At 45.2% G+C, this 72,089-nt stretch overlaps 1 protein-coding gene across 1 annotated transcript; it reads left to right on the forward strand.

Moving 5' to 3' along the window:
• Positions 1-18,521: 18,521 nt before the first annotated feature.
• Positions 18,522-36,138, forward strand: ATP5MG (ATP synthase membrane subunit g). The gene is made up of 3 exons (XM_069224743.1): positions 18,522-18,678; positions 33,791-33,951; positions 35,924-36,138. Exons 1-3 carry the CDS (start codon positions 18,615-18,617, stop codon positions 36,020-36,022), a joined length of 324 nt encoding a protein of 107 aa, XP_069080844.1. The 5' UTR covers positions 18,522-18,614; the 3' UTR covers positions 36,023-36,138.
• The last annotated feature ends 35,951 nt before the right edge of the window (positions 36,139-72,089 follow it).

A 72,089-nucleotide genomic window follows, 5' to 3' on the forward strand; every position in this document is an offset into this window, starting at 1 on the left:
AGATGAATGCAATCTATCTGAATCACTAGCATGTGGTATCAAAGAACATATTAAACATGACTCATTAGTACTTTGCATACCTATTTCCATCATGTGTTGATACAAGCATTTTCAGTTAATCTATAATGTATAACATGAGATCTATTTGTATACACATTTCTTTTAGAATGTGTCATCTTTAATCATGATGCTCTACATGGACTACAATACCATTTCAAACCAGCAGTAAATAAGAAAAAAATTAAAAAGGCAAACACAAAAATAATCCAAAAAAGTATTTTGGCGGAACTAATATGATACTTCACTCGCTCTTTGAAAAAGTACACTGTTATTTCTGCATTGGCTCATTTTCCTGTGAAAGTTCCTGTGCCAATGGCAACGCTTGACACAAGGTAAGAGCCAGATGAATGTCCGACAAATGTATCCATGGTTTCCTGCCCTCCACTTTCACTGCCGTGGGGGTGCTCTGAGTGACTGGATAAGGCCCCTCAAATTTGCTGTCTTTCCATCGTCTCACAAAATTTCTAATGCATACCAACTGTCCCACAGAAATTGGAATAATCTGCTGGGCTGCAGTGGTGCACTTCTGCTGCTGGGTTACCTGTTTAGAGAAGAACTTAGCAGATTTCAATAATTGAGACAAATACTCATTTCCTCCCCCAACACTTCAGCAGTTTTATGCGCATCTGCTCTTCTCCATGCTACTGTCAACGGGGTTGGCATAGGGCGTCCTGTCACTATCTGATGCGGTGTGAGGTGGTGGTCACTTCCTGGCTTATTTCTCAGAGCGTACAAGGCCAATGGAAGACAGTGGAACCAATTTTTATGCAAAGTAGTACACAGTTTACTTATTTTATTTTTCAATAAACCGTTGAAGTGTTCCACTATTCCATTACTTTGGGGATGATACACAGATGACAGTTTATGCTTTATCCCCAGAGAGATACAAATATGTTGAAAAAGGACATTTACAAAATGGCTGCCATTAGCTGATCAAATTGTTTCTGCTATTCCCCATCTTGGTATTACTTCTCTTATCAAAATATTAGCTGCTGCTTTGGCATCATTATGTACACATGGTCCTGCCTTGATCCACCTTGAAAAAGGGCAGACCACAACTATTAGATACCTGTAATTGTTACATCTATCAGTCATGTCAACAAAATCTAAATGTAGATTTTTAAATGGACCTGTCGAATGGGGAATTATTGTAATGACTTTTAATGTAGGTCTTGGGCTGTACTGTTGGCATTCTACACATTCAGCAATATACATTGTAATCATTGTGGGATGAACCAATCTGCCTACAACGTGGCTAGAAGATATTCTTTGGCAGTATGTGCAGGAAGATGAAATTGTTCCAGCGCTGTATGCAACAAAACTTGTGGCATTACAGGTTTCCCAGTGCTTTCCTTTCTATAGACAAAATCTGTGGGTGATTGTATACATCCTCGCTGTTCCCATAACTCCCTTTCATGTGTTGGTGCCTGTTCCTGCAACTCACGTAAATGTAATTGTGCTGTCTCAATGTATGACAATATCATTCTGTTGTCTACTTCTCATTTCCAATGTACTCTCTTCTGTATCAATATAATTTAGAGATGTCTTTGCTGCTTCTTTAGCTGCCCAATCTGCCAGAGCATTACCCCTGGAGACGAGGTCTTACTTATTTGTATGGGCTGCACATTTTATTACTGCCATGTTAGATGGTAATGTTGAAGCATGTATCAATTTTGCCAATAAATCTCTGTGCATCACTGGAGACCCTTCAGATTTCAAATATCCTCTCCTTTACCACCTGTGGATGCTTGAATGCACAGTAGTGGTAACATATGCTGAATCTGAATAGATTGTAACAGCTAGTCCCTTCGCATGTTGTAATGCTTCTATAATAGCCACTAATTCTGCAGCCTGCGCTGAAAAATGAGAGGGTAATGGTACTTGAGTCACTATCTGCAATGTGTCAGATGACCCTTGCTGTTCAGCTTTTACAACTGCTGCTCCTGAATGCCCAATCCCTGTTTCCTGGTCTATGAAAGAGGGTCCATCCACGAAGAGCAACATGCTCCCTCGGATGGGATCTTCTCCCACCTTACTCCATTCCTCTGGTACATAGTTGGCACAGTGATGTACTTGTTCGTCCTCAGTAACTGGGTGTGCAAAGAATGTCGCTGGATTAACTGTATGACATCTAAACACCTGTAATGAGGGTAATGATAGTATTATTTCATACCCAGACACTCTCTGAGTCGTAATAGTGCTTTTACATTTTTGCAAAAAAGCAAATACCGCATGCTCTACATACAGTGTTAAAGGTGATCCCATCACAATAGTAGTGCTTTTCTGGACCACAAACGCTGCTGTAGCCAGGGATTGCTCACATGGATAATGGCCCTTCATGATAGGATCTAGCAGCCCACTGTAGTAGGCAGTTGGCTTATGTCCCATAGATGTTTTCTGAGTTAATACTGCAGTCTTAGTCATTCCATTACAATGACAAAAGAGGTAGAATTGTTTCTTGTAATCAGGCGTATCTAACACTGGGGCATTCATAATCGCTCTCTTTAGCTCTTGGAATGCCATATCTCCGTCCTCTGTCCAATGTATTTTATTTGCAGTCGCATGGGATTCTTTTAACATGTTGAGAAGGGGTGCTGTCAATGTAGAATACTCAAACACCCACTGTCTCACATAATTAAAGAGTCCCAGAAACTGCTGCATCTGTTTGGTAGTCGTGGACTTGGGCATGTTTTTTATACTTTCCACTCTGTCAGGTGTCACTTTTCATCCATCTTTAGATATTAGTTGTCCCAAATAATGAACCTCTTTTTTTGCAAATACTGTAACTTATTTTTATCCACGTTGTAACCTTTGTTTGCAAGCGTGCAGAGAAGACCAACAGTATCCTCTTGGCATATCTCCTCAGTGGCAATACAAACCAAAATGTCGTCCACATATTGCAAAAGCGTACTTTTACATTGAATGTTCGCTAAATCCTTTTTAACTGTTTGATTAAAAATACTTGGGGATTCGCAAAATCCTTGAGGAAGCCTACTGTGGCAGTACTGAGTATTTTTAAATGTAAATCCAGTCAAATATTGGCTATCGATATGCAATGGAATACTGAAAAACGCATTTTTCAAATCGATTACAGAGAAGAAAGTAACCTCTTTGGGGATATTTGTCAATATAACCGAAGGATCGGGTACCACAGGAAATTCTGGAATGACAATATCATTCAGAGAGCGTAAATCTTGAATCATTCTCCAAGTTCCCCCCTTAGCCTTCCTTATCGGGAAAATCAGTGTATTACAGGGTATCTGTCTTCCATATATCACCCCTTGCTCAAGTAGCGCCTGAATAGTAGGTAAAATACCTTCCTCTGATCCTTTGGATAGAGGGTACTGGCGTATCCTGGGCAATATAGCTACAGATTTCAGTGTAATCCTAACAGGCTCAGCTCCTTTAATCAATCCCACATCATGTGGTCCTTTTGTCCATAACACTTCCGGTACCTTAGCCAAATCTTTTTCTTTCACTGTTATGTCTGATTCATTGTTTGAAACTGTCCTATACTGCACCTGCATTCTAAGAGAAATGTCCATTTTAAACACAACTGTTCCTATTACGGGGTGTTCACTGAACAATTCCTCATCTGAGATATCTCTCAGTTTGACCCCAGGATCTGTGAACACTATTGATGCCCACATTCCCTGTCCTTTGTAAAATGCAATGAGCACAGCATATGTTGGCCTTAATTCAAGAGCTGATATATTCAGCACCATTTCTCGTTCTACCATTGGCTCTATGGGTTCGCATGACTGAAACACTATTTTTTTTTTAACTGCACTGTTTTGCCCTGCAGCACTGGTGTAAGCGCTATCAGAGCATGTATGCCCCACAGAAAAGCCTGTGTGTCTACTGGCACTGCTATGACCTGCTGTCTAGATTCTTCACGAACAAGAAGAGACAATATCCTACCTGGCGTAACACCAGGCGTATAGCACACCATTGCTCCATCTTCCAAAAATGAAATGGTCATGTTTAATTTACTCATTAGATCTCTCCCCAAAAGATTGACAGGTGACCCAGGAGAATATAAACAATGGCCCATCAATTTGTGTATCACCCTCAGTCATGTTTACTGGATGAGTATAAGGAACCCGTCTGACAGCCCCAGAGAACCCCTGTGTGTCCATCGAATTACACAAGAGTGGTAACATACCTTCATTTATGCAAGATTTGGTGGTAGCCATTTGGGGGCGACCTTATATGGCTACCATCAAAGTGGGTTCCTCCTCTGATCTGTGGGTTACCAATATTATTGGACACATAGTTGTTACCTGTGGGCTTTGTCATTGTATATAATTGGGTGTCTGCACCCCACCAGATACTTGGGGTGGCACGTAAAAGGGATTACCTCCTTGCACCACTACTCCTCCTACCTGCCCCTGCAGTTGTCCACTTATGGGGTTACTGGCACTCTGCAGCACCTGTTGTTACAGTGGTCCATGAGGTGCCATCCACTGAGCTTGAGGGGGCTGGAGACCCTCTTGTCTTGTATATTGGTGTGGTCCCCATTGTATCTGCGGTGGCCTCGCAACTTGTCTTTGTGGAGTGGCCCATCCCTGCATACGCTCATCAATCCTTTTAGTTCTGCACTCTCTTACAAAATGACCTGACCTGCCGCAATAAAAGCACAGTGGCCCCCCTCTGAATCCTCCTTGTCTTCTTCCCTGCATTGCTCCTTGTCCTCCTGTTTGACCTCCTTGTCGTCTCCCCATTTCACTTACTCGTTGACCTCCTGGTACTTGCCCTTGCACTGGAGTTGTGACAGCCGCTGATGGTACGGTCACACGCGCTCCTTCAGTGCTAAGTTTCTTAACTTTTTGTTGCACTAATTTGGCAGTAGCTCTCTCTGCCTGCTCTGTTTTCTCTTTGTCTTTCTCCTGCTTCCGTTTGAAGTAATGTATTATGTGCGCCTGTATTTCTGGCCACGGTTTAGCATCAATTCCCACCACTCCGTCTAAGTTTACTTGTATATCCGTGGGGAGGCCTTTCTTCAGCACATTATTATAGAATAACAGTGCATTTCCTCCCGTATTTTCCCAATTACATCCTACCTCCTGTATCCATCGCTCTTTCATTCTTGTAATAAACTCTGCAATGTCCTCAGACGGCTTAATACTTTCTGCCATAAGGGCTCCAATATCTGATCTTGTAGGTATTTGTCCGCTGCAGCGCATCCCAAACATGCTGAGGCACATTATTAAAGGCTGATCCATCAAATTGTGTATTTGTCAACGTAACCTGAGGAAGTCCTGCTCTCGTGAATATAGTATTCACCTCATCTCTTGCCAGAGAACTCAACAAACTCTTAACATTGCCTAGAGCAAGATTCACTCCAGCTGTGTGTTTTTCAAAACTCCCCATCCATTTTCCTGCACCTTCAGACAATGAAGTAAGTGCTCTTTTTAAATTTTCTTTGTCCATCTGTGGCCACGGCACATATGTTGGTGCCTGCCCTCCTTTAAAAATGAGAGGCAATTGTGTGATAGGCGGGGAACTTGTTAACCTACTCCTTAGCCTCGGGTCTGGCCTATTGCTACGTATCACTTCAGTCGGTTTGTCTTCTGCATACGTTTCCCAAACTGCAAGACACTTTTTCATGTATGGATAATCCCAACCCGGGGCACCCTGTCCTTGCCGTATGCAATCTTCTGCTATCGCTAAATCATAGGATTGAAACGACCCATGTCGGGCCATGATTTTCTCCCCTCTTGCTCAGTCCCTTCTGTCAATTCATCTGAGAAGGGGTAACAAAAATACCTCCCTTCTTCCTGTTCTATTGTGTCAATAGGTGTCATCCTTAATTTAGCTGATTTTAAGATTGACTTCCTCTTTGTCTGTTCTGAGTCTTGCGGTATTAATTGAAACCTTCGTATAGGACGGGGTCGGAAGTTATACAGGCCCCTGCCTTTTCCCACTGCACTCTCATTTGTATCAGAGTCGTCACCCCAATCCTCAACTGTAGCCTCAGCTTCTGTTTCCTTCCTCCTTTCTTCTAAATATCTACATTATCGTAACCTTTCTTCATCTTCTTCTTTTTCCCTTTCCTCCAACATCCACTCTCCTGCTGCCTCTCTCAATGTACTCGCAGACTTATCCCCGACTTTAACAATAATCTGCCCAGTGGTCCATTGCCCTCGAAGAGAATCAACATTCTCCAACCTTTCTGCCCGTTCTTCAGTAAGCTGTACCCTAGGTATTGCTGCTTCCTTCCTTCTCTGTTCACACTCTGCCAGCGGAGCTGTCAGGAGTATGTGAGGCGTTTTCTCTGCCTCCTTCACTTCTGTCTCACCTTGCTCAAATTCAACCCACACTGGATCCTGTTATCCAGCCGCTGGTTGAATAGAATAGAGACCCTACGGTGGGGGTGTAGGAAAATGGCTTCCTATTGCAGTTACCCCCCACTTTTTGCCTGATATTAATGCTGACTTGAAGTGTGCTGGGACCCTGCTAACCAGGCCCCAGTACCAGTGTTCTTTCACTAAAAATTTAAAATTGTTTCCACAATTGGCACACCCCTGGCACACAGATAAGTCCCTTGTAAAAGGTACCAGTGGCACCAAGGGCCCTGTGACCAGGGAAGGTCCCTAAGGGCTGCAGCATGTGTTGTGCCACCCTAAGGGACCCCTCACCTAACACATGCACACTGCCATTACAGACTCTGTGTGTTGGTGGGGAGAAAAAGGCCAAGTCGACATGGCATCCCCTCAGGGTGGCATGGCCACAAAATACTGCCTGTGGCAGAGGTAAGTCACCCCTCTAGCAGGCCTTACCGCCCTAAGGCAGGGTGCACTATACCACAGGTGAGGGCATAGCTGCATGAGCAATATGCCCCTACAGTGTCTAAGTCTATTCTTAGACATTGTATGTACAGGGTGGCCATTTTAAGTATATGGTCTGGGAGTTTGTCAAAACAAACTCCACAGCTCCATAATGGCTACACTGAATACTGGGAAGTTTGGTATCAAACTTCTCAGAATAATAAACCGACATTGATGCCAGTGTTGGATTTATTTAAAAAGAAATGCACACAGAGGGCATGTTAGAGATGCCCCCTGTATTTTACCCAATCCTTCAGTGCAGGACTGACTGGTCTGTGCCAGCCTGCTGCTGAGAGACGAGTTTCTGACACCATGGGGTGGGGGCTTTTGTACCCTCTAAGGCCAGAAACAAAGTCTGCTCTGGTTGGAGGTGCTTCACACCTCCACCCTCCAGGAACTGTAACACCTAGCAGTGAGCCTCAAAGGCTCAGGCTCCATGTTACAATGCCCCAGGGCACCCCAGCTAGTGGAGAAGCCTGCCCCCTGGACACAGCCCCCAGTTTTAACAGCAAGTCCATGAGAGGTAATTAGAAAAACAAGGAGGAGTCACCCACCAGTCAGGACAGCCCCTAAGGTGTCCTGAGCTGAGGTGACCCCTGCCTTTAGAAATCCTCCATCTTGATTTTGGAGGATTCCCCCAATAGGAATACGGATGTGCTCCCCTCCCCTAAGGGCGGAGGCACAAGGAGGGTGTAGCCACCCTCAAGGACAGTAGCCATTGGCTACTGCCCCCCAGACCTAAACACATCCCTAAGTTGAGTATTTAGGGGCAACCCTGAACCCAGGAAATCAGATTCCTGCAACCTTAACAAAGAAGAAGGACTGCTGACCTACAAGCCCTGCAGAGAAGACGGAAGACGACAACTGCTTTGACCCCATCCCTACCGGCCTGTCTCCTGATTTGAAAACCTGCAACCAGCAACGCATCCAATAGGGACCAGCGACCTCTGAAGCCTCAGAGGACTGCCCTGAACCAAAGGACCAAGAAACTCCCGTGAGCAGCGGCTCTGCTCAACTTCAACAACTTTGCAACTTTCTTGCAGCTTTAAAGAACTTCACTCTTCCCGCTGGAAGCGTGAGGCTTCACCCTCTGCATCCGACGCCCCCGGCTCGAGATCCAGAGAACAAACACCACAGGGAGGACTCCCCAGCGTCTGCGACCCCGTGAGTCGCCCGAGATGACCCCCCTGGACCCCCACAGCGACGCCAGCAGAGAGAATCCAGAGGCTCCCCCTGACAGCGACTGCCTGTAACAAGGGACCCAGCGTCTGGACCAAGCACTGCACCCGCAGCCCCCAGGACCAGAAGGAACCGAACCTCAGTGTAAGAGTGACCCCCAGACAACCCTCTGCCTATCCCAGGTGGTGGCTGGCCTAAGAAGCCCCCCGTGCCCTGCCTGCACCGCCAGAGTGACCCCCGGGTCCCTCCATTGAAACCAATACAAAACCCGACGCCTGCTTTGCACACTGCACCCGGCCGCCCCTGTGCCGCTGAGGGTGTGTTTTGTGTGCCTACTTGTGTCCCCCCCCAGTGTTCTACAAAGCCCCCCTGGTCTGACCCCGAGGATGCGGGTACTTACCTGCTGGCAGACTGGAACTGGAGTACCCCTGTTCTCCATAGGCACCTATGTGTTTTGGGCAACTTTTTGACCTCTGCACCTGACCGGCCCTGAGCTGCTGGTGTGGTAACTTTGGGGTTGCCTCGAACCCCCAACGGTGGGCTGCCTATGGCCAGGAACTGAGACTTGTAAGTGTCTTACTTACCTCATAAACTTACCTCCCCCATGAACTGTTGATTTTTGCACTGTCTACTTTTAAAATAGCTTATTGCCATTTTAACAAAAACTGTATATGTTATTGCTCTAATTCAAAGTTCCTAACTTACCTGTGTGGAGTACCTTGCATTTGATGTATTAACTTCAAATATTGAACTAGTGGTTCTAAAAATAAATTAAGAAAATATATTTTTCTATATAAAAACTATTGGCTTTGTGTGTGCATTCCTCATTTATTGCCTGTGTGTGTACAACAAATGCTTAACGCTGTCCTCTGATAAGCCTACTGCTCGACTACACTACCACAAAATAGAGCATTAGAATCATCTAATTTTGCCACTATCTTACCTCTAAGGGGATATTTAGATTTAATGTGAGTCAATGCATGTTCAATTATGTCCTCATCAAATGTTCCTTCCTTAGGCCATGGCTGAGCCTAGTCTTTGGTGTCTCTGTACTATTGCTTACAATGTTTCTGTATTTTCTTTTTGTCAGACAGAAATGTTTTTATCATATGTTCCAAGGGAGCATCCATGATTTCTCCCCCGGGACATACACTTCCTCTACACCTATATACTTTTTTCTCTACCTACTTCTCGTGTCCCTTATACTACTATGAGTGTTTTTTACCTATAGCAGTAGCCTATAGCACGTCTTCTATTTCAATGTCAGGTACGTGCATTTATAAGGGATCAAATGGGTTACTACCTAACATAATACAGGTCACATCTTATTACAAATTAGCATTCTCTATGGCCGCACTTAAAAACCTAATTTCCCTTTCTACATTTAAAACCTCTGAATCATACAAATCTGTGAAAAATGCATCTAGGAGAGCCTCTAGCACAATAACTTCCTGCGTTATTATGTAAAACCGAGGAGTGTCACACGGACACGGGGTTAGCCGTGAGCCTATTCAAATGTTAAAACTAAATTGAGGGTGTCTTCTTCTTGCCACAGGGAATTATCAGTCTCACTCATGAGAGTTTTTATTTATCTCCACCAATTTTATTATTCTCTGTTTTAATTTCCCCTGGGTATATCAAATTTACGACAGAGATCTTGCACTCTCTCTTCCTCACTTATTTCAGATTGTATAACCACTGGCGAGAATCGTTGTTTTTCCTCTCTACAATTTGCCCACTATAATTATGGAAAATCACAGTCTTTTCATCATTGGCATTACACATTATTAATATCACACATTTCCATTATCATCATTACACTTTTTAACACAAAGTATGACTGTGCTCCGTTAAAGTCACTTCACACCGACCACTTGGTCATCCCTCTACACCTTGTCCGACTTTTACACATTACCTGTCTCACCCATTTTCTACTCTTGCTCTCTGGACCTAGCCGGGTTACCTAACGGACATTAACTGTCCCTTCCAGGAACTGTTTCCTAGGTTATCCACTAGTACACCTAATGTGTCTTCCAGGGCTATTCCCTAGGTTATCCACAAATACACCTAGTGTGTCTTCTAGGAGCTATCCTCCTAGGATCCCGCTAATACACTTAAGGTGTCTTCTAGGAGTTATCCCCTAGGTTGTCCACAAATACACCTAGTGTGTCTTCTACAGCTGTTCCCTAGGTTATCTACAAATACACCTAAGGTGTCTTCTAGGAGCTACTCTCCTTGGATCTCGCTAATACACTTAAGGTGTCTTCTAGGAGCTATCCCCATAGGTTATCCACAAATACACCTAGGGGGTCATTCTGACCCTGGCGATCATTGACCGCCAAGGCCAACGACCACGGAAGCACTGCCAACAGGCTGGCGGTGCTTCCTGGCCAATTCTGACCGCGGCGGTAAAGCCGCGGTCAGAAAAGGGAAACCGGCGGTTTCCCGCCGGTTTTCCCCTGGCCAAAGGAATCCTCCATGGCGGCGCTGCAAGCAGCGCCGCCATGGGGATTCCGACCCCCTTCCCGCCAGCCTGTTCCTGGCGGTTTACACCGCCAGGAAGAGGCTGGCGGGAACGGGTGTCGTGGGGCCCCTGGGGGCCCCTGCACTGCCCATGCCACTGGCATGGGCAGTGCAGGGGCCCCCTAACAGGGCCCCATTAAGATTTTCAGTGTCTGCTTGGCAGACATTGAAAATCGCGACAGGTGCAACTGCACCCGTCGCACCCCAGCAAATCTGCCGGCTCCATTCGGAGCCGGCTTCATCTTTGCTGGGGCTTTCCCGCTGGGCCGGCGGGCGATCTTTTGAAGATCGCCTGCCGGCCCAGCGGGAAAGTTAGAATGCTCCCCGCGGTCATTTGACCGCGGCCGGTGTTTGTGCGGTTTCCGCCCGGCGGGCAGCGCCCGCCGCCCGCCGGGGTCGGAATGACCCCCTAGTGTGTCTTCCACCGCTGTTCCCTAGGTTACCCACAAATACACCTTAGGTGTTTTCTAGGAGCTACTCTCCTAGGATCTTGCTAATACACTTAAGGTGTCTTCTAGGAGCTACTCTCCTAGGATCCCGCTAATACACTTAAGGTGTCTTCTAGGAGCTACTCTCCTAAGTTTTACACCTAATGTGTCTTCCAGGGGCTGTCCCCTGAGTTATCCACTACTGCTCATTCTCGCCTTTCTATTACAAAAGGGAATCCCCACTAGCTAGTCTTCCGGCCTGGACGAGATACCACATTTAATTTCTTCATCAACATTATATTTCAACAAACCATACAAATCCTGCATGCATTTACTTCCCCATACTACAATTACCACAGAATTATGCACTTTCATCTATCACAGTTCGAAGCCAGTCCCCTCTTCACCCTTTAGGACAGCAGCCTCTGGAACCTCCCCCGTCCACTCGAAGAGACAGGGGTGTAATCCTCACCTGGTATGCACGCAGTATTCTGTTCAAGCATCACAGGCGATGTCTCCTTTAGCCGCTGGTCCAGGGATTTGAGGAAGTAGTTGGCTCCTGCTGGCTCGCTAAAGTGTAGTTGAATTTCTTATCAATAATAAAGAAGTGACACAATTCTAATAATAATTGAGTATTTATAAGCAAAATAAAATACGTCCGGGAGTACAGCACAGTTCTGCAACTGAAGCCACACTCAACTCAGCTCTTACACACAGTGATTTTTATACACTTGGTGGGCACTTAAAATCCACCTCCTCCACAACACTTACAATTAACAAAAACAATAATTCTTAAAACGTTATCTGACTGCTTGTTACAAAAATACAACCCTGGCAGATTTTTTATATACATAGTATCTAACATAGACAATGTCCTTCGATCCTGCCCTGTGACCTCTACCAATATGTTCCCCCTACATGTCTACCAAGCTCTAAAAGTTTGTGTCCTGTCACCCCCTTTCTGCCAGCCTTGAAACACAAACATCTAACGCTGTGTCTCCCTTTCAAGTATGTCATGATTTACCCTTCTTCTTTCCTACTATCGGAAAGTAGCGTAGACTCTCCCTTGTGTGTGTGCGCCCTTCTAAGTTATCTGTGGTATGCTAGGCTGAATCGTAACTGCTTTGCCCTGCAACTGGCCTCTCTTCTCACTCTCCTTTCTGTCCCTGCGTTCCTTCTTGACCATTATGTTCAAACCGAGGCATGTACTTTTCTCATATAATATAGACTTCTGCACGTTTGTTTTCTAATTCGTGTGTTGACCAGAGTAGGCCCTCTGTAGTTTTCTTAAGGCCTATTACAGTAGAAGCAAAGAAAGAGGACGTGTTATGGTTCCTTGCTGTTTTATATGGATTAGTGTGCCGGGATTGGTGCAGAGGAGCTGATGTCATAAAGGGCATTTTGGGATTTGTCGTTTTTATGAAAGTTACTTTTTTATTGGCTGCTGTATGTTGAAAATAATAAACAGCAAAGAAGGAGAAGCATAATCCAAAGCCTCCGGTCCTGACATAGAATCTGTTTCAAAGAAGCCACTTGTATCTGGTGGTTGCTGCAGGTGAAGGTAAAAGCGTGTGGAGACAATGCATCTACATGGAATCTAGAGTTTAAGAAAACTCTTTTTAGTAAGGTATAAGAACTCTGACATAGTTTGTAGAATTCTGATTTTTTTTTCACCAAAAACAACCTTATGTTTAATTTCCTTACACTTAAAATGCCCGTAATGGAAGTTATAATGCATTTCTATCGATGTTTTTGATCTCTACAAGAGTTTCCTTGTGTTGTCACTTACAGAATGGGATGTGCAGGAACGAGGGATGAGTGCAAAACAGGAAATGTACAGGTTTTTTTTAGAGCACTGCAAGGGTACTATAGTATACATCCATCCGCACCAAGGTTTTAGGGTGATTTATGCATACAGGTTAAGGGATGATTTATACATGACATTTTAGAAAAAGAAAGTGGGAGACTTTGGAGAACAAGCATTTGTAATGCAGTCGGTCTCGCATTTGCTAGAGTTGCAGCTATTAACATTGTAAATTACAAATGTTTTTACTCATGTGGTTTGGTTTGTAATGGAGTGGATGTATGTGGTGTGGCATGGCCTTATATGGTTATGTTGTGTTATGCTGTGCTAAGTTCTGCTGTGCAGTGGTGTGCTGTGCTATACTGTCATGAGTTATGTTTTGCTGTGCTATGTTATGCTGTACTATGTTGTGCTATGTTGTGCTGTTATGCTGTGCTGAGTTATGTTGTGAAGTGTTGTGCAATGTTGTGCTGAGTTATGTTATGTTGTGCCGAGTTACGCTGTGTTGTGCTGTGCTGAGTTATGCTGTGCCAAGTTATGCTGTGCTATGTGGTGCTGTGGTGTGCTGAGGTGTGCTGTTATGTTTTGCTGTGTTATGTTGTGCTGTGTTGAGTTGTGCTGTGTTATGTTGTGCTGTGTTGAGTTGTGCTGTCTTATGTTGTGCTGTGTTGAGTTGTGCTGTGTTGTGCTGAGTTATGCTTTGTTGTGCTGGGCTATGTTGTACTGTGCTATGCTGTGCTGTATTGTGCTGTGCTATATTGTGCTGCTTTATGTTGTGCTGTTCTGAGTTATGATGTGCTTTGTTGTGCTGTTATGTTGTGAAGGGTTGTGCTGAGTTATGTTGTGCTGTGCTATGTTGTGCAGTGCTGTACTGTGCTATGTTGTGCTGAGTTGTGTTATTATGTGCTGTGTTATGTTGTGCTGAGCTGTGCTGAGTTATGTTGTGAAGTCTTGTGCTATGTTGTGCTGAGTTATGTTGTGCTGTGTTGAGTCGTGTTGTGTTGTGCTATGGCGTGCTGACTTATGTTGTGTTGTGCTGAGTTATCCTGAGCTATGTTGTGTTGTGGTGTGCTGAGTTACCATCATACAACATGTGCTGTGCTATGTTGTTCTGAGTTATGTTGTGTTGTGCTGAGGTGTGCTGTGTTGTGTTGAGTTATGTTGTGTTTTGCTGTGCTGTGTTATGTTGTGTTATGCTGTGTTGTGTTATTCTGTGTTGTGCTATGTTGTGTTGTGCTGAGTTATGTTGTGCAGTGCTGGGAAAGCATCCTTGTCAGAACTGGGGAAGTTCTGAACTCACCTGTTAGTTTTATTACCGTTGTAAATGACAATGTTTTTTTAGTCATGTGTTTTGGTTTGGAATGAAGTGGATATATGTGGTGCGGCACTGAATTCAGTGGTTGTGTTGTGTTATGCTATGTTATGCTTTGCTGAGTTTGTTGTGCAATGGTGTGCTATGTTGTGCTGAGTTATGTTGTGCTGTGCTGAGTTAAGCTGTGAAGTGTTGTGCTGAGTTGTGCTATGCTGTGCTGAGTTGTGTTGTGCTGAGCTATGCTGTGCTATGTTGTGTTGTGGTGTGGTGGGTTGTGCTGTGCTATGTTGTGCTGTGTTATGTTGAGTTGTGCTGAGTTATGTGTACTGTGTTGTGCTGAGTTGGGTTGTTCTGTGTTGTGCTATGCTGTGTGGTGCTGAGCTATGTTGTGCAGTGCTGGGAAATCATTCTTGTCAGAACTGGAGAAGTTCTGAACTCCCCAGTTAGTTTTATTCTGGAAGAGAGGCAGGTGGCTACTCTTTCTCCTGTGCTGCTTCGGATGTCATTACAGCCATGTTTATCTCAAAGCAGCCTTTGGGGGGTGGGGGGAGCAACAAGCTCACACCAAGTTTTGCTTTTCCCAAGCATGGGGTCAGACGGGGAGGAAGTTGTGGAGAAGCTCTGGACAAAGAGGGCGACCTGGTCCTGGAAACGCCCCCCTTCTGTTGTTGGTTTTATATTTTTAGAGGGAGCTGGGGGCTGGTTGGAGATAAACCTGGTGGTGGACTTGCCCGAGGAAGCGTGGCTGCTCTGGAACACACACCCACAGTGTAAGAGGAGCAGGAAAAAACTTTTTTAAAAGACCCCTGCAGAAGAGATACACAGGACAAAATGTAATTATACAGTAGTCAGTCCCTGATCCCAAAAAGAAAATGGCAGGGGAAGGTTTCACCTCATTACTACTAGTCTCACAACAGAAACATAACTAGTCAACCTTTGTGAAGGACCTTCCACTGCGCAGCAACATCAGTTATCGTATCTTTAGTAACGTTTGATCTGTTTAACCTAGAAACATTTTTTCTTCTTAAAATCTGCAGATAGATGACGCATTGTGGGAGAACTGCAGCAAGTCCGTAATAATGTAGAAAAAGCTGCTGCACAAAAACATATAATTCCAGTGGCCCTGAGAATAGCATATACTATCAATACAATAACTTTAAAATGATTTAAGAATATGATACTTGTATCTCTTTTTGTCAGTAATACATTATGCATCCAGGTCCTAAAGACAATATACCACCTCAAACATTGCCTTCATCTCATCCAGTTGTGGATGTCCAACATGTACCTGAAGTTCAACCCTACCAAGACAGATTTCCCACTGTCTGTCAAAAACAACAAGCAACGAGTATGGCAAACCTGGCATAGTGACTTGAACGTGGACATGTTTGCACCCCACCGTTCACCCATGCTAAGTCATTCTAATTCACTCTGGACACAGACCTCACCCTGAAGGAACTCACACATAAGAAAACCAAGATCATTGGAAACCATTCTTTCGAGAAACTGACTTCAGAACTGCCATCCCAGATCTTGTACTCTCACATCCAGATGGTTGTAAAGCCCTACTCAACAGCCTTCCAGACGCCACACTGCCCCAACAGACTCCCTCTCCCGCCGGCCATCCTATATGCTTCACCATGCCTCATCTAACTCACCAAAAATATGATCATATCACCTCCTTCCCTGACAGAACTCCATTGGTCCCCCTTGCCCGTATGTCCCATTTTCAAAGTCAGCTGATTTATCTACAAAGAAATCATCTCCTATCTGGTCGACATGCTCACCCCCTCCAATAATTCTCTGCACACCTGTGGTGAAGACACCATGAGACTAGACAAGAAGTGGATGAAAAAAAATGCTGCAGGCCTGCTACATTTATCCACCCAGTATCTAGAATGAAATCCATGGAGCCACCAGAGTCACCATGCTTCAATTAAGAGAGTTAAAGACGCACTTCTTTAAAGAACACTTCATCATGACATTAACTGCCAGAAGCCAGCTTTCTCTCCAATACAATCTTTTGACTGCATTTTTGCCTTTCATCTTTTTGGCCAGGTTGTTGCTATACAAACACCACATATATATACTAGGCCTGGGCAAATTTAAAATTACGTTGACAAATTCACATAATTTGGGGAATTTTGCATTGTGTTTGCTACACAAAATTATACATCCTTGAACATGCAATTTGTGGTAAAATTTTACTGCAAACTATTGGGAACAACAGAACGCGTGCGGTTGTTGTTCACAGTGCATTTGTGTCTATGCGTTCTTGCACCAGGAACTGACACATTTTTCACACTACAACATAATGCAAAACGATGGATTTGCATTTCACATAATAAACGCTATTTTGTGCAATTTTGCCGTCATTTTGTTAATTAGTGGGAAAAATACACAAATTACGCACACACATGTATACACATGGACATAAACATGATTTAGGCAGACTATTTTAATGTGAAAGATAGAAAATGCAGTATTAATTACAAGCAGTAGTAAAGTCAATCAGTCTCACTTTTGATGAGTAAAGTGCGAGTATGTGTATAGTTATTTAAAGCACTCTGATGCACTTTGTATCCATACTGCTATGTGTTGAAAATAGAGGCAGGTGAAGATTCACCCTTCACTCACAAATTCGGGAAACTCATTGTCACAGAATTCTGCTGAAGCTGCCACATTTTTTTTTTACTTTGGAGTGTTGCACTTTGCACAGGTTAAAAAGGCATGTAAAGTTTCACTTTGCTCAAGTCTGTAACCCCTTTTTAAAATGGCATGTAGCTAAATTTCACAATTTCACAGAACGTGCTGTATAATTTGCATTCTTTGAATTCATAATTTGTTTTTCCAAGCTGCACGGTTTAGACAATACTGCACAATTCTTTCATACTCCATTTCTGCCTAATTCCATTGGCCCTATCTACAATTAATCCAGTGGAATCAAAATTAACATGTTTTTAACATTTTATCACAATATACTTATTTATACTGATTTATATAGATAAAAAGAATGTAAAATTAAAAATATATATATAGATATATTTACATGTGACTTTTCTTACATAGTCTGATGAAGCACACTGTATGATACTATGCATTTAAAGAAAACTCATTTAATACCTAATTAGTGTTCACTGGGTAGTAATCAGCCAATAATTCTAAAAACACATAGCAGGTTACATCTTTCTGACAAAACAAATATGAAACCAAAATAGTCGGTGTATTATTTTGGAAATCAACAAATCACTCTCAAAACATTTGGAGCAATTTCATCATGTTAAATTATGATTGTGGAGTTCTGGGTGTTTATTTTCATATCACCCTTAAATCATCAACAACAATTAGGCCTTATGAAAAAATCAGATGCTTATTCTTCAATCTTTCTGAAGTCACCAGGAATAGTCACACCTTATGAAGTCATCAGATACTCATTTTGAAATCCTCCTGCAGTCATCAAGAATAGTCACACCTTGTGAAGTCATCAGATACTCATTTTGAAATACTCCTGAAGTCATCAGTAATAGTCACACCTTGTGAAGTCATCAGCTACTCATTTTCAAGTCATCCTGGAATCATCAGGCTCAAGTTTCTAAACTTTGCTGATGACTTCAAGAGGTTGATGATGTCTGATGACGTGAAAATGACTTCTACAATAGTTGTATGATCATCCAATGACTCTGGGATGGCTTCTAAAGTAATCCTGTTTGACATTGGATGTAATGTCTGATGTGTATCACCTGTTGACTTTATTACTTAGTTTTATTTGCAAGAAGGTGTCAATAAAGTGGCACTCATTTGGTCGATGAATGTCACTCATAAGTATGAAGATACAATGGACATTTCACACATGAAAACTGAAAACTTGGCAGCTATACTCTCGTGTAGGCATTCTTGGTTGCCCTTGCGCCAGCAGCCGCCTAGGTGTCCTGGAAATACTACATGATATTTTACTTCCCTATTACAATATTTATGGAAGTTAGTTCCCCACCCCCCTTCCCCAAACTCTACTAATATTGGAGTAAAAACTAATAAATAAGCCCCGTAGACTATTCAAGATAGTTTTACTTTCCTCAAAAGCTTTAAGACTAATGTTTAAACAGTAAATTAGTAATCCAAGCAACCGTAAAACCTCTTGCTCTGAAAGCAAACCTGAAGGCAGGCGGTTTTTCTGGCCTCCCTCAAAATTGTTCTAATTGGTTTGATTCTGTGCTTGGTTTTGAACCTGGTATAGCTGTGCCTCGGTGACACAAAACTTCAAAGCCCTATTTCTATCTTCTCCCTGGGGCATCTCGTTGGTTGTGCAGACGCTCTGTCTTCTAATCGCCCTTTCTCTGGTCGCGTGACGTTTTTTTCTCGCGTCTCCGTCTCTCTCTGGTTCCGCTGACGCTCTATCCAATCTCCGCCCCTTTCTTTGACCTATAGACGTTCTTTCCTCTCGTCTCGCCTGTTCCTTCACGGTCACCTCTCCCGCAACCATGGCTCAGGCAGCTCAGAGACTCCTCAAGACCGTGACCACCCGTGGTCCGCAGCTCGTGGGCGGTAAGAGCTGGAGAAGGAGGGTTCTGTGGTGTTTTGGCGGGGGAGAGAAGGGAGCGCTGAACTGGTGTCATAGCTCCCTATCACACGCTGTAGACATTTGTGTGACCCCGATCACTGAGCTACCTCAGAGGACAATCCTATATAGATCAATTAAGCGACTACTGATTAGTTGTGTAATATATTTCATATCGAACGCTTTAAAGCAACAACACTGAATAAATGTCAGTTGTACTTTTAGGGTGCGGCGTATGCTTACGTGCACTGATGTGTGATCTGCTGGGGTGTTTTTTTTTTTTTTTTCCAGCTGCGGATTGCTATGGCATGCGTCCTTGGACATGTAGAGGGTGGGTGCTGGAGGGCAAGTTGGTTGCTCCCTTGACCTCGTTTGAAGGATCGGCTGATTCATTTTGGACGGGGTACGAGTGTCATTCATTGGTTTTGGCCATAAGTTTCGAAGAGATGATGTGGGGTGGATCGTTTGCAAGTCATGACATTTTGTGTTTTACGCGAGATTTTGGGACCTTGTGCTGAGCGAGATTATGCATAATGCGATCTGTTATTTACCGCTATATTTTACCGTAAAACGTGACCTTATATCAATTTTTGACACGAGGACGCAATATGTGGTTAAAAAAAAAATGACACCAAAGTCACAAGCGGTGTGAGTATCAGCTGCTTGCGGTTTGGCCATCCGTTTTATTCCTGTGCGCTCACGCAAAAAAAATTGCACTAACAGCATGTAATTTAGAGAATTTCACAAGCGTAATACAAAGCTTTTTTTATATCCATGAAAAGGACAAGTTCATTGTCTCAGTCTCTTTGACTGCTTGGAGAAGGGCATTATTTGGGTCAATGAAGTGGAGCGGCACAAGGGAGATTTTTGGTTGTCTGTGGCCTAGGGTGGTACAAGGGCGATAATTAAGGTGGCCAACAATCCCATTTTCTTGCACGTTTGGTCGGCATCTAGGTGATCTGTGCCGTTGCCCCATGTCATCTATTTGCAGCACGCCAAAGGTCCTGCTATATGCTGCTCCCAACTACCTGCCCAGTGACAAACACAGAGCAGACTGACAGGGTTCCATCTTTCACTGTTCGAATATTGTATGATCTGTAAAAAGGGGGCCTGTTTGTGGTTGGACAGAAGAAGCGTTAGCACAGGTGTTGTCCACCTCAGTGTAGGTTCATATACGGGGTCCTCTTCCGGGTTGGTAATTGGGAATGTGGAGATCTACAGTTAGCCCTGAATGTATAAATGAAAGGTGTGTTGAAAATATCCAAGTGATGTTTATTTCTTCATTTAATTAATCTCCAGTTAATTTGGTCCACCACATGAGGCAATTAGTTGGATCCTTGGACCAGTCTGCTATAAGGAAGATCGCTAGTTGTGGCCAAGAACTGGACCTTACAGTGAAAGTTTGTTTGATCTTTGGATTGATGCATCAGAGACTAGCGATTGTGACACTGGATTGGGACAAAAAGAGGATATAAATGGAGTTTATGGGTGTAGATAGGGGGTTCTTGGTTGGGTTCTGGACTTAGCTACCAGAAGTGAAGGGTATTTTTAAGTCTATGGACTGGGAAGATAATTTGTCCAGGACTAATGGGGGACAAGTGACCACTAACTGATGTGGTGCAGAGGAGGCTATCCTTTGAGTTTGACTGTGGCAGTAGGGATACATTATTGGCTTTACCCAGAACTAAGAGGGTACTGGGGAGGTCATTGTTTGAGTCCATGAACTGCAATGGAAGAAATGTGTGGGGTTAATGGACATGAATCGGTAGTGATTCCCTAGCTTGGTCCATGGGCTGGGAGCAGGGGGTAGAGGATGCTGTTGCTTTGGGACATACACTCAGACAGTATTGTGAGGGATTAGTTTTGCTCTTAGACTGTGATGCTGAGGAATGGCATCTCATTTGTATTACCACTGGATTTAGTAAGGGGCTTCATTGGTTTAGGTTGGTGACTTATGTAATTTGCATTGTTATTGTGCAGGCCAGAGTTCTTATACTTTTATAGAGTATTACACAGTTAGAAGAAAGAGTAGGCGGGGAATTAGAGTGGGTACAAGAAGGTTACAAGTTGATTAAAAAAAATATATTTTAATTCTTGATTTATCATCTTCTCCACCAAACCCTCCCATTCATATTTTTGGGGGAACTTTCTTTAATAATTACATAGGAAAACCTATTTGTAAAATGCATTCATGTGTTGAGTAAGTGATTGACGTCCATTTTAACATAGCAGTCCATATGTATTTATTGCTAACGTTGCAATAGGTATTATTACACAATATAACCAAATTTTCTAGGTCGAGCTCGCAAGCGCTTTGACCTGTTGTTAGTATTGTGGGCTTTTAATCACTCCCATTTCACTCCCATCACTTTTGTGGACCTGTCTTTCAGAACTCACTTGATGCCATTGGTAAATGCTTTACATGTGTCCCACCTTGACTGTTTTTGTCAGGCCTTGCAGACTGCCCCTGTTACATGGATAATTGCACAGTTTCCGATATAATTCAGGGTGGGAGAACTATTTTTATTTTTATTTTGTCGCGCTCTTCTCGCTGCATGGTGCTCACAGCTCGAATAGTCATGGCAGCGTGAACTCATATTATAAATCCTACCTGTTTATTTAGAATATTTTGTACGGATACAATGCACTTAACTTTCCATCCACCCTCGTGAAAATAAGATTAGCATTTTCTCCTTTCCCGCCAGCCAGCACCCTCATTTTATGGAAGGAGCTATAATAATACAGCGATTGCCACTGAGTGAGGGGGGGAGGGTGCATGTCATGTTCACGTTATTGGTGTGAGGGAATAGTCGATTGTGACTCCCTTTAGAGAGGGATGTGTGGTCTCCCCAGGGCTTGAGTTGGTCCCAGGGTGGGATCAGAGAGGGGCTCTGACTGGAATCTGACAAGCCCATACCAAGCTATGAGGACATTGATGCTTGTAAAGGGCGGGTAGAGCTGGGGTGAGGTAAGTGACACACCAAGCGGCACGTTTTTCAAAGGCTGAGTGGACAGGGTCAGTTCTTCATCATCTTGGTGTTCCTAAGAAGCTGGCAGGTGCGAGTTAAGTCATATAGCAGGACCCTAGTTTAACGGGACAGGAGTCTTTTCGTCTTGCCAACAGGGAAGTCACACTTTCATTAAGGTTAAAACCGAAGACCTAACAAACCATAAAAGAAAGGACAGTAAAAGGAAAGAGGGCAGTACGGAAAACAATACAAACCCACAGGATTCACAAAAACCTGCATATCTGATGAAGAAGAGAACAACTTCCTTCACCGTTTTTTACCCCAAGCTGGGGAAAAGCTTAATATAGCTGAAAGTGCTAAGTGTGATCTTAGCCCTCCCAGTGCTGAGAAGACACAGTTCTCTTTACACTGCTAATAGGTATCAAAAACAAGCCTTCTAGAGTGTGGCTTCCTTTGGCGTCCGCTGGGTTTGTGATGTCATTCTTGAGACGCCCCTTTTAGATGGGCCATAGGTCACTGTTAGGCCTCTTAATTTGTGTAGCTCAAGCAATACACAAACATGCAGTGTCACTTATGTCTGGATTAATGGAAGGGTAAGAACTCTTCCATGCACCAAGACGCGCACACAGCTCTGATAATACACTTTACATCCCTTCTCAACTAGTGCTCCCTCTGCTGTTCCTGCTTTAGAACCACCAAAGATTTTTGCCAGTTAGGCTCCGCTCTGACCACACCATCTCCTCTGTTTTCAAACTGAGCTCTGCCAATGTACTTCCATTATCGTGAGTGGATTCTTACCAGTACGCCTTTTACCTGGTTCAAGCACACACTACTCTGACAGTTCACAACAGTCCTGCCTCGAGCATATAAACATTTCTCTGACACCTCACCACAGTCCTTCCTTGAGCACCCTAACGTTACACTTACTGTTCACCACATCCCTTCCTCAAGCTCCTCTGCTTATTTCTGTTCTGGGGCCTACAAAGACCTCTGCCCATGTGTCTGTGCCTTGACTCTCTTCCAGTAGTGGGGCTTACACCCAGCTGCACCACCGCACCTCTACTTTGACCTTCAGCATGCCCTATTATTCCAGTGCTTAGGCCCACACACAGGCCTGCCCATTAACCCCAATCATGATCTGCAGCGTGGCAGAATTAATTTTCACTTCATTTATCCAATAGGTATATATTCCCACAAACCATTATTACAGATTCACTGTTCCCCTACTAAACAATTTTCCTGAAAAGGGGCGGAACACTGGGGGTGACGAGCACTTCAGGGTAGTGTACAGAGCAGTCCCTTCAGTGCGCATGTATGTTTGGCCGGCCGTCTTGGGCGGCCAAACACACATGTGCACTGTGCTCGCTCCAGCCCAGCACTGTGTTACCTGGCTAGAGAGATTCTGCACAGGCTCCAGTCTGCCTGGGAGTGCCATGACTGAGCGCTCCCAGCCAATCCTAACGCTGCTTTGAGCAGAGTCCGGATTGGCCGCAGGGAAGATTTGGGAGCCTGTGCCAGCAATCTGAAGCGACGACGAGGGAAAGAGGAATGCCAACGGAGGAGGAAAGTTTTTTTATTTTTTTATTATTTTTTATATAGTAAATGTTACCCCCTCCCTTGTGTGCAGCACCCGACCCACCCTTTTAGAGGTTAGTGAGCCGTGACTGGGACTAACACGACTAACTCCCAATAACTGAGACTGGAATAAATCACCTATCTGGATTCAAAATTTGATTGACGCTTTCTTTAAACAGTAGCTGAGGAAGGCTGACCCAAAAGAACCGATGGCTGACGGGGCTGGCCTAAAGACCCTTTTGATGTGTGTTTTTGGTGTTGATGGCAAGAGCTCTGGCAACAGTTAACACTTGATAGTGACACTCAAAAAGTGTGTTTGTACAAAATGTAATGTGCAGCTTCCTAGTCCACGCCAGGGTCTATTCTGTAGTCAAATTCCTGGGAATGGTAAACTCACTTTCTAAAATCTGCAAATGATACACTATCCATTTGTGTTTATTTATGACGTGTAACTTAACGGCTACTTGGCACTAGAGCAGAGGAGGAATCTGTTAATGTGCTGTGAAGAGGTAGGTGATAATGACTTTAATATTTCTGGTTGTGTATATTTTGTCTCTTTAGTAGCACTGCAAAATGTAATGGCTGTTAGTAGTGGGAATGGGTGATAGCTTTACATGGAGGCAGGCAAGATTAAGCTGCCCCCCTACATAATGCAAGGGAGAAATACTTTCCTACCAGGACACATTTCATTGTAGAAGACATGTAAGTGCCCCTTCCCAGAGTAAAGTACTCGAGAAGCTTTCAAACATCATATGGCCCAGTCTCTTCATACATGTCTTCATATTTCAGTAAGGCACCTTTCATCAGCTAATCACATGCTACACCTGAGCCCGCTGTTCCCAACTAGGCGGACGTTTCCATTATGCCATCGTAATCTCGCATAATGTCAGTACAGCTGCGTTATGCTTCTTAAAAAGAATTTGCCAAAATTATGCTACTGCGCCATGTTGCGTAATAACGCACACAAAAAGTTAGCCCAAACACACAGGAACAAAGTGAATGACCAGACCACGAGTAGCTTCTATTTGCGACACAGGACTTTTTTTTTTTTTTATTTATTTTTTTTTTTTGCGCACAATGCATCCTTGCTTCTAGAATTAATATAAGGATACATTTCACACTAAAGTGTAGAGCCGAAATCAAATTTTGCATTTCAAGTAAATCTGTATGATTTCATTTAATTGTTGTGAAATTTTGCGTAACTATGCAAAAGCAAATTTAATTTTGCACATTCTAATTCTAATCCCAACCTGCACTTACTCATGATCCAGGTCTCGGTTTTGGAATAATGGAGATTACCGCCCACCAAACCACTGAAGAGCCAAGTCCTATGAACTGCTCATCAATGTCTGCGAAAGCCTAACCCCTTTCTCTCTTCAGCATCCAGCTTTGTTTCGCACCTTCCTTTCTGAGCATTAAATGCGCTTTTAATAGCACAAGATGAAATACGAAAACTCCCAGATGGCCTGCAGAATGTGCGAAGTTCAAAATTAGCTCTCTGGCAAATTTGTGTCATTTTTAAGTCGAGCCTAGGCTGTCTCTCGACATGTAATCTACATCTGTGGGCTTGCAACGTGCCTATCACTTTCATTTGTTCCTTGGCCTGCCCTTCAAAATTCCCCTGATTTCGTAGGTAAATACTTTACGTTTGTCCCGCCTTGAGGCTGCTTTGTTACCACTAGCATAGCATAACATAAAACACAGCATAACACAACACAAAATGGCATAACATAACACAATATAATACAACATAACTTGACCCAATATAACACAACATAGCATAACGTAACACAGCATAGCATAACATAGTATAGCACATAACAATATAACACATCATAGCATAACAACACAGCGTAACATGGCTTGACATAACACGGCATAGCATACCAGAATATAGCATAACACATATCGTAGCATAACACAACATAACCCACAAAATTCCACGCCCCATCATATACATCCATTCCTTTCCAAACCAAAACATATGGGTAAAAACATTGTAATTTACACTTCAATAGCTTTAACTGTAGCAAATGCAGGACCGATTGCATTGCAAAATCTGTTTTTTATGAATTTGTGTTTATTTGTTTTTACCCTTTCAGCATGCTGATGGTGAGACTGTTTCTCGTACAAACTTTTCCTAGTTTGTGCTTGGGACTAATGCAGCCTTTAGCACCGAAGGAGCCAGCCGCCCTTCTTTGTAGCTTGGCCAGCTCCATGTGCTTGCACCAACTTCTTTAAAACCAAGTTTCAAAGAAGTTGATTGACGGTTCTCACGTGGTAGCACCGTTGTCAGAGTGCCTTGATAGTTCTTATTAGGGTCTCCGAGGTTTGCACTTGTGCAGAAAGCATTTTTTTAATTTTTTTAATTTTTTTTATACACATTCTTCTAATTTGCAGTAAACCAAACATGCCTTGAGACTGGCGGGCGGGTGCACCAAACCCTAGCAAAGTAGTGATATTTGTTTTCTCTTTTTGATTGCATTAACCTGAACAGTTAAGCTCCTACAGTACTGCACTTGGAGTGATCTGCTAAATATAATGCATGCACGCCTCGTAATCATACATTACTTAAATTAACCTATTTGGTTGATTAGTGGCCCTCTTCTTTTTACGAGGTAGAGAACTACAGAAAACCACTCAGAAACAGTTTTATTGCAGTTTCAGTGTTCGGTTTGGAGTTTTTCAGCGATGGCAGCACTGTTTTTGCCAGTGTAAATAAAGTGATTGTTTCTTGATCTGCTAACGATGGTTTCCCTAAATCCTTACACTATAGTTGAAGGTGTTTTTATGTGTGGAGTGGCCTTTATCTTGCTTTTCTGGACACATGAATATATTCAGTTTGAATGAGCTTCATACCAGCTGATTTGAAGGAAAACTAGATTTGGAAATTTACGCGCAATGCCCCCATATGTGGTGGTGTTTGTCTCCTCGTCAGCACCAAAAGTGACCTAAGCGGTGCCTGTATAGGTTGCCGCCCTACCCTGCTGACATCACTATTTTCCACGCCCGAAATGCAGAGCCGCAAAGAATGCTGACATACTGGTGTTCATTGCTAAGGCCCTCAGAAGGATGAATCTACACAGAATCAGTTTAAGGAGCAGAAAGGATGGGAGGGTCGGTAAGGAATCTGTGGCTAGATGGTCTCTACCAGATAAGCCGTTACCAAAGGTAAGTACGTTGTTCATCTGATAGACTTCCTTACCTTACTAGATACCCAAGCAGAGGTGGGTCTGTGAAATGGATTAGACTAAAAAGTCCTGCTGGACCAAACAGTCAGTCTTCCCATTCCTCCCCCCCCCCCCCCCCCAACCCCTTCTAAAAAAACAACGTATCTGAGCATCCAGACAGTAATGCTTTGTGAACATATGTGAGGACACCCATGTTGCTGCCTGACAGATTTCCAGGATGGGGACTTTGCCAGCTAGCACAGTGGCCACAGCCTCGGCTCTGGTGGAATAAGCACACAAAGCCTAAGGGGGTTGTTTCTGGGACAATGCATAGCAGATTTTAATGCAGAGCACTAGCCATCATGAGATGGTCTGTTTCTACAGAACTTTCTCTTTCTTGACCCCAACATACCCTACAAAGAGTTGATCATACACCCAGAACTCTTTTTTGTATGTTCACTGGAAGAACGAAAGCTCTGTTTTTGGGTCCAGTCAGTGGAGTCCCTCTTCATTAGAAGGGTGAGGTGTAGCAAAGAAGGTAAGCAAGGTGATGTACTAACGCACACAAATGGGTGTCATAGCCTTCAGGAGAAAGGAAGCAAGGGTCCTGAGAATCTGCTTGTGTTGGTAAAAGGTGGTATACGGAGGTTGTACAAAAGTTTCAGCAGTTCACTGACCCTCCTGGTTAACATTACGACCACTAGAAAAAGTGGGCAGTTGTGCAACGTCTCGAAAGACACACACATAAGAAAGGTCAAAACAAGGGTAAGATCCCATTGGGGCATGATGAGCCTGGGAGAAAACTTGTGCTGGAGACCTTTTAAGAAATCTGAGGTCAGATGTATGTACAACAGATTGCATAATACCGGTCGCAATTTGCAGCCAGTACCTTTGCGACCAATGTGGCCATTTGCGCAGCGACCTATGCACTAATTGGGGGGTTCGCTGCCATCACAGAGATAGTGACCTGCAGAGTTCAACCGTCCTCCATGTCTGTGATTGCTTTGAAATAAAGCAGTCCTGTTCTTTAACTTTTTAAATATAGTTGTTTAAAGAAAGCAGGATGCTTTAAAAAATAAATGTTTCATTTTTGTTTTTTAAGAGTAGGCAGTGGTCCATGCTACCAATTCCTACTCTGAAATATATTTTTACGCATTCTGTCCTTGTAACTCCTTCCCATGGGTTACCATCAGCTTTGAGTTGGTGGTAAAGTGCAATTGTTTTGTGACTGCATTTGTCACAAAACACTAGTATATCCACTATGATTTGGTATTTGGAAGAGACACCCCAAACATGCACCTTCCAAATACTCAATTATTAATAGATCGCAAACTCAAATTGGGATACAGTAATGTGTTACCGAATTGCAAGTTGAGTTTCATTAGATACTACTAATCGGGCTGTTAGTGACTGCAAAAAGGCTTCATACATCTAGCCCCTAGTCACAAAGAATGTCGGTCCGGCAACTACAAGAATGCCGAAATGGAGGGCAAGTAACCTTTAACAGTTCCCAGAGCCCTGCTGGCCCAGAGAAAGAACAAACAAACTTGCAATATCAGCGGAGGACTAGAATCAATATCCTTGGGTGCACACCATGCCACAAACTGTCCCAACAGCAGGCATACACCATCTTGAAAGGGATACTTAGCTGACACAATAACACCACAGACTTCGGGAGGAAGTTTGTAAGATGTCAACTGTTGCTGTTCGATCTCCAAGAATGAAGACTGAGAGTGTGCAGGTTTGAGTGCAGGACCCTGCCCTGCTCCTGCAACAAGATCCTTCAGAAGGGTAGTCTGATCAGTGGGTTAAAAGTGATGCTCAGGAGCTCGGGATACCAGTCTCTCTGTACCCAATCTGGAGTCACAGAAATTACCTGGCCTGGTCGTTCCTGATCATCTTGAGGACTCTGGTCAGGAGTGGTATTGACAGAAAGGCATACAGAAGGCAGGATTACCACTGAAGATAAAAAGTGCCTGTGACGGGAACTGCCTTGGAAACTCCAGCACACAACTGATTTTGTGTGTTCTTGCCGGTGGAAAACAGATCTAACCAATGCTCTCCCCACTCTTGAAAGAGAGCTTGCACTGCCTCTGGATGGCAGCGACATTCGCAATCTGCTAGGCATTGATGGCTGAGTTTGTTTGCCCTTGCATTCAGAGCCTGCCAGGTGTTGAACCACTAGAGAAATGCCCTAATATTCCAACTGTATACAGAGACAAAGGATTTATGACCTCACCCTGCCCAGTTTGTTGCACTACAACATGGCGGTTATGCCATCCGTGAACACCTGCACTAGCCTTCCCTTGCTCGAAAGAAGGCTTTCAGTGCCATCCGGATCGCCCAGGGCTCCAGCAGTTCGATGTGGAGCCTGGGCTCTGCTAAAGACAAGATCCCTCTGATCTTCACCTCTCCCAGATAGCTGTGGCAGCCCAGAAGCTCTGGATGGGGAAGGGAAAGGGATCTGGCACTGACTCAGTCATGGTTCGTCTGCCACTACCGGTCTGTTGCAGTTCCCTCTGACATCCGAACCAGGTCTGAAAGCTTCCCCTGATGTTGTGCCCAGTGTAACTACAGGTCCCACTACAGAGTCCTCATATGTCAACATGCATTTGTCAAAAGAAGGGTGCAGGAGGCCCAGATGGCCCAACAGCCTCAGATTCCGTCTCCGACATCCAAAATAGAGGCTGAACCATTGGTATCATAGCCTGAATACACTGGACTCGCTGTCCAGGAGGACAGACCCGGAAACTGCACTGTGTCCATAACTGCCCGGTGAAAGGGAGTGTCTGAGAAACGAGTCAGGTGTGACTTTTGCATGTTGATAGTGAACCCCATTGAATGCAGTAGGTCCGCTGTAGTCTGGAGGGTGGAAACGGCTGCTTGGGGTGAGCCTCCCTTCAACAGCCAAAGGTCGAGGTAGGGGAATATTAGAATTCCTGACCTCCGCATATGTGCTGCAACCACCGCCATCACTTTTGGGAACACCCGAGGGGCACTGGTGAGGTGAATGGGGAGCATGACAAACTTAAAGTGCTCTTGGTTCACCATGAGCCTGTGGGCAGGCAGGACAGGTATGTGGAAATATGCATCCTGCAAGTCAGGTGCTACCATCCTGTCTTCAGGGTCCAGGGAAGACGAGACCTGAACAAAGGTGAGCATCTTGAACTTCTGTTATCTCAGGAAGAAGTTGAGAAGGTGCAGGCCTACGATGGGATAAAGGCCTTTGCCCTTTTTGGGCATCAAAAAGTAGCAGGAATAACGACCACAGCCTAGTTCTGATGCCAGCTTCCTTGTCCAAAACAGCCAACACTTACTGACGGAGCAAGAAAAAATGGTCCTCTGTCAATTGGTCATAAGTGGGTGGCATGGGGGCAGGGGTTTCCTAAAAGGAGATGGAATAGTCCCTCTGGACAGTTTTCAAAACCCACTTGTTTGGTGTTATAGACTTCCAGTGAAGCCCCCTCTGTGTCCCCGAACTGTTGTAAGGGTAAACTAAAGGAGGTTGGAGGCTCTGGCTTCTGTGGGTTCGGTGGAGGCCCAGTGGTGGACTGGCCTGGCTAGTGGCCCCACATGAACTGGGCCAACCTGCGTCCAAAGCCACGACAAGGCTGGGAAGTCTTTTGGCCTTGGTGACAGGGCAGAAAAGGATGCTGTTTGTAGTCTTTACTAGAGCCACAGAATGAGCAAAAAGACTGGTGTTGGCGTGGAGCCATGGGTAGCATGCGGATCCTGCCTTCTCACCAAAGAAACAAGAGCCAATAAAGGGCATGTCTATGGACATCCCCTGAGAATCCATTGGTTCTCAGCCAGGCTGGAGTCTGTGTCCCCGACTAAGAAGTCGATCTGCCCAGCGAGTTGTTAGGTCCACATCTGATGGTGAACTACAGGGAGTGCAGAATTATTAGGCAAATGAGTATTTTGACCACATCATCCTCTTTATGCATGTTGTCTTACTCCAAGCTGTATAGGCTCGAAAGCCTACTACCAATTAAGCATATTAGGTGATGTGCATCTCTGTAATGAGAAGGGGTGTGGTCTAATGACATCAACACCCTATATCAGGTGTGCATAATTATTAGGCAACTTCCTTTCCTTTGGCAAAATGGGTCAAAAGAAGGACTTGACAGGCTCCGAAAAGTCAAAAATAGTGAGATATCTTGCAGAGGTATGCAGCACTCTTAAAATTGCAAAGCTTCTGAAGCGTGATCATCGAACAATCAAGCGTTTCATTCAAAATAGTCAACAGGGTCGCAAGAAGCGTGTGGAAAAACCAAGGCGCAAAATAACTGCCCATGAACTGAGAAAAGTCAAGCGTGCAGCTGCCACGATGCCACTTGCCACCAGTTTGGCCATATTTCAGAGCTGCAACATCACTGGAGTGCCCAAAAGCACAAGGTGTGCAATACTCAGAGACATGGCCAAGGTAAGAAAGGCTGAAAGACGACCACCACTGAACAAGACACACAAGCTGAAACGTCAAGACTGGGCCAAGAAATATCTCAAGACTGATTTTTCTAAGGTTTTATGGACAGATGAAATGAGAGTGAGTCTTGATGGGCCAGATGGATGGGCCCGTGGCTGGATTGGTAAAGGGCAGAGAGCTCCAGTCCGACTCAGACGCCAGCAAGGTGGAGGTGGAGTACTGGTTTGGGCTGGTATCATCAAAGATGAGCTTGTGGGGCCTTTTCGGGTTGAGGATGGAGTCAAGCTCAACTCCCAGTCCTACTGCCAGTTCCTGGAAGACACCTTCTTCAAGCAGTGGTACAGGAAGAAGTCTGCATCCTTCAAGAAAAACATGATTTTCATGCAGGACAATGCTCCATCACACGCGTCCAAGTACTCCACAGCGTGGCTGGCAAGAAAGGGTATAAAAGAAGGAAATCTAATGACATGGCCTCCTTTTTTCACCTGATCTGAACCCCATTGAGAACCTGTGGTCCATCATCAAATGTGAGATTTACAAGGAGGGAAAACAGTACACCTCTCTGAACAGTGTCTGGGAGGCTGTGGTTGCTGCTGCACGCAATGTTGATGGTGAACAGATCAAAACACTGACAGAATCCATGGATGGCAGGCTTTTGAGTGTCCTTGCAAAGAAAGGTGGCTATATTGGTCACTGATTTGTTTTTGTTTTGTTTTTGAATGTCAGAAATGTATATTTGTGAATGTTGAGATGTTATATTGGTTTCACTGGTAATAATTGAAATGGGTATTTGTTTTTTTTTTGTTAAGTTGCCTAATAATTATGCACAGTAATAGTCACCTGCACACACAGATATCCCCCTAACATAGCTAAAACTAAAAACAAACTAAAAACTACTTCCAAAAATATTCAGCTTTGATATTAATGAGTTTTTTGGGTTCATTGAGAACATGGTTGTTGTTCAATAATAAAATTAATCCTCAAAAATACAACTTACCTAATAATTCTGCACTCCCTGTATGCTGCATCTCACCTGTTGGGAATAGCTTGGGAGAGTGTAGCTCGGGCCTCCTCCGAGGCGATGGGCAGCACTTGCATAACAAATCCACACAGTGTGTCGATATTTGTCCAAAAGGTTCAGTGTTCACTGACAACAGTGCTACGCTGGCAGGAGAGAAAATCCTCTTACCAAAGGTATCCATTCTTTTAAATTGTCTGCCATTGGAATGGTGGTGATGCACCAGGATTGATCCTGAAAGTGGAGGCTATGGGCCACCAAACTCTTGGTTTAGGGTGCTGGGTGAGCGAATTGTCCTGTGCACAGGAGCCCCTGTTCGGGGCTTGGACCGTGCCCTAAGGAGTACATATGTAAGGGCTTCATTTAATTGGGAGTAAAGGTTCAGGAGGGGTGACTCCCAGCTGAAGCACTGTTCGTCTTGACTGCCACTATGGGCAACTGAAGGTCCAAGACCTCAGCTGCCCTCCACCATTGTGAATGAGTCACCCTCCTCCGTAGATAAGGGAGGGCGGAGAGTGTCTGGTAAGGTGTCCAAAGCACTGGTATCTACTGGTGCCTCGTACAGGGTCTCTATCAAGGGACAATGATAACCAACAATCGTTATCCAGTCTAGGCCTATCAAAGTCAAAATGCACTCACTGTGGCTTAGAAGACATGGTACTTTTTTGTTGGCAGACAAAGCCCATCACAACAATGCCAGGAGCAGGTGCTAAGGAAGGTCACGGTCCCACAGGCAGCCCTCCTCCAGTTCGAGAACTGGATCTGGCATGGAGGATGGACCCACCAGAGAAGAACCAATAGGGGCAGCTCCATAGGGATTGGGCCCTGCAAATATTCCATAGCCTCATAAAACTCCTTGAGTTGGCTGGAGGCCACCCTGGGAGGTACTGAGCGGTCACTAGCACAAGCTCCATGGTGGAGCGAGGCCTAGCGTGATGACTTGGACTGACACAAAGAAGTCTAAGACCGCTTAGACTTCTTCTGCTTGTGGGACTTACCTCACGTCTTGGATCATGATGGCTGTTGTCTGGGGCAGCTCCATGAGCTCCTTCGCCGCATTCGGAATCGAAAGTTTTGTAGGGTCGTCTGACATTGGGTGGCAAGGAGCTCCTGGGACTTTTCCCTCAGTGCCTTTGAATTCATGGTTGTGGCAGTCCTCGCAGGTCGTGGAGTAATGGTCTAGCTCGAAGCACCATAGGCAAACCAAATGAGGGTCTGTCACGGACATCTTCCTGCGACAGACACCACACGGTTTAAAGCCTGTAGGCTCCTTAGGTCGCAGTGCTGACACGCCAGGAGATGAAGATCACAAAAAAGCTTCAATAAAAAGTCAGTTAAAAATGCCTGGGGGTAGCTCTCTCCAGATCTGCGCTGACTGGCACAGAAAGAAAGTAACTCATGTCAGTGAGCTGGTGTGGTGCATATATAGGCTCCTTGCATGTCACTTCCAGTGCAGACACTGGCCCTAATGACTCCACCTTCCAGCACACATGGGTACTGCTCATATTTCCAGATCTAGTGTGACTCCTGGGGAATATTGTAAGGTTATGAATCTACATCTAAACGTTTCTGTCAAATGAGCTCTTACAGAGATGGCCCATTTTGGTCAAAAAGAGAGAAACTACAAATAAAACCCAAGGTTTTTTTGTACTTCTGTTGACTTCCTGTTTGACACTAGCCTATGACTTGATTTTCTTGCTGTGCTGTCCAATAGGTAGCCTTTGTGGAGCCATTGGTACGTATTTTTATGCATGGTTGCCAGTAGGCAATGGGCTTAGACCTTTCCTCAAGTACACTGTGCTTTGGGTGGCCCTTTGGAATGCTGCTTAACTGATGTCCAGTAGAGTACTTTAGACACAAATGTCTGAAATTGTTTGTTTGAGCCCTGCACTTGCTTCCAAAATGAGGTGCTGTTCTTAAGATGCATGTTTTCTCTTCTAGCTGCTGTGACTTACTCCAAACCCAGATTGGCCACCTTCTGGTACTATGCAAAAGTGGAGCTGACTCCTCCTTCTCCATCGGAGATTCCTATGGCGATTGACAGCATGAAGGCGATGGTGAAGTCTTTCCAGACAGGCAAACTTTCGCAGCTCACAGTCAAGGTAATTGGAGCTTGATGGTTAAGAGAATCAGACCTGCTGTCCCCAGTGGATTCCACCAGTTTATCAATGTTAGTGAATGGAAAAAGCATATAGAGTCCACTCTCATGCTTCCTTTTTTTTTTTAGGGAGCCCTTGAAATCACTACTCTTGCCACCACTCCTTTGAACCAGCCCAGTCTTCAAATCTCATCCAATGGGGCGGGTACTTTGAAATACTCTTTTGTAACAAGTCTTCTTGAATCTTTTCATGGTGACTGAGCACGAGAGAACCTACCCTTTGAAATGAATACATCCTTCCAACAGCCCCCACCCAGGAAGGAGTCTGAATTAGCTGTAGAGCCAAGTCCCCCTCCTGCCTCTGGAGATTCTTTTATTTATCCTTCTTCAGCCGTCTGTACAATATGCCATTGTGCCATCTCTGTGCCAGAGCCACCCTCTGTCCAGCTTCTTTCACAAAGGCTTTAGTTGAAACCCTAACTTATTTTAGATGAAATTGTGGGTAGTCCACAAAGGTGTACATGGAGCAGGTGATTAGTTCACCATCCCTTCCATCCATGGACGTTGTAATACTGCCTCTGAACAGTTTTGATTGTTGAGTAAGTGGTGTAGCTTGTCCATAAAAAAACTGTTGCAGACGTTATTGTGTAATGTGGAGGCCCGTGGATAAAATCTTGATCAGTTTGAATCCACGTTTTATCAAGAAGATGTTGATAAAAGCTTGCTCATTGAATTTGGTAATTAGGACACCAGTTGAATAGGGGGCAGAGCATGTTAGGTTTGTGATGGCCACAATAGAAATGGTCTGTATTACGGCTGTGACCTCTTGCCCTATCCATCCATGAAAGACCATCTTTTTTGCTGGAGTTATAAGACTGGTCTTTCATATGTTGGTTATAGTTCTAGCAGCCCTGCTTCTACGGACCCTCTTCCCTGAAGGCTGCTTCTGCTCAGTGGTGGTAATAGGCCATCAATTTAGAGTTTTATTTTAGACCGTATATACTGTGTTGAAATGGTCGAGAAGCTAGAAAGCAGGATGAAAGGTGAATGGTATCCAGTGATTATAAAGTGTAATTTATATTTAGGCCTAGTTAGGTTTCCCTTGATACTCACAAGTGCCTCCCTGGGGGTGGTCACTTTTTGAAGTAACATTGTGACGTAGAAACCATCAATATGTATTATATACAATGATGTGATGTAATTGTGTTGCTTTGCTCCTCTGGCTTTTATTCAATTTGAGAGGGGGAGAATGGTGTGGGGGTTGGTTAAATGCTACCGCTCGTGCCCTGAAGGAAGTACTAATGTATCCTAGTACCACGGGAAATGGGGTAGGACAGCAACTTCTCACAGATCAGCTGGGAGTCTGAATACAGACTGCCTGAAATGACTGAGTTTGCAAATTGTTGCAGGAAGTAAAGTCCATTAGTTTACCGAGTAGGTAAAAGACCTTGTGATAATATTGTGACAATGCAGCAGTGACTGAGAATAGCTGGGGATTGTGGATTTACAATGGATTTAGCAGAGCTTGTAATGTAGGCTGTAAGAATAACCTGTATTTTAAGGGGGCTTTTGTGACTCTTCTGCATTTTTGCTTTCTCACTACTTCTTTTCCAGTAGCTGTTTTCCTCTACTTTCTCACCTACATACTGGATGGGAGTGTTTCTTTGAAAAATATATAGTCCTTTCTCCCTGTTTTGTACATGAAGGCGCCAAAGATACATGGAGCAGGATATTGTAAGATCAGGCTATCTGAGGCACAATGTATTCCCTCTTTCTTGAAAGAAGGAATATACGTGATGCAAAAACACTTAAATTAAGAGAAGCAGCATGGACTCCATCACCCAGACAGCTCTCTCACTGGGGTCACCCAGTTAGCCTTTTCTTTGCTGGTGCACATCAGTCCCACACCCCATCCTTTGAAGTCCACGTGTGCTGTGTACTAGTTCCTTTCCAATCGTTCTCTGTCTCTTTTGCAGGAGGCCCTGAGGAATGGATTGGTTGCTACAGAGGTGCTGATGTGGTTTTACATTGGAGAAATAATTGGCAAAGGAAGTCTGATTGGGTACAATGTCTGAGGAGCCCCTCACCCGCGCTTCTCTTCTCATCGTTTGGCTTACTGTTGAGAAATATATTTTATAGAGATCTGTGATCTCGGCATCTAGAACACAATAAAAACATTCTTTAAACTCTGTTCGGAAAGTCCGTGGTTTTTGTAGAGTACAAATGACAGGTTGTGCAAGATTGGTAGCATGAACATTTCAAGCATGTATATCACATTGTCTAGCTAACTGATTGTGCACTAAGCTTCCTATTTGTTTTCAAGGGCCACCAAAGAGAACGACTCGGGACTCAGCTGGAGCAAGAGAAGCAGAGCTTTATTTTAAGTCACAACACACAGCTGGTGTTCTCTAGGCCAGCCCGACCATAACTGACTCGGCAGGACCTCTGCGGCGGGTCCTGTGACCTCCGATAGAACGCTGGGGAGCTCCGCCCACGTTAAAGTTACAATGCATGCCGTTCCCATATCTACTCTGTCAAAATAACACTTGACACCTAATGTGGGAAGCCATACATTTCATTGGGTAAACCTGAGAAAAGGAAGGTAACCATTCATTGTATTGAAAGGAAATGAATAAACCTGGGTAAGAAAAAAATGGAAACCTTCAGCAGAACCATGAAAAGAAACCGTATAACAATGCCGTGATTAAATGATGGAATTAAACTCCTGAATCACCAGGTAAATATTTCAACCTGATGGGACTTCTCATTCTCTCCAGTCAACTATCCCAAACGCACTTTTTCACTGACCTATACGGATCGCTGCACTTTCTTTCGACCATTGGTTTCCCCACTTCTCCTGCACTCAGTCATTAGCATTACTTCACTACACCCACCCGCCTCACCAACCAATCTCGTACTTACAACTTCACAGTTACGGCGATTGTCGAACACCACCCGCGTCCTGTCCCATTTTTGTCCATAATCCAAGTCTACATAACTTTCCCTCGCTGCTATCACTTTGTAGTGGCCTTTGAACGTGGGCAAGCTGCGTCCTTTTCACGTTGGCCTCACCTTTACCCAATCTCCTTTTTTTTCTTTTTCTTTTTCAACCCAACAGCTCTTTTCCCTTCAACTTCCTTTTGCGCATGCCTCCCCTCTGTCTTTATGCTAACAGTTCTTTCAATTTTATGACTGACTGCCCTTTATCAAAAGTAAAGATGACTAACCTGTGACCCCCATTCACGCAAGTGTGGTAGAAACACACCAAGTCTTACACTGCTTTTCATTCCTGTCTATTCTTCCATGCCATCTCAGTCATTTATTCATGTGATTTGCCATCTCCGTCATGCTATTACTGTGTGGGTTTTCTCAGTGTTCTCCTGCTATGTTTTACTCCATTCACCAAAAACTGCGTCCTTTTTCCTGACCACATTTGTGTTATCTGTAAGTAGATACCTTGGTACGCCCTCTTACCGCACAAACCCCTTTTCTCAAACCCTTAATTGTGCTGGATGTATTACTTCTTTGACAAACTTCACCTCAGGCTGCTTTGCTCAACTTCCATAATTATTGCAAACTGCTTCAACTCTGGCAGAATCTACATGTGCCAAATGAAGTTCTTAAAATGCGAAAATCCCCCACTACTCCGGCTTTTCTCGTCCTCCTTACACACCGTCCAAATTTTTCCCTGTTGTGATACCTCGTCGCGTATCTTTGACCACTCAAAGTTTTCCTTCAACTTTCTCGAGGTTCGCGTGCAAGAGACCTTTTTATGAAAGGCGAACCTTTAACTCCTCCAAAGTGATTACATTTCCCCTAATTCTCCCTGATTTAACCCCTTCGCTGCCAGGCCTTTTCCCCCTCCTGTGCCAGGCCTTTTTTTGCCTATTTGGGGCAGTTTGCGCTTAGGCCCTCATAACTTTTTGTCCACATAAGCTAACCAAGCCAAATTTGCGTCCTTTTTTTCCAAAATCCTAGGGATTCTAGAGGTACCCAGACTTTGTGGGTTCCCCTGAAGGAGGCCAAGAAATTAGCCAAAATACAGTGAAAATTTCGTTTTTTTCAAAAAAATTGGAAAAAGTGGCTGCAGAAGAAGGCTTGTGGTTTTTCCCCTGAAAATGGCATCAACAAAGGGTTTGCGGTGCTAAACTCAGCAGCTTTCAGGAACAGGCAGACTTGAATCAGAAAACCCAAGTTTTTCAACACAATTTTGGCATTTTACTGGGACATACCCCATTTTTGCAATTTTTTGTGCTTTCAGCCTCCTTCCAGTCAGTGACAGAAATGGGCATGAAACCAATGCTGGATCCCAGAAACCTAAACATTTCTGAAAAGTAGACAAAATTCTGAATTCAGCAAGGGGTCATTTGTAGATCCTACAAGGGTTTCCTACAGAAAATAACAACTGAAAAAGAAAAATATTGAAATTGAGGTGAAAAAAACATCAATTATTCTCTACGTTTTACTCTGTAACTTTTCCCTGCAATGTCAGATTATCGAAAGCAATATACCGTTACGTCTGCTGGACTCCTCTGGTTGCGGGGATATATAGGGCTTGTAGGTTCATCAAGAACCCGAGGAACCCAGAGCCAATAAATTAGTTGCACCCTGCAGTGCGTTTTCATTCTATACCGGGTATACAGCAATTCATTTGCTGAAATATAAAGAGTAAAAAATTGCTATCAAGAAAACCTTTGTATTTCCAAAAAGGGCACAAGATAAGGTGTTGCGGAGCAGTGGTTATTTGCACATCTCTGAATTCTGGGGTGACCATACTAGCATGTGAATTACAGGGCATTTCTCAAATAGATGTCTTTTTTACACACTCTCCTATATTTGGAAGGAAAAAATGTAGAGAAAGACAAGGGGCAATAACACTTCTTTTGCTAATCTATGTTCCCCAAATTCTCCAGATAAAAATGATACCTCACTTATGTGGGTAGGCCAAGCGCCCGCGACAGAAACGCCCCAAAACGCAACGTGGACACATCCCATTTTTTTTTTTAAAGAAAACAGAGGTGTTTTTTGCAAAGTGCCTACCTGTAGATTTTGGCCTCTAGCTCAGCCGGCACCTAGGGAAAGCTACCAAACCTGTGCATTTCTGAAAACTAGAGACCTAGGGGAATCCAAGATGGGGCGACTTGTGGGGCTCGGACCAGGTTCTGTTACCCAGAATCCTTTGCAAACCTCAAAATTTGGCTAAAAAAACAATTGTTCCTCACATTTCTGTGGCACAAAGTTCTGGAATCTGAGAGGAGCCACACATTTCCTTCCACCCAGCGTTCCCCCAAGTCTCCCGATAAAAATGATACCTCACTTGTGTGGGTGGGCCAGGTGCCGGCAACAGAATAAGGCCCAAAACTTGAAGAGATAGAAGGGATAGCACAGCGAGTTTATAAGGGCATATTCTTTTATACATCTTTAGACGGACTCTGCTTTGGGGACCCACATAAGTGAGGTGTCCTTTTACTTGGGAGACTGAGGGGAAAACTGGGGAGTAGGAATTTTGTGCTGGAAGTCAGGAAAATATGCTTTTTTATGCAAATTTTGAGGTTTACAGAGGAGTCTGGGTAAGAAAATGTTGGGGGAGCCACGCAAGCCACATCTCCCTGGACTCCTTGGGGTGTCTAGTTTTAAAAAATGTCTGGGTTTTGTAGGTTTCCCTAGATGAAGGCCGCACCCAGGACCAAAAACATAGGCACGAGGGTGAGTGACGGTTCAGTGGATCAAATTTTATTAACAAGAGATTTCACAAAAATGAAATGCACTGCTAATAACTGAAAGGCAAAAAACAGAACCAATGACTCACAGCTCGTGAGCTGTAAAGCCGCGACAAGGCACCAACCGCTTTACAGTCCATTCACACACCTTTCATACATGACACGCACAAGACCATTCACACCACCAGCCACGGGCCCAGCACATTACAACACTCACATCGACAGACCGCGTCACTCAAGGGCCCATCACTTACATACGCCCCCATCCCTGATACAAGACTCACACCAGCTGATGGGAGTGTGGACTGCCGTTTGGCTGGCACTGCCAGCCAAGCGCTACCCCGCGCACACCACCAGCCAAGCGCCACCACACGCACACCGCCAGCCAAGCGCCACCACACGCACACCGCCAGCCAAGCGCCACCCCAAGCACACCGCCAGCCAGGCGCCACCCCAAGCACACCGCCAGCCAGGCGCCACCCCAAGCACACCGCCAGCCAGGCGCCACCCCACGCACACCGCCATCACTTTTTTTGTTTATAAACAACAAAGAAACCACTAATTATAAAATAAGCACAAAACTACAAACAAAAGCTCTAACTAAATACATGACAGAGATGCCAACCGTGAAACATATGAAAATATAAAACAGACAGCTTACGCTCACGGTATTTCCCAGAATTTTTTTGGGGGTATGGGAACTTCTATAACAGCCGGACACACACAGCCCAGGCTTTAAAGGGCATTTGAGGCAGTGCATCCGGCTCTCCCTCCGGATTAATCTCTGGCCACATACTCTACATTTCTTTGTGGGCAAGTCTTTTTTGGGAGTGGGAGGAATGTGATCTGGAAAGTGCCGATCTTTCAATCTAGCCACATCCTCCACCACTTCTACTCTAGGAACTCTTGCCGGTTCCACCACAATAAGGCTTTCTATCACCGACTCCTGAAATTTAACAAATGTCATCCTTGACTCAGGTGAACAATCCTTGTATACAATAAAGGCATTAAAAGTTGCCAAATGAAATAAATGTAGGGCCAACTTTTTATACCACACATAAGACTTACGAAGAGCAGTGTAAGGTTCCAACCTCTGATCTACTCTATCAACACCACCCATGTGCCTATTGTAGTCCAAAATGCACGCAGGTTTGCACACTTCCGCAACCTGACCCCAAACAGCCACAGGGGAAGTACTCTCATCATGGATGGTCGATAGCATGTACACATCCCTCCTGCCTGAAAATTTCAGAGCTAGCAGCTCATTATTCCGCAAGGCCTTGCACTGTCCCCTCTCAAGTTTTTTTACAGACAAGCTCCCTTGGATAGCCTTTCCGGTTAGAACGGATTGTGCCACAAGCAACAGTGTCCACCCTAAACAACTCCTTGAACAACAGCACTCCAGTGTAGAAATTATCTACGTACAAATGGTGACCTTTGTTAAACAGCCGTCTAGCAAGTTCCCACACAATTTTTTCGCTAACTACAAAAGTGGCCGGACAACCAGGAGGGTCAATACTGGAATCCCTACCAGTGTAGACCCGGAAATTATACACATATCCTGTACTCCTTTCTGACAGCAGATACAATTTAATCCCATACCGTGCCCTCTTACTAGGAATGTACTGCTTAAAAACTAAACGCCCCTTGAAAAGGACCAAAGACTCGTCCACACTTATCTCTTTGCCTGGAACATAGACCTCTGAAAACCGATCCACAAAATGATCAAGGACAGGCCTAATCTTAAAAAGGCGGTCACAATCAGGGTGATCTCGTGGCAAGGCTAAAGCATTGTCTACAAAATGCAGCATACGAAGAAGAAGCAAATACCGATTACGTGTCATAGTTGCAGGAAATATAGCAGTTGGCATCAAGGGACTAGTAGACCAATAAGAAGCCAGTGACGGCTTCCTGATCAACCCCATCAAAAAAGACAAACCTAAAAACCTTTTCATCTCTTCCAGATATGTGGGAACCCACTGAGTAGCTCTAGACTGAGGCTTAAGTCTGGCAGCGTTGTCCCGCAAATATTGCTCTGCATACACATTTGTCTGCTCCACAATCTCTTCCAAAAATACATCATCCATAAACAAGTGAAAGAAATGGACAGGCAAAAAGTTTTCCGTATTAACTCTACACCCTGGGAGCCCAGGTAATGCAGGTAACTGTGGCTGCTCCATGTTTGGGGCAATCCAGGTGTCAGGTCTTCTAATGGGAAACCCTTCAGACCCAGGCTGCTGCACTCTTGGCACACCAGTGTCCTCCTCTAACACAGGCCCTTCATCTGCACTGAGAGTAGCTTCCTCATCAGAAGAATACTCTCAGACAGAAAACTCACTTCCAGAATCTCCTGCTTCCTCCTCTGCCTCAGATGCAGAGTCAGTGTCGTAATCATGGTCTGAAGACGACTCAGAGCATGCGAACAACCTGCTGAGCGGTCACTTTGCGGCTAGCCATGATCCTAACAACAAATGGATTGCCAACAACAACTAGCACTAAAATAAGTAATAAACAAAGTGTAGCTTTATCACAAAGAGTTATGTACTACAAAAAACTATACCACTCACTTGCATGAAAAAGCTACTCACCAAGCAACTACTCTGCACAGACACAGCAATCACCAATCATATCCCACTAAAAAGAAAAAAGCTAATTAGACATATGACAACACAAACATCACTGTGCTCAAATCTAAGGACAATGTCAAACACACAATACTGCATTTAGTACACCACCTACAAACATGTGATTCATGCATGTCAACAATACTCCTTTGGAGTAAATTGCTTTCACTTACCTAAAACATGCAACTATGCAAACCGCAGGACAACTACTGCCAAAACCGCAAAGATCCACAGCAAAGGAAGCAAAAGCGTTGAACTAGAAGAAAAAGAAGAAATAAATTGTTATAATCACAAATACAAATACTTTGCCAGTTGACAAACACCCCACCACCAAGAACTTAGAAGTTGTCCCTGGTACCTAAGTGGATCCTGCCCCCCCTCGGGGGTAGATGGGCGTAAATAAATTGGCCAATCTGCCCCCAAAGGGGGCAGAAATGGGCACCCCCAGCACAACGCAAAACAAACAAAAAAAATCCCTGCCGTATTGGTGGTTTCTGCCCTCCTTGGGGGCAGATGGGCCTACAAAAATAGGGGCAGTGATGGCCAATACGAACTTTCCCCACTTTAGGGGGGCGACCGTTGCCCAAGGGGTGCCCCCAAACACACACACACCACACAATCCCTGGCGCCTAGTGTGCTTCCACCCCCCCCGGGGGCCAGATCGTCCAAAAAGTGGCTGGTCTGCCATCGGGGGGGGCCGAAACAGAAAAAAAAAAAAACAGCCCCCCAGGGGAGCGACCCTTGCCCAAGGTTTTGCCCCCAAAATAAACAATAAAAACAAAATCCCTGGTGTCTAGTGGATTTGGCCCCCCCCACCTTGGGGGCAGATCAGCCCAAAAATTGGCAATCTGCCCCCAAGGGGGGGCAAAATACTAAAAAAATAGCCCCCCAGTGGGGCGACCCTTGCCCAAGGGGTCGCCCCCAAAAGAAACTTTACAATAAAAATAAATCCCTGGTGTCTAGTGGATTTCGCCCCCCGGGAGCAGATCGGCTGAAAAAAAGGCGATCTGCCCCCGGAGGGGGGGGGGGGGGGGGGGGGGGGTGAAACATTAAAAAAAAATTGACCCGGGGGGGGGGGGCGACCCTTGCCCAAGGGGTCACCCCCAAAAAACACAATACAAACAAATTCCCTGGTGTCTAGTGGATTTCGCCCCCCCCTGGGGGCAGATCCGCCGAAAAATCGGCGATCTGCCACCGGGGGGGGGGGGGAGGGGCGAAATACTAAAAAGAATTGCTCCCCGGGGGGGGCGACCCTTGCCCAAGGGGTCACCCCCAAAAAACACAATACAAACAAATTCCCTGGTGTCTAGTGGATTTCGCCCCGCCCTGGGGGCAGATCCGCCGAAAAATCGGCGATCTGCCACCGGGGGGGGGGGGGGGGAGGGGCGAAATACTAAAAAGAATTGCTCCCCGGGGGGGGCGACCCTTGCCCAAGGGGTCGCCCCCAAAAGAAACCTAATAGAAAAAATCCCTGGGGTCTAGTGGAGATTCCTGCTCCACAATCGCTGGCCCTGCCCGCGATCGTGGAGCAGGAATCTTGTGAAAACAGGCAAAGGGGGAAAGGAAAAACCCTTTCCTTTCCCCCTGTGTCTGTTTCCACCCCCCAAACGGAAAGGACTCACCTGTTGTGTCCTTTCCTCCTCGCGCGCTGGAAGCAAATGGCTTCCAGCGCGCCCAGCAACACTAGATGACGTCGGCGCGCTGTGCGCGCGCTGACGTCATCGAATTGCCGGGGGGGGGGTCGGGGGTGGAAGGGGAAGGTCTTCCCCTTCCATCCCCGCCTTGGGTGGGAGGAGGTGCAGGGGGGGGGGGCGCTAGCACTCCCCCAAGTTCCCCTGTGCCTTGGACGAGGTCACCTCGTCCAAGGCACAGGGGAACTGTAGCCTTGGACGAGGTCACCTCGTCCAAGGCACAGAAGCGGTTAAAAAAAAATAAAAAAACGGTCTGACTGGTTCATTCTGCTCTCTTGCTTACCTCCTTTCAGTGAACTGCCAGCTTTCATCCACGGCTAACCATTGTGCTTTGGTAATTGCTTCCTCTCACTCAGCGACTCAATCTTGCACACCCCACAGTCTCTCTTCCAAAACGACGTCTTCGTATTCACTTCCAGGACTTGGAGGTTAACGTGGTAGGCAAGATGCCTGTTTGTTGTTTCACCCCAGGATGTATCCCACTTTAAAATTACACACTTGAATTTTAGCTGCCAATCTAGCCCAACACCTTATTTGTTCCTCAAGGCTGTAACTCTTTCCACAACAGTTTATAGTCCGTTCTTACAAGTGTACGCAATCCTAAATATATGTGCAGAAAAATTATTTGGCTCACAAAGCTACAACTAGTCCCTCTCAGTGGCTAGCGCAGTGGTCTCCAAACTTTTCAATGCTGCACCCCTCCCACCACCGTTAAAAAAATAAAAATCATTGGACCCCTCTCAGAATTTTCATAATTATTTTTATAAAGATGTCAGAGTTTAAATATGTCTAGACCTATTTAAACATTGCAGTTAAGTACTGTTACCTTTTTAAAAATGCAATAACGTTCTTGTGTTTAAAGCAAAGCCCTGTTAACTGTATAATGCTTCTTTTGGTCAGAGCATGGCGCCCCCCCCCTCCCCCAGGGATCACTTGAGGCCCCTTCCGGGGGTGCCCACTCCTGAGTTTGAAGACCCCTGGGCCAGAGTAATTTCTCTAAGCTGCAGTCAACGATCAGGAAGCAAATGCTTGTGTCTTCACTTTACTGTGATGAGACTGCACTAGTCCCATGAACACATGCATCGGCAGTCAGGCAGGTATTTGAGTGTAAATATTAACTTTGTGCAAATCTTTCAGTTCTGCAGAACCATCTCAAGGTTTCCTTGTCTGAGAAGATTCTTCAGTCTTTCCCATATGTGTGTTTTGCTCGCATCAAATGCTTAAGACAGAACAATAAGCCCCGGCCATCAAAAATAAGTGCCTGTGCTCAGCACCGGAAACAACAAACACAAATTAAGCACTGCCTGGACCAAACACACAAATCGGGTAGAGGACTTTCGATCATCTACCAGAGCACAATTGACTGCACCACTTCCACAGACTCGGACACCAGCCTCAAAGAACTCCTCCATTTTTAAATGTGAATGAACTACAGTGCCACAGAGAGTGAGAGCTAATAAATTAGTTGAAGTGCCTGAACCAGCAGAGAACCCCGTTTGGACTATAGGAATTAGTGACTTCGATTCAGCCCAAGCACGGAGATCCTGCAACAAAAGGCTGGCATAGAACTTAGCCCCATTGTCTAGCAGGGCTATCATCCTAAAATTGGCAGGTTCTGATCTTGAGCCAATTTTATAGAGAGGATGAAGGATGGCACCACGCCAGGACTCGGGTATGGTTGAAGTTAAAAGGCAATGTTCAAACAAATGTGCAAAATGGTTGGCCCAGAGGAGGGGATCCTGCTTGAATAATGTCTGTGGAAGACCATTGGGACCGGGGGCTCCAAATTGCTTAGCCCTCGAGATGATGTGGGGGAGGTGTAATTGGAAAGACTTCCTTACTCCCTGCGGGGCGATTGGAGACCCTGTAAATGGGACACACATTTTAAATGAGACTACAAAAGATCTATAGGCCCCCCTCATCCAACGGTTCCCCATCCTGCTCTCTATCCGAAAAATGGGTGGTCAAGTAGGCCGCCCACGAACCTTCTGAAATGTCAACAACGCCCGAGCCCCTTTGGTTACTATTTAGATTATTGAAAAGGGACCAACATTTTGTGGAGTTTGAATCTCTACTTGTACTTACAAGTTTAACCCAAAACTGGCTGAGATAGGTCTGAGAGTCGTCATAAACAGCCTTACTACAATCTTTCCTCAGTTGTTTATATTCAATGAATAGCCACTCAGATTCGGGGCTTTTCTGATTGCCCTTGCTAGCCTATTCTGTGCTTTCTTTAAGTTCTTGGTTCCCCTGGAGACAACAAAAGACCGGGATGGGGCACAATTGCGCATGGATTGATGGAATTGTGACCATAAAAGGCAAGAAAGTTTGACCCACGGCTTAATTGGGGACACACAACCCAATCCCTCAGAATTAAGAAAGTTAACACATTCAATCAGTACAGCATCTCTAATAGAAGCATTCAATTTTATGTGCTTTAGTGATTCGAAACAAGCACCACCACCCACTGTCCGCATGACATCATGAGCAGAAAATCTTGATTTTAATAGATAGATACAATTTGAGGACAATGGTCACTCTCACTCCGAGGGGAAATCAGAAACCTTCCAATGAGGGGGAAAAAATTAAATATTACAGATGCTGTAATCTAAATAGGAGTGAGAGCGACCATCGGATCTTGTCCATTGTGGGGGGGGGGCATCATCACGTAAGTGACCATTCAAAACTTTGAAACCCGTACTGTTAAAATGCATTACTAATTTTTCTCCCAGCGGGCCCTACAGACAACCCTGGGGCCTTAGTTGTTTGGGCATTAGCTGGTGGTGACCACAATCTGGACCCTCAAGAGCCTCCGTTGTATCCTGAAACAGGTTTGTGTTGAAATCACCAGTTGTAAGATAGCTAGCATGTGGGTAATCCACAACTAAATTGGCTGCAATCTGCTTCAGTCACGACAGCCTGCCCCTTTTTTCCTTAGTTCCGGGGGGCAATGTAAACATTGATTATTATGAGGGTCTCCTGCACAGTCCCATTCCTTATGAGAATCCCCTGGATCCAGTTATCCTCCCAGACCAGAGGTAGTGTACGCCCATCTAATTTGACGGTGAGATAAATGGCCAAACCGCCCTTGGCACGGCCATTCTTGCTCGTTCTAAGGGCAGAGTTCCATATTTCTAGGTACTCTAGGTGCTCGGCCCAGGTTTCCTGGAGGGCAATTATGTTGTGACTGTTAAAGAATGTTAAAAGTTCGCCCGAAGCAAACCTATGCACAACCCCATTGATCCATTAGCATAGGGACAGATATTCAGGTGTTGGAACGGAACCGCCCACCCGTGATGTTCAATGGGGATGACCGTGCAAGACTGTGGATGGCAGTCGATCCTGATTTAAAAAAAAAAAAAGAAAAGCCAGAGCCAGTGTGGGAAATACCATTAAAAGAGGAGGAGCCACCCAGGGCACTTTTCAAGATTGAGAATGGTTTCAGAACTGTGGGAGCTATCAAACATTGAGATTCTGATAGTAACACAGGGTAGCCAGGCTCCTTAAAGGGAGTTATTGTAATACCCCATGAGCAAAATAAATCCCTCCTGGAGAGAATAGACTGAGCTATTGTGGCAGAAGTTAGTGTAACCAAGGTAGAGTCTCTTGGATAGGGCCCCCTGGAACCTAAGAATTCGATGGACACAATTTCCTTAGAACCAATGTAGTTAAGATCCGAGGTAGCATTAAGGAGTTTTAAAATATTCCCCCTGTTCAATATGTTATGGGGGCCCCTAGAGTGATATTTTGGGGTAAACACAAGTTTAAAAGTTGAGCTTTCCACTCGAGTCCTGAAAAGCTGCGTGGGAACTGGCAGCTGTGGCGGTTCCTCTACCATCGGTAGTCCTGCAGGACCCCCCGGGACTAGATTTTCAACGGAAACGGTCCGCAGACTTGGAGGCAAGATTGCAGGAGAATTGCTTCTGTTAGCAGATGCCAATTTAGAGGAATTAGGGGAACCGAGGGCCGTAACATCGCCAATCGTATTCCCATGGACAGTTTGGGATACAAACAGGGTGGTGATTGGGCGAGCAGGTCCTCCACCGCCCCAATGAGGGGCTGCCGAACCCAGCACATATGCACTTCTTGCTCTGGTTAAACTTCATTATAAAAGCGTATCCTTATTCGATCTCCCCTACATGTTAATCTGTAAAGGTACTTATTTATCTCATACGTTTCAGTACAAAGGGAATATTGGGAGAATTATTGTAAATGTATTATAATGTACTATTTGCTCGTATATAAACAAGAATTATCATAATTATAAGCAACCCAAAATTGAATAAGGGTGAAATCTACATGCATCCCAAAAATTATTCATCACACATCACTAACGTATTAGTGTAATTCACTAACAATATTGTATTCATCTGGTTTATAGCTCGATGCATTAGTTTACTATACCAGCTACTCTGTCATGTAATGTTCCTGGTATACCTGTATGCCAGCAGACCTCAAATTGGAGCCCCGATTGTTTGCATCTCTTTTTCAGCAACCAGTCAGCCTAGTTACTCTATCCAAATTGCTAGGTTTTCTTTTCAGTGAATTAATGTCCATGGAGCTCCATTCCACTCAGCTTTGACGTTTATTAGCCTTTACAAAAGACTGTCGCTTCTGCCGCTCTGTTAGAAAACAGGTAGGAGTTACTGTGTTGTATCTTTTTAATTCTGCCAGCATGGACCTCACACAAGGTCAATATCTAAACAGCGAATGGAAAATCCTTCCCATCTGTCATAATCTGAGCTGCAGGAAATGTGCAGAAAATACTTCACAAATTGGCACATTCAGATATTGTTAGCCTCCACTAAAATGAAGCACCTGTTAATAGAGGCATGAGTTAGTCCTAAGGATCTGAGTTGAGTAAATCTTGCACTCAATACTTTGTGCACAAACAACACCTATGTTAGTGTGCCTCAAGGTGTTGTGTAGCTATTTTAGCTATAGGTCCATGCACGTTATTTTGACACACCAAGCCAAGTCGCTGTGCCCTCTAACCTAGATATATTTTATTCGGCTTTACTTTATTATTGTTACAATAGCCACTTTTACGATCTTGTTTTATTTTCCGTTTATCTAACTGTTTTTGCCTAGGCCAGCACTCTGTTCTCCAACAAGACATTCTTGCTCACTCTGTGCTTCTTCCCATGCTACAGCATGGTACATTGCCGGTGAATGTGGTAGAAGTTTAGTCTCCAATATTTGTAGAAAACACACATCCTTACGTAGGGACCTTTTCTCAGAACTTCAGCTGTGTTGTTATAAAAAAAACAATTCCTTGTCCCTTACATGTTACAGGGAGATTCCAGCCAGAGAACCACGACTGCATGCTGATTGCCGAATGCTTTGCTACCGATGCTAAAGCAGACCTTTGCTCTGGGATGATGTCTTCCCAGGGGAACCTGAAGGGCAGAATTGGAGCTTAAAATGTGCTCTATTATAGCCTATGTTGGCAATATGATAGCATTATTACAATGCTTCACTCTCCTCGTCACAATTTTAATACTGTGATGCTGTGTCATCCTGGTTATTGCAGCTCACGCTTTGCTAAGATGCAGTTGTTTTATTAAAATCATTATTGAAACATATACTGCCTCTGTTTGTCATTTATATATGAGGCTAAGGTAACTGAGAGAAACGGATGAGACCTGAGTGACCACGGCTTCCCTGAGAAACCAATTATGTCATGTGCTCGGCTGCCCAGTCATCCCTGCCCTCTGGTAAAGATGAGGCACTGCTAGTTAGCCGGAGCAATCCCCGGATTGGAACGACCGGTGTCACCCGCAGTGGGTCAGACTTAGGCCCTCATTGTAAACATAGCGGTCTGTTCTGTTCCGCTCCGCCAGCGGTGGCGGTAGAAACCACCAACAGAGGAGCCGTCCGGCCCGCCAAATAATGAACCTAACGAAACGCACGCATCCCGCACACCACCCACCGCCAGGAAAGGAGTTCCGCTGACGATGGCAGAGTCCGCCCACAGGCCGTCAGAAAGGCCCAACCCGCCCATCAAATTATGAACCACCATTCCGCCGCCAGTTCTGGGGCGGGAACCACTGCCAGACGAAGCCAGGCGGAAATGAAACAAATAGAAGGAAACACTCACCGGAGTTCCACAAAACGTGCAGCGGCAGCCATGGACAGAGAGCTGCTGGTCATGTCAGCTCTGCTCCTTGCCATATACCTACACAACCAAGACCGTCGACGAAGACGACGGTAAGTACCACAACCTACGACACAAGGGAGGAAAGGGCACTGTTACATACCCACCCACTCTTCAACGCCCCCCCAATCCTTCCCAGCAGCACAAGTCAGACACCCCACACCAAGCGATATGTACCCAACTGAAGGCAAAAGCAACTTGACCATAGTACATACAATAGCCCCACACCCGTTAAAAATTAAAACAAACACCAGGGTGGGACTGCATGCAGCCCAAACACAGGCCACACAGAAACTTTAATTTGTAGCTCACTGAGCAAAACAGTGCCATCTGGGCCAATGGGCAGTCCATAAAATGAAAATTGTCCTTGGCCACACCTGACTCCCACAAGTGTTGGGTACTCCAGTGAACGCGGCACCATATGGGGATCCAGGCACCTCACGGAAGGGGGGTGGGTATGGGGTGGGGATTTCTGTCGGGGGTGGGAGTTTGACTTGTGTGAGGAGGTTGGGGGGAGGTGGGCTTCTCCTTTGAAGGGGGTGGGGGCTGTTTTGCTAGGGTGGAGCTGGATGGTCTTGGCTCAGACCGGGCCTCCTCCTTCACCGGCGAAGGGGCACGGGAATGGGAAGGCTGGACCGGGGTGGGCTGTGATGTGGAAGGAGCAGAAAGGGCAAGGAGGTGGGCACGTTTGGGGACAAGACGGGGTGGGCCAGTGGGTTAGAACAGGTCTGCACGGGAGAGGAAAAGTTTCTTGGGAGCAATTGCAGTGGGCGTGGAGGCAGAGGGAGTTGATGTATGGGGTGTAGGTGTGCGTGTAGTGGGTGCAGGTGACTGCTCAGTATGCTGTGGTGTGGTGGATGTCTGATGGGTGGGTGTCTTGGTGCGTTTGTGTGTTTTGGGAGGTGGGGGGTGGACACAGTGGGAGAAGACAGACCGCTAGTGTGGATGTATGTTGGGTGGGTGTCTGCAAGTCTGGTGTGTGTGCTGCATGTGTCTACAGTAGAGGTGGTGAGTGCATGTATGGCTGTCTGCTATCTGGGTGAGTGCAGGAAGAGGAGCAATAACTGAGTGAAGGTGCAGTGCATGGGGGGTGTGCATGTAGAGGGGACAGACGGAGGCGGAAGAGGCGGAGACACTGGGGGAAGTGGACGTTGTGTGTGCAGGGGTCTGTTGGCTGTGTGAATGCTTGTGGTGGTGGAAGGGGTAGAGTAGGTTGGAGTGGGGAAGGAATGGCCAGGGAAACTGTCTGCTGTCCAAGAGGAGACCAGAGCCTGAAAAGATCTCTGTAGGGCAGACACAGCACCGTGAATGCCATCCAGATAATCATTGGTATGCTGCACCTCTTATGCCAGACCCTGGATGGCATTGACGATGGTTGTCTGCCCTACAAAGATGGTTCTCAGGAGGTCAATAGCCTCCTCTGTGAGGACAGCAGGGCTGACTGGGGCAGGGAAGGAGGTGCCTGGGGCGAAGGAGACGCCCACCTTTCTGGGTGGGTGGGCACGGGCAACTCGGTGAGCAGAAGGGAGGGCGGTGATGGTATGGGTGGTGGCAGAAGATCTTACAGTAGTGGTGTGTCCACTAGGGTCCAACACCGCCGGAGGGCCCCATCGGAGGAGGTCTCAGAGTCACTACCTCCTGTGGTAGTAGCCTCCACTGTGGAAGTCTCCTCGCCCTCCCACCCACTGGGCCCCTGGGCATCCGTTGTCTCTGCCTTGGAGGATCCGTGGGCTGCTGCCTCCCCACTTTCCGGTGCCTCAGCTCCCTCGCCTGATGTTGATGCTGTACCAAACCAACACAAGAGAACAGGGATGGGGAGACAAAACAGGAGAGACACTTGTAAATAGTTGAATGCTGATACACAATGGCCAGACACCCACCCACCCAGCAAACACACCCAACAGCCAGCACTGTACACTATGCCCATGCCCATGACTACTGAGCAGAATACTGAGCTACACTCATCCCCTGAAAGTGTATTGGAGCTGAGGTAGGTGAAACCTGACAAGGACACCCCTACACCCTTTGGGGAACATACAGTAGATGGACACCAGTCAAAATCCCTGCTCTAAGCACCATGAGCCCTATCGCACACACACTCATCCTTCCAGGCTGAAGTATGGTCTGTGAGTACTCACCCCCTTGTGACTGCTGTGCAGCCTTCAAGCGCCCATCCAGGTCTGGGTATGCCACCGGCAGGATCGCATGAGGGGGGTCAGTGTCCGACGGGCACCCCTTCCACGTTGGGAGGACTTCCCCAGGTGGGCCTCACTGATCTTTCGCACCCAGCGCCGCAGGTCCTCCTACTTCTTTCGACAGTGGGTGCTCCGCCGGTTGTAGATCCCCAGGGTCCGTACCTCCTTGGCGATGGCATGCCAATGTGCCCTCTTCTGGTGGGCGCTGACCTATTAGGGTGACACAGAAATGAAACACAGAGGTCAGACATCTGCACGATGGCAACAGCTGGCAGATTGTCAAACATAGGACAGACAGTACTCTCAGAAATGCAGGAAATGTGGCACGCAGAATTCCATGCACCATGGCCCAGCCTGGCTCACAGGAGCACACATGTGCAATTCACTCCATCCATTACCCGCACAGTGCCCCCCCCCCCAAACCCGGACTCACCTGTACCTCTGGCCGCCCGTAGAGTCTGTCGTACAGGGGCAGGACTTCTTCCACTAGCTTCTCCAGTTCTTCCTGGGTGAAGGCCGGGGCCTTTTCCCCTGTGCCACGTGGAACATCCATTGCCAGAGGTAGGCGACACAGTGGAGTACCTGGCCGCACGAGATCAGGGAGTCAAGTGATCAAACGATGACGAACGCGCGTACGTTCCGCGGCGGTATACACCATCATCATGATACGCTAGGATGCCCCATTGGCATCCATGTTAGCCAATGAGGGTGCGAACAGCGGTCAACACCGCTATACGCTGTGACGTCAACCACTAGCGGTATTAGGTCACTTCCAGAACGAAAGGGCAGAACTACAGTGGGCAGACATTTTGCCATCACCTACGCATCTTAAAATTCTTAATACTCACAATGCAGGGCCTACTAGCCATATGAAGCACCTAGGCCTCGATCCATTGCGTATATTAGCACACATGATTTACTCTGTTCCCTCCTAGTGATGTACATGTACATCTGTCAGGTTGCAGTAATTGTACAGACACTACTAAGAACAATGCACTGCATGTATTTATCAAATAAGCCAATTTATGTGTGCACATCACTCCTTTTTGTAACCCCTCATAGGTACCGACCCTTGTCGAGGAAGGGCACCATCGGTGTACATACCACTTGTGGATATGGGGACCATGGTGGAGCGTCAGATCATTATCACTTACAGACTCACACGTGCAACTATTCAGGACCCATGTGCATTATTGGATCCTGCCCTGACTCCCGGAAATCATAATCATCATGCCATTCCAACTGAGGTGCAGGTGCTCTCCGCACTCCATTTCCTGGCCACAGGCTCATTTCAAGTGACAGTGGGCATGGGTGCTGGTTTTTCACAGCCAATGTTCAGCCTGGTACTGACAAGGTTTCTGAATGCATTTGTACAACATCTGCAATCCTATGTGCGATTTCCCCCAAAGTGCTGACCTCCCTGCCATCAAGTCTGACTGCTATGCCTTTGCAAACATTCCCCATGTCATAGGTGCTATCGATGGCACCCACATAGCTATCATCCCCCCTAAGAGTCAGTGAACAGGTGTACAGAAACAGGAAGAACTTTCACTCCATGAACATCCAATTGGTATGTACTGCAGACCAGTACATTTCCCACGTGAATGCCATTTTTCTGGGGTCAGTCCATGATTAATTTGTTTTGAGGAACAGTAGTGTGCCACAGAAGATGGAACAACTACAAGATGACAGGGGGTGGATCATAGGTAAGTTTGCCTGTCACTAACTGACACATTGCAGAGAACCTGCCTGTCTGACTAAGGGACATTACAATGACGACTCTGTATTGACCTTTTTTATTGGTGATTCTGGCTACCCAAACTTGCGTTGGCTCCTGACACCAGTGAGGAATCCCAGGACAGATGCAGAGAGGAAAATACAATTAGACCCATGGACGTACTAGGAGGGTAATAGAGCTACAGGCTCCCTGAAGGCTAGATTCCGGTGTCTACATATCTCTGGGGGGTCCCTGGCCTATGGTCCTGATAAGGTGTGTAGAATAGTGATGGGCTGCTGCATGCTGCACAACGTGGCTGTGAGACATTCTATCCCCCTTTTGGTGCTATAGGTCCTGATCATTTACCTCAGGGAGGTGAGGAGAGTGATGGTGAGGATGAGGAAGCGTAAGATGTCAATTCCAGGAACCAACTGATACAACTCTACTTCCAATAACTGTCTGGGACTTAAGCCTGTAATTGTGGTTAGTGACTGATACTGTCAGTGGGCCATGTCATATAGGGGGGGATCGGTCATGATAGGCGAGACATGGACCTCTTCAGCATGGTACTGACAGACAATATATGTATTCCCTCCTTGCCTAATTTGAAATACACATTACCACCACCAAGCACAAATTGACAATAAAGTTGTTGTCTGCCAGTTGCATCCATACTCCAATTTGTTCAACATTGAAGTCCGGGGACAGTGTTACAGGTGAGAATTGTGTTTTATTGGTCGAATACAGTGAATGGTTGGGTGTCCTCAAAACCGACTTGGGGGCAGCCCTGTTGGATGTCATAGGTGGGTCCTTTTTGTAGTATAGTACTTCATTTTGCCCTCAGCTGATTGTAGTTGGTGAATGGGTGGGATGGTTGCTTTGCAGTAGTAGCAGTGTCAATTGTTGGAGTGGGGCTTGTTCTTAGCTGGGTTTCCAGTGCCATATCTTGGCCTGAGACTATGTTTGGGCGCCTGCTGTGGAGCTTCTTGGGGTGGCGTGGTTGGCCCTTGTGATTCCTGGGAGGGTATTTCCTGTGCTGTTTCTGCTGCTTGGGTCATCTGTTGCTGGTTGTCCAGGGCTGGTGTGGGGGCCTCCTGTCTAGTGTGGCACTTGACCTTGCCATAGTCCCCTGCGCCTGTGTCCCCTGCGCAGGTCTTGACGTGCCACTTGTACTGGGGCCCTCACCTTCCTGCATGTTGGAAGTGGGAGACTGTGGCCTCTGTTGCTGTGTTCCACCTGTCTGTGCCCTGGGTCCACTGGTGTGGCTATGCCTCCCCTGGCCTGCTGGTCTTGACTGGGTGTTAGGGGTGACACTGGTTTCCTGGGTGGGGCTGCTGCATGGTGAGCATCCATGGCTGTGTGAGGGACCTGCCTGCTCATCAGTGTCCTGTGATCCTTTACCAGTGTCCTGTGAGGTGTCTCTGTCTCACTGGAGTGCTGTGGCACTCCTTGTCCCCTCCATTAGGGTTGCATGGGTGCTGGTGCCTGTTGGGGGACATAGACATGTCTGTTACATATGCCTGAGGGTTTGAGGTGTACAGAACTGTGCAATTTTGTGCTGGTGTGACTTTCAGTGGCCTTCCAGGGTGCCTTTGTGAGGTGGACATTGCATTTAGTGGCAGTGGTGGGGGGGTATTATTCCATTGTGGGTACGTGCAGGGGTGGGTGGCTGTGCACAGCAAGAGTGATGTGTGCCTAGTAATGAGCTGTGGGTAATGCAGGGTGGTGGATATGGTGGCTGATGCCTGGGTGGGGTGTTGGTCCTGGTGGGTGTGGGTGTGGGTGAGGTGGGGGTGGTGCATGCATTGCAGATGTGTTGTATATGGGGTAATTGTAGATGACTTACCCGAGTCTATTCCTCCAGTGAGTCCCTCTGGGTGCAGGATGGCGAGTACCTTCTCCTCCCAGTCAGTGTAGTCAGGTGGTGTTGGTGGCGGTCCTCCCCCAGTCTTCTGCACTGCGATGTGGTGCCTGGATGCCATGGCCCTGACCTTCCCCTGCAGGTCATTCCATCTCTTGCGGATGTCGTCCCTGGTGCGTGGATGGTGTCCCACTGCATTCACCCTGTTGACAATGGTCTGCCACAGCTCCAATTTCCGCACAATGGGTGTGTGCTATACCGTGGAGCCGAAGATTTGTGGCACCACCTTCAGGATCTTGTCCCCCATGGTCCTTAGCTCCCTTTCGGTGAAGCGTGGATTGTTGGGGAGCATGGTGAGGCTGGTGGATGGCGTCGGGACTGGGGACGGGGTATGGGTGCTCCTGTGTGGGTCGATAAGCGTGTCCTGTATGCTGGCGTTTGCCGTCTGGCTCTGGTGCTCTCCGTCTTCTGGTCCTGGTTTCGTTACAAGGGATTGTGGGGTGTGTATGGGGTGTTTTATGGTGTTCAGGATGTGTGTCACGTGTGTGGGTGATAGGCCTAGCCAATGTGTGCACTTCTTGCTGTTGGGCCCACTTGCCGCCCATGGCGGTCGCAGCGGCCAATGGTCATCCGTACACCACTGTCCGCCGAGGTGATTTGTGCATCATTATTTGGAGGGTGGGGTGTGGGTGTGCTTGGTGGAGGCGAGGCGGGGTGGGCTGGGATTCCCGCCAACATTGTCCTGGCGTGGAGTGGTGGTCTGGGATTTTTGGGCGGGTTGTTTTTTTTAATCATTATATGGCAGGTTTCCATTCGCCCCCACCGGCAGGATTCTGTCCACTGCCGACACGGCAATCGGCGGTCTTTCCCGCCATGTTCATAATGACCGCCTTAGTCTCCCACGCTGCGGGTGATTCTGCCTCTCAAAATCCAGTAGTCTCATTAGAATAATGACAGCCTATGCGAAATGGCGTTGCCAAAGTTTGGTCAGGTTCTAATTTTCAGGTCCTCCGGAGTATCTCTCTCTCTCAATATATACAATTATACCACAGTACCGTATACGGAGACGTCCGTTGTACTGAGGATTTACACTCCATCTACGTAGGCTATCCTATCTGAGGCTGGAGGTTGTTCAAGCTTGAACTTTAAAAGGAAAACCCCTATTTGGTGTGCCTTCTCTGAACATATCTTCTATCTAACATGGCAAATCTGCAGCAGGTAGCAATAGCAGTCAATATGAGACAACCTCTGACTGCACACTTACTAGCAAATGGCCTAACGGCCCAGGGGGGTCCAGTCACATTTGTGGTGGACGCCCATCCAGCTTATAGAACAGAACTCTTCTATTCTTGGGTCACATTTCCAGCAGTTGATGGGAACACAAACACATTTCATCATTATACACTTGCAAACATACCTGGACAGGGCATATGCATATTTAGAAATACCATTATCTTATCAAGAACATAATAATTGGCTTGATGGGGCCCTACTCCACACAATATTACCAGTAAGGTTAGGTCCTTCAAGTAATGATGGTCTTATCTGGCCTTTATTGGCCACATATACACTTCATCCTGCAGTAGCGAATTTAGCAGTAGCTGAGGTTCGTCGCTTATATACTGAATTAACAGCAACATATAGACAATTAGTACAATTTGTGATGCAAACATTAAATACAAACCCAGCACATGCTGCGCCAGCACAACCACATGCAGTGACGCCAGGCATGAACTCTGCAACTGTACATTCGATCATGGGTAAAGTACCCACCAAACGAGAGGAAACTCCGTTTTGGTTAGCACAAAAAATAAATGCGCTGGAAGCAGTATTTCCCCATACGGGACCTCAGGATAAACATAGAATTCTGATGATGTGCTTGCCATTTGGGATGGTCCCTACAGTAGATAACTGTAATACTTGGGGCACGGTATTTGCCGCGCTCTATACAACCTCACATGGTACACTGACATTTGGCAACTTGCCGGAAGTGTTGAAACAAATTCAAGATGAATACGGGGCTGCCCCGGCCCTGGACTTGGGGATGCAACTAATGGGCACTTTTGCCACAGTATCCTCAATTATTTTAAATAATCTTAAATGGAAGTGGTCGCACTAGCAGTGTGCATGCGGCTCCGTGACGTTCCTCAACAGGATCAGGAACATGAGCTGCCTGAGATTATCGTAGAGACCTATTCTAGCATTGGTCGAAATAGTTTAGGGGCCAGACCAACTATACCACAATTTCAGGGCAAATCTAGCAAAGATTTTTCCAAGCAAGCTCCTGAGGGTAATAAGAAACGCTGGGATAAAAAACAACAAACTCCTAAAAAAGAGAGGGGAGAATCTCCACATATGGAGAACCCACAGAATAGATATAATATCAGAAATAGAGATAATATAAATACGCCTGATAAATATCAATATACTGATACACACCAATCTCGCTCCTTTCAGGACTCATCGGAAATTAGAGAGGTGGGCGATCAGAGCGGAGATCAGAGTATGTGAAACCGAGACAGGAATCACAACACTCATCAGAGGTTTCTGTTAAGAAGGAAGAGAAACCTGCCCAACAAAAAGCCCAATTCAAAAAGAAAAAATTGGCAGCTGTTGCAGTTTGACATGCCATTCAGGAAGAGGGTCCTCTTGAAGAACAGGAAGTGGGCACTAGCACTGCTAGACAGCGCGGGAGAGGTCACAATAGTTCGCCGGAGTCTTCTAGAGCATCTGGAGGTGAAAGCAACTGATGACTTTATACAAGTAGAAACTGTGGACATGCGTGTCTCCACGCCTGATATGGTGTATAAAGTAACGCTACAGCTACAAGGAGACATTGAGCGCAAAATAGACGCAATCTTTTGGGATCGCGTAGTAAACATATACGATGTTTTGTTGGCCGAACAGGATTGACCACCTGAATTTGTCCGTACCTGCCCATGTGGAGAAGATGTTATTAAACCTTCTTTCTCGCCCCTTGTTCCAGAGGAACTCGCTGAAACCTATGCCATTGATTGGGCTTTGGCAATGGCACCTGCATTATATCGCAATCACGTAGGATGGGATAAAGAATCCCCCTACCATGTAATTCCTATTAAAAATCAACCACAACCACAACCTCAATATCCAATAAAACATGATGCAAAAGCACCTGTGAGGGAAATGCTCACACAATTAGAGTACCAGGGCGTAATTAAACCCTGTGTCTCCCCAATGAATAATCCACTATTCCCAGTAGCTAAACCAGACCATTCATACAGAATAGTCTTAGACTACAGACACTTAAACAGTCATACACGCACATAGGCTATACAAAACTCACATAGCACAGCACCAATGTACAACATAGTGCGTAAAAAATAGAAAACATTGGACATTTCCAATGGTTTCATCTGCCAGAATATAGTGCCTGAGAGTAACACGTTTCAGTGCACTAGGCTCCCAGAAAAAAGTCTGTTGTTTACCCCAGGGGTCTGTGAACAGCCCAGGACTGTTCTCAGCTCGTGTTACTGCACTTTTCACAAGATTGACCCTGAAGCATTGTCCTATGTAGATGATATTTATCTTACAGATGATGAATTGCTACAACATTTAAGACGGGTAGCCTGCATTGTTGTCGGATTTGCTGAATTTGGAACAAATTCAACTTCAAAAAAACAAAAAATGCCTTCCTCAGTAATCCTGTTTCTGGGATATGAGCTGTCAAGTGAAAGAAAGAGCCTAGCACCACAATTCTTAGGAAAATGTGCACAACTACAACCCCCCAAACACAATGAAAAAACTCCAATCTCTATTGAGTTTCCTAAATTTTGGCAGAATTTACATTCCAGATTATGCTTCACGCATCCTTATGTGATAATTGTCAAAACAGTGTGGCAATTGTCTCAAGGGAAATGTATTCCTCTGTCTAGTATACAATTTATTCTTTAACACTCATCAGTAGTGCTTTCTAATATATTTATAGCAGACGTATAAAAATAATATCTAAACAGACTTACCTCCTTTTCAGAAGCATCAGTTCTGTAGGCGCAGTAACCATAAATTGCCCAGTGCTTCAGGCCAGTCGGTTCTTCTTGGTGTCATTGTTCAATAAACCACTGAGCACTGCAGTGTGTTCTGGATGGACATTTGCATACCTTTTTGTGCTTTTGGGAACAGTAACTCTCAGACAGAACCACTTATGTGCATGATTCTATTACCTTCCACCTTTTTGAATGCAGGTGCTTTGGTTCATGAGCTAAGTGTATGCACTTCATTGGGTCAGCATCATAACATATTGTTATTCATTTTTTCTGTATTGACAGCTAAACAGTCATTAAGGGTACTGGGTTTTAAACTGCACTCTTCTTTTAAGTCATGTTTTTTGTTAAGAATAGCAGTATCGGTAAAATCACTCTGCTCACCAAGATTATTGGAGCCATTCTGGGAAAAATTCTAGATGTAATGTGTCAAAAAGCTCTTGACAGTGATTAAGATTGCACAAATGTTCATAACATCTGTGGGATATCCTGTGTATAGGAACTCGCCTTCTTGTGCTACATGAAATATATAATAGTCATCCGCAGGCACTGATTGTTGTTTCAATAATAATGACACATGCTTTCAAGTTTGTATATGAGAGCTGGTAGATACTGGGCAGTAAGTAACACATGAATACAACATTCAATTTGCTCTTTACCACTTACAGTATCACTCTTGCATCCCCTCAAAGAACATCATGATTCTGCAAGACCAGTTAGATATGATTCGTTCTTCAAAGTATAGATCAGAAACAGATTGGTGACCTGTCATCAAGCAGTTATTTTCTGGAACTGTTGAATTACATTTTGAGTGTATAGAAATGTGTTTATATAATAATGAAGTTCGTAACAGACTGCTGCATTCTACTGTTCTCAAAATTATACGTTATTCTCTACTAATAGAATTTTTTTAGGATTGCATTTCACAAGGCTGAAATATGATTGAGATCGAGAAGGAACTTTGTATGGTACTTGATAAGTTTTCAGTGCCTGTAAAATAAATTACAATGACAGTGTTGCTTTGCATTGTTCATATTCCTTTACATTACTTTAACTATTCTCTCACAAACTTAAATGCTGCTGATATGAATTCTGCAACGGAGTATATTCTTTAATTTAAGATTTTGTAGTCACTATCTGTTATGTTAATTGATTGTTTTCAATTTTAGTGTGAATTTGTCAGATCTGTCTAAATGCTTGCAAAGTATGGGGATTTCTGATAAATGCCATTACTCCAAGTGTTATATCTTTTATCAGTCAGTCGTTTTTTAGAGCGCGCTACTCCTAGAGTCTCAAGGCACTGTGGGGTATGTTCTCAGGGTTCAGTCGAAGAGCTTCCTGAATTGAGAGAGTGATGGTGACTGTCTAAGGTGGAGAGGTAAGGTGTTCCAACATTTTGCCACAAGGTAGGTGAACCATCCCCCTCTAGCCGAGGACTTCAGGGAGGAGCGGAGAGGTCTGGCAGGGGAGTAAAAGGTGATGTGGTGGTTGAGGTAGCTGGGTCCAAGGTTGTGGAGGGCCCTGTAGCTGTGTACTAGGAGCTTGAAGTTGATCTTCTTTTTGACGGGCAGCCAGTGGAAATCCCAAGTGTCCTGTGAAGTGTTCTCAGCAGGGGATGTTCAGGAAGAGCCTGGCAAAGGCATTTTGAATTTGTTGTAGCTTGCTCAGGTTCTTTTTGGTGGTTCCAGCATAGAGGGCATTGCCGTAGTAAAGTCTGCTCGTGATCAGGCATGATCATGGTTTTGTGGCAGTCACTTGGGGTCCATCTGAAGATCTTCCATAGGAGTCGGAGGGTGTGAAAATAGGTGGAGGTGACTGAGTTGACCTGTCTTGCCATGGTGAGCTCTGAGTTGAGGATGATGCCAAGGTTGTGTGCGTGGTCTGTAGGGGTGGGGGGCTGTCAAATGTTGAGGGCCATGAGGAGTCGCCCCAAGCTGAGGAGGAGGGTCCCAGGATGAGGATCTCGGTTTTGGAGTTTAGCTTAAGGCAGCTCTCCTTCATCCAGGCGGCGACTGCTTCCATCCCGTCTTGGAAGTTCTTCTTGCCCATTGTGGGGGTTTCTGTCAGGCACATGAACAGCTGGATGTCATCAACGTAGGAAACAATGTTCAGTCTATAGTTTCTGACGATTGGGGCGAGGAGGCCCACGTAGATGTTGAACAGCATGGTACTCAACAAGGGTCCTTGTGGATATGCCACTGCTGATCTCTGTAGGTTATGAAAGGTGTGGCAGGAGTCTGACTCTCTGCATTCTGCCTGTCAGAAGGCAGTGTATCATCCGAAGAGCCTTGTCGTGTATGCCTGCTGTATGGAGTCTGGCACATAAGGTGCGGTGGGACAGTGTATCGAAGGTGGCTGATAGGTCTATTAGGATGAGGGCTGCTGTTTGGCCATGGTCGAAGAGAGAGCGGATGTCATCTGTTGAGGCGAGCAGGCCGGTCTCCGTGCTGTGATTAGTTTCTGAATCCAGATTGGGAAATGTCCAGGATGTTGTTGTCCTCGATGTGTAGGCAGAGCTGAGCATTCATTGTTTTTTTGGTGACCTTGGCTGGGAAAGGCAGCAGTAAGATGGAGCAGTAAGTCTTGAGTATTTTTACATGGTACTGAGTCTATTATGAATTCTCTAGTGCAAGCAAATCTAAATCATGATATCTTTCATATGATATTGTTTAAAAACACAAAGTCCAAGGATAATATCAAGATGGAAATGGAGCATATGTTACTTGTATTTGTCAAGCTTTTGTTCCCTAGGCTCCCTGTAAAAGACAATATATTGTTTTTCAACATATCCATTTAGCAAAAAAGGTACAAGTATCATTTTAGGCATAGAAAGAACACTGTGTCAATTTGTTTCTGTATTTCTGAGTATAGGATGTGTCAGGGTAAAGCTAATATTTTAATGAGGCTTTCAAATAGGGGAACTTGACAATGAATTAAAGTGAACTTCCACAGTTTGGAATAGCCCAATGCAAAAAAAACACTATCTTTTGGGCAACTAACATGTGTAAGAACCTATTTGCATATCTACTGTAACAATACATGTCTTCTAAGTTATCCCTATTTAACCCCTTCCCCGCAATAGATGTAATGGTTACATCCGGTGGCGCGGCGCTACGGCGTAACCATTACTTCCTGGGACTGGCCCTCGGGAGAAATTGCTACTCCTTCCTCCCTCACCCCCTCAGTGATGTCTGGTGACATAAGGGCACAATTGTGCGCTGGCCTCATCAGAGGTCACCTCCCATCGACATTAGTTTCTCCTTGGTACGGGGTCAGGGAGGCATGTCTCTCTGAGCATTCCTGCAGCACAATCTCATAGTACAATTGCATATAAGGGTAGCGACCCCTTGGGCAAGGGTCGCTCCCCTGGGGGGCATTTTTTCTAGGCTATTTCTGCCCCCCTTGGGGCTAGATCAGCCTATTTTTCTTATGCCAAACTGCCCCCAAAGGGGGGCAGAAGCTACTAGACACCAGGGATTTTATTTGCGCCAATGTCACACAAGGGGAGTGACCCCTTAGGCAAGGGTCACTTCCCTGGGGTACAAATTAATTTTAGGCCATTTCTGCCCCCCTTGGGGGCAGATCGGCCTATTTTTGTAAGGCCCATCTGCCTCAAGGGGGACAGAAAGCCCACCAGAGACTAGGAAGGATCTCTTTAAAAAAAAAAAAAAAAGAGGGTGGGGGTCTGGCCATACCCCCCACCCCAAATAAATGGGGACAAAGTTATTCTGCCCACTAGGGGGGAAGATGGGGCAATTACCCCCAATCCACTCCCGGGGGAAGAGGGGGGCGGGTAGAAAGCCAAGTAGATGCCAGGGAATAAAAATAGTGGGGTGGAGGCTATGGTTATGCCCCCACCCCAACTGAAGGGGGCAACAGTCTTTCAGCCCTCGCCCCGCACACTAAAACATCTTATCCCATGGCAAGCAAGAGGACATTTGATTATTTTGGGTTTTGGTTGTACATTTGGGCCATGAGAGCATGTCCAACTCTCAAAATTGTCCCACTTGGAATGGTGAGGGCTGCACTTTTTGGACTTTGGGACCTAGACACATCTGAAAACTAAACATCTGGGTGGGTCCAGGGTGGTGTGCTTTACATGCACCCACACCATTTTCTTACCCACAATGCCCTGCAAACCTCCACCTTTGCTTGAAATCACACATTTTCCCACATTTTTGTGATGGAACCTTCCGGAATCTGCAGGAATCCACAAAATTCTTACCACCCAGCATTGTCGCATCTATACCGATAAAAATTCTGTCCCACTTGTCAGCCTCAAAATGTTTTTTTTTAAACTGCCCTTTTGGACCCGCTTTGGTTCCCCCTCATTTTCAAGCTGTTGTTAGCTCTTCCCTGTCACAGGCACTTTGCCGACCTACTCAAGTGAGGTATCATTTTTATCGGGAGGCTGAGGAGAATGTTGGGTGGTAGGAAATTGGTGCCGGTGCAGTGATCCCACACAGAAATCTGGGAAACATTTTATTTTTTTAGCTAAATTTGAGGTTTGGTGAGGATTCTGGGTAAGAAAACACTGAGGGACCCACACAAGTCACACCTCCCTGGACTCCATCAGGTGTCTAGTTTTCAGAAATGTCTGGGTTTGGTAAGTTTCCCTAGATGGCTGCTGAGCCCAGGACCATAGACGCAGGTGACCCCCCACCTCCGCAAAAACAGGTAGTTTTGTATTTGATAATTTTGATGTGTCCACATAGTGTTTTGGGGCATTTCTTGTCGCGGGCTCTAGGCCTACCCACACAAGTGAGGAAGTGAGGTACCATTTTTATCGGGACACCTGGGGGAATGCTGAGTGGAAGGAAATTTGTGGCTCCTTTCAGATTCCAGAGCTTTCTATCACGAAATGTGAGGAAAAGGTGTTTTATTTTGCCAAATGTTGAGGTTTGCAAAGAAGTCTGGGTAACAGAACCTGATGAGAGCGCCAAAACTTACCCCACCCTGGGTTTCCCTAGGCGTCTAGTTTTCAGAAATGTATAAGTTTGGTAGATTTCCCTAGGTGCCGGCTGAGCTAGAGGCCAAAATCCACAACTAAGCACTTTGCAAAAACTTGCCAGTTTTCTTTGGGGAAATGTGATGTGTCCACATTGTGTTTTGGGGCATTTCCTGTCGTGGTCACTATGCCTACCCCCACAAGTGAGGTACCATTTTTATCGGGAGACTTGGGGGAGTTCGTGGCTTCTCTCAGATTCCAGAAGTTTCTGTCACCGAAATGTGAGGAAATTGTGTTTTTTTTAGCCAAATTGTGAGGGTTGCAAAGGATTCTGGGTAACAGAACCTAGTGAGAGCTCCACAAGTCACCCCATTCTGAATTCCCCTAGGTGTCTAGTTTTAAAAAATGTATAGGTTTGCTAGGTTTCCCTAGGTGCCGGCTGAGCTAAAGGCCAAACTCCACAGCTAGGCATTTTCCAAAATACACTTCAGATTTCAATGTAAAAATGTGATGTGTCCATGTTACTTTTCCTGTTGGGGCCATTAGACCTACCCACACAAGTGAGGTAGCATTTTTATTGGGAGACTTGGGGAAACACAAAATAGAAGAACAAGTGTTATTGCCCCTTGTCTTTCTCTTCATTTTTTCCTTCCAAATGTAAGACAGTGTGTAAAGAAACACAACTATTTGAGAAATGCCCTGTAATTCACATGCTAGTATGGGGACCCTGGAATTCATAGATGTGCAAATAACCACTGTTTCTCAACACCAACACCTTACCTTGTGCCCATTTTGGAAATACTAAGGTTTCCTTGATACCTATTCTTCACCAAATTATTTGCTGGATACCCGGTATACAATGAAAACCCATTGCAAGGTGCAGCTCCTTTATTGACAGTGGGTACCTAAAGTTCTTGATGAACCTACAAGCCCTATATATCCCCGCTACCAGAAGAGTCCAGCAGACATACCAGTATAATGCTTTAGAAAATCTGACATTGCAGGAAAAAGTTAGAGTAAAGCTTGGAGAAAATGGCTGTCTTTTTACCTTAATTTCAATTTCTTTTTTATTTCAGTTGTTATCTTCTGTAGGGAATCCTTGTAGGATCCACACAAATGACCCCTTGCTGAATTCAGAATTTTGTCTACGTTTTAGAAATGTTTAGCTGACCAGGATACAGCATTGATTTCACACCCATTTCTGTTACTAACTGGAAGGAGGCTAAAAGCACAATAAATAGTAAAAATGGGGTATGTCCCAGTAAAATGCCAAAATTGTGTTGAAAAGTGAGGTTTTCTGATTCGAGTCTGCCTGTTCCTGAAAGCTGAGAAGATGGTGATTTTAGCACTGCATACCCTTTGCTGATGCCGTTTTCAGGGGAATACCACAAGCCTTTTTCTGCAACCCTTTTTTCCCCTTTTTTTTTTAACAAAAAAACCGAAATTTTAGCTGTATTTTCACTAATTTCTTGGTCTCCTCCAGGAGAACCCACAAACTCTGGGTACCTCTAGAATCCCTAGGAAGTTGGAAACAAAAAGGATGCAAATTTGGCATGGGTAGCTTATGTGGACCAAAAGTTATGAGGGGCTAAGCGTGGAGTGCCCCAAATAGCCCAAAAAAGGCTTGGCATCTGAGGGGTAAAAGGTCTGGCAGCAAAGGGGTTAAATAAGGACTAGCATGATATAAAGAAGCATAGGACTGTTGATCAGTGAGGAGATTATTGACAGTGTTTACATTCTCTTTGCTTGTAGAAGGGATTGGTGAGACCATACCATGAAGTTTACGTTGAATGGTATCAGGCACCTGCGTTATGTTGCACCCAGAATTGATAATCTGATTTCTTCCAGTTAACTGCATCCTGTAGTGGGTTCGACATCAGGCTGATGGTAGAAACATGTCATAAAGATCAATAGAGCAAGCACTGTACTGTAACTGGGCATGTTTTTTTTTAACCTGCCAAGTACTGTCCTTGCACAACTTACATTGGATGCAATTGTAATCAATGTTGCAAACATGATTAATTTCCAGACTATTGAATTCATAGGTCTCTGGAAGCCTTGTTCTCTTATTTAGTCCTTCGGCATGGCCCAACTTTTTCACCAATTTAAACTTTGACTTTGATTTAAAGCTAACTCAAAACTGTATGGTTTAAAAATGTAGTTGGTGCATCACCTTGCTCTGCCACACCTGGCGGTTCTATCAAAGATGTTTCACACTATGATAGTTCTGATTTTGAGTGTAGTTGGTTTCTGGTGAAGTGATTGTTCGATTCAGTGTTATTCTAAGTGTCCTGCACCTCAGGCAAAAATGTGGCTGTTGACATTACAACAGTATAATCTGCAGCATGCTGTCTTTCTCTTTCAACCAACACATTGTATAGCACTTGTTAAACTGCGCTTGGACTTGGGTTGCACATCTAGGGAGCAACATCTGGTAGTGGTGTAAAAAATGGGGTCTGTGGTTGGCGCTTTTATCTTTTAGGTGCTATTTGAGCCTTACACTTGAAAAATGAATAACTCTGGTTCACCTGATTAGATTTTTATTGTTTTAGTGTCAAATAATTTATTGAAAATTTACTTTTTCTAAATTGGTTTGGGATATTTCTTGTGTTGAGTTTTAACTTTATCACTGTTTGTGTGCTGCATAAATACTTTACACATTGCCTCCACGTTAAGCCTGACTGCTTCTTGTGCCAAGCTACCTAGGGTTAAGCACAGTGTTAATTTTGTGACTTTTTGTGGTTATCCCTGCAAGGGATTGTGGCTGTTGCTTGACCAGGGCTCACACCCCAGTTAACCAGCTACCTAATTTCTCACAGCAATCATACCACTGAATCAGTTTAACTGATGGCTGGTCTCAAAACACCCATCTTCTGAGGGACTTTTTAAGACAGGATAACCGGATGGTATGGTAGGATCACAAAAAGAGTAGCTCCTCACTGCCGAACAGGGTTTACACCCAATTTCTCAAATTGGTGTTCAGCTGTGTGGATCAGGACTTGTGTTTGTGCAGTACCATACAGTGAACGTGTTACAAAAAAATCCCAGATAAATAGTTTAACATCAGAGTGACCTCTTTTTAAATCCCCCCTTAGTTTTTCAATTGGCTGTTTTCCCCCTTTTTTAAGTGTTCCCACCTTCCTTTTCTTTCTTGCACCATGGACGCCGGAAACTTTGACACCCTTTGGACAGTGTACCCCCATGCTTGTGCCCTAGTTAAGAACAAGAGGATGTTCTGGTGGGCGGTGGTCAAGGGCACCCCATTTCCAACCCCACTTCTTTGATTGTTCTCAACTAGGGCAAAAGCAGGGTGACTCTGTCCAAAGAAAACACCCACAGACGGGACCGCTACAGTGGTGGCTAATATGGCCTTAGGGGTTGCTAGTCCCCGAGGGCAGGAGACAGAACATGACCTAATCTCCCTTAGTTGGGAAGTAGACTCATGGCTGTGATCCCTAAGGGTGGGGATGTTCACTTTCAGCAAGTGGAAATGAATGGGATGCCTGTCACTGCTCTGAGGGACACCGGGGCTAGCCAGACCATGGTAGTGGAAAAGTTAGTTTCGCCAGAACAGTACACCAACCATGTGTGTAGGGTAACTCTGGTCCAAGGGCAGGACTATTTCGGCACTATGGCCTTGATATCCCTGGAGCGGGGTAGGGAGATGACCCAGAGAAGGGCCATAGACTGCATTCTGGGTAATGAGTTGTCCCGGGTGTCAGGAGAATTGGGTGGGGTGGTTGCCAAAGGCACCCTGATAGTTAATTTTTTCTGGGAGTACCACACCACAGCGGGAGGTCCAGAGGTGCAGATGGAGAGACAGTGGAGGATGGACTCCCACTGACTCCTGTTTAGCCTCAGGGTACAGATCCTGGGCTGAGTGGCCAATCTCAGGTTACTACCCCTGAACTGGTGGGGGGGAGAGTGCAGAAAGGGTGCCTAACACCTCCGGCAACTGCCCCCCTCTCAGAATTCGCAGAGGTCAGACATCTCTGGATGACCTGGGGCCTGGTTGTTGACACTGACAACTATTAAAGGCCACTGTTGGGTGTTGTCCTTACGGACAGAGTTTTCCTTGGGTTGGGCACAGAAGCCTGATCCAAGGCCAAGCAGTGGAATGGGCCACACAACTTTGTTGGCAATGTTGGTACTGTCTGCCAACTGGGATGTATTGGTAAGCAAATTACAGTTAGGTGCTGCACAAATGGGGTCTCCAGGTGAGGTGAATGATTCCAATGTGTCATTTCAGTGGCTCAGGAGAGTGTAGATAGAGGGGTCCAACTGAATTCAGAGAGGAGTAGAACTGACAAGTGCCTCTGCAGTAGAGGGACGCTGTCCCTAATCAGGGAAGTCCATCAAGGTATTGATTAGTCTACCCTGGCTTTAGGCTGGAGGGGTCATGTTGGAGACGGTCTTTTCTGCAGGGTCACCCCCAAACATTTTCCCTTCCTCCTCCTACGCTTGGTGGATATTTTGCTTTTATTGGCCTTAGCACTCTCTGCACTTTATCACTAATCTGCTAATCAGTGAAAAAGTGCTTGTGATCTCTTCCTAAAACATGGTTTTATTTGGTTATACAAAAATTGGCATATTTAATTCAATGGTAAGACCCTTGTAGAGTGGTATACCATATACCCATTGCCTGTAAAATACATGCTACCAGTGGGCCTGCAGCAATTATTGTGCCAACCACTTAAATAGCACTTCAGATCATGTGCCAGGCCTGCCATTGCAGCCTGAATGCAGTTCCCCCCTGCCAGGTGGGCTTGGCATTTAAAACCCTTTGCCAAGTCCTAAACTCCCCTTTTTTATTACATATAAGTCACTGGTAAGGTAGGCCCCTGGTGGCCCATAGGGGAGGGTGCTGTGTAATTAAAAGGCTGGACATGTACTTTTAAGTTTTACATTTCCTAGTAGAGAAAAACTCCCATTTTCATTTTCACTACTGTGAGGTGTATCCCTCCCATAGGATAACATTAGGGATTCCTTATCACATTTTATAAGCTTTAATTTTTAAATGAGAGGAGTAGATATGTTGTGTTGGGTGCCTATGGATTTGTAGTGATAAGCCCCTCTTTAATGTAACGTCAAATTTATCATTACAGTTATGAAAATGGCACTTTTAGAACGTTGGAACTATCCTGCCCTTAGCTCTTTATGCCTGCAGCCTGTCTGGAGTCCAATGAGTGGGTGTAGCTGAGAATTAGATTTTGTCAATTCCTCCCAAACAGTCACACAAGAGTAGGTTTGGCAGAGCCTGAATGCCCCATTGTCTGGCTTAAAGGGGAGGGGGCTATAAGCACAGTCCAGCTTGCACTTGAATTGGCTGTGTCCTGTCTCCTCACAATAGACTTAACAGCCCTGTATTTTCAGTGCAGCCAGCTTGGAGTGAGGGGAGGCAGGAAACTCCTAGAACTTCAAAGAACCTTTCTGGAAACATCTCCCACATTCCAGGAGCAAGGCACCAGAATATAAAAATAAGGCTCTCAGACCCACTCTTTAGTTCACCATTGGACCTGCAGAAGGACTGTCAGGGGACTACCTGCTACTGTGACCTGCTGTGCACTCTGCCAGAATGCTGCTGTACCTGGAAGAACTGTGTTCCTACCTGGAGCATGCTTTGAACCCCCAGAGGATAGCTATGCTTTTGTGGCTGTTTCTTGACCAGGACTCACATTGAAGTCAATCAACAACCCAGTTTTCACAGAAAGGTACTCACCCGTCCAAGTCCTACAAAGCACAAATCTTTTACAACTGCACCAGCTGTGGTGTTGTAATTTGGCTACAACCATAAAAAGGGAAACCTATCACTCCCAGTGTGTATTTATTGGATGGAGTGAGCCAATATGATCGGAATAAATTATTTTGAAAGCTTGAGCTGCTATTATGAAGGGCATATGTGTTGATTTGGCAAGTGTTATTGGTTTACTTCCTGGATGTTTTTTCATTTTAGTACACACGGCCTCATTTCCTGGGGCATCAGTGACTATCAATAACACTCATGTTACATATGCATAGTGCCTGAGACCCGTGCATGAGCTGAACCTGTCCCTTCATGAGCAGGCCTGATTAAGTCCAGACCGGCAAACTCATTTGACATGTTGCATTTACCCACTCCCAGTATTCTAACTTTAGGGAGCCCATTTTGTCCCAGGAAGTACAAGTGAATGTACTTGACTGGAAAGGCAGAATGTGGGCTGCCTTATTGTGTGATGACTAACACAAAGATTATTTCCAGGTCAGTTTTAGTCTGATCTTATTACTGCTGCTACATTAGGTAGTTAAACTGTGGATTATGCTGCTTGAATTGCCTTTTGAGAGCATTCCTTAACTCAGGTATGTCAATGTGTGTAGGACATCCTCCAATAGTAGCTGACTTTTAAGCTTAACAGGTTTTTTTTTAATTGTCTAATAAAGAGAAACACATACCTTTGCCTATAACCATCCAGAGGAGGAGGAAACAAAGGTGATCCCACTAAAAAAGAATAGGAAAAAAACTCCACAACAGCAGCCCCTATCAAAATTCCTCCTATCTCTTCTCAAAGAGCACCAACACTGCAGGTTGAAGTTAAGAACAGTTGCAACAGGTTTGAGACGTTTCAAGACCTATAAGGTACAACAACGTATGCCACTACCATGCAGTATTTTTCAGTGTGAGTAAAAAAAAAGCAGAAACCACTTCAGCACATTTATTGTAAAAGTATGTAATGTAGTTTTACTTCCCATCACCGCACATTGAAATTCAACTCATTGTATGCCTGTGTTGTTTTAATGCATGCCTCCACAGTAAAAGTAAGAGAAGAGCAACCTAAATTACTGACCTCTGTTTCCTGAAACAGAATATTCCAAATACATCTCAAATATAGCGGCCACACAAAGTATAATGCTATAATGAAAGAATCATATTTTTAAAAATTTCACCAAAAATATTATCCCACAATTTTAGCATACATATGAATGAAATCCAATCATACAAAATACATGTAATGCAGTATACTCCTTAGAAACAAATAAAAGGCATTGCTATGACAGTCACTTGACGAGACCAAGCACCACCTAACAGAGACCAAGGAGTGACAGTGCAGCATAAAAACTAATTCATACCTGTTAACAAGTACAACAAGGGGAAGTAACATTATACTATACACATGTGTATGTAAATCAGCATAAACTATTCAAGAGAAATAACTAAAGCCTTCTAAAACACAAT

This window comes from Pleurodeles waltl, chromosome 3_1 (assembly GCF_031143425.1).
Source record: "Pleurodeles waltl isolate 20211129_DDA chromosome 3_1, aPleWal1.hap1.20221129, whole genome shotgun sequence".
In the NCBI taxonomy this organism is placed as follows: Eukaryota; Metazoa; Chordata; class Amphibia; order Caudata; family Salamandridae; genus Pleurodeles; species Pleurodeles waltl.

Excerpts from the sequence above, each read along its gene's own strand:
- ATP5MG (XM_069224743.1), top strand. The coding sequence starts at position 18,615 with ATGGCTCAGGCAGCTCAGAGACTCCTCAAGACCGTGACCACCCGTGGT. Across the intron at positions 18,679-33,790 it reads TGGTCCGCAGCTCGTGGGCG|CTGCTGTGACTTACTCCAAA; the intron begins GTAAGAGCTGGA and ends TTTCTCTTCTAG. Across the intron at positions 33,952-35,923 it reads TTTCGCAGCTCACAGTCAAG|GAGGCCCTGAGGAATGGATT; the intron begins GTAATTGGAGCT and ends TCTCTTTTGCAG.